Genomic DNA, 71,238 nt, shown 5'->3' with positions numbered 1-71,238 from the left:
TCTTATTTTAAAATGAGAAGACTGAGGATGTGGAAGGAGAAGGGAAGTGCCAGCGTCCCACAGTGGGTGAGCAAGAGCCCAGAGCAGGACCCAGATTTCTTGCCTTCGGGCTCCAAGTGCCTTCCAGTGAAGTGGCGCAGCTGGGGCACGCTGACCTTCTCTGGGGCTGTGGCAGGTGGGGAGGACATGAAGCATGAACAGGAGCTGATAAGGGAACCTGCACTTCTAGGTATAGCTGTCTGCACCCCCTCTGAGCATCCAGGCCGGGGGCACCCCAGGACTCATCACAAAGGGCTGCTGGCCACGGACCCGAATGCAAGGGGGGGTGGGGTGGGGCAAACAGCCCGGGGCCCCCGGAGCCCCCGGAGCCACCAGACAATCGCCCCACAGTCCCCAGCCCTCCTGTAAACAAGCTGTTGTGCCTGAAAGAACATGATAATAGCAGGCCCTGCCATCCTGCCCTCTCTCTGTGTCGGGGAAGGTCTGCAATTACCGTCTTAACCGACTCCGATATGGTTCACAAAGGGTATACATTTCCCAAAGCTGTATACAATTTCTGCAAACTCTCTCCCCCTCTCTCTCGTGTTCTAGGGCCGGGGGCTCAGGCTCACAGCCACACCCCTCGGACTTCTGTGAGGCCAATGGTGAGGCATACTCAAGAGAACAAAACAGCAGAGCCTTCCTTCCTCACCCATAATACATCGCGGCACCAGATGAGTTGCGCTGGAGGTGGGGGAGGTGCGGTGGGGAAGAGTCCCCATCGGTATCCCTGCCCGACCTTCGCTGCACCCGGACCCTCTATGCCAAAGAGCCGGGCCTTTTGGCAAAGTACGGCTCTCATAAACTACCTGCTGAACAACCTTTTATCTTGGAGAATACCGAAGGCTCTTCTACACAGAAAGCCAAGTTTAGATGCCTGCAAAGGAGCGTGTTAAAAAGTGTATCTGCCCAGGCATGAGCCAAGGGACAGGGGGTGGGGGTGAGTGGTCTGGACAGGCCTGACCCGAGTCTCTGAAAAGTAGTTCTGTGGCACTCACCACTCACCGTAAGCCCCTTCGGTCCAGAAACTGGTGTTGGGGAGGTGCCACCAAATAAGGAGAGGGCCTGGCAAGTGCAAAGAGCAGGAGCCAAGGAAACTTCTGGGCTGGAGAGAAAGCCGTCGAGAGTGCCTGAATCCGACCTCATCTTCACTTAATCTCTGCGTGCTTTCGCTCCTCACCTGTAAAACAGGAGTGATAATTCTACCAATCAGGACAAGCTAGGTTATCCTGCAATAACTAACCACCCCCAAAAGCTCAGCGGCTTCCAACAACCCAGGTTTATTTACCGCTCGGGTGCCAGGTCCGTTGCGGGTCAGTTGGGAGTTTCTGCGCATTGCAGTCGGAGCAGGGACCAACTCAAACATTGCTGGTTGATGGACTAGAGGGAGAAAGAATGACGGAGGTCTTGAGGCAGCAATCCCTATAAACAACATGTGTCTCTTTCGTTCGTGTTCATGTGCCAGAACCAGTGTCCCGATCCATCCAACCACAGGGAGCCAGAAAACGGAGTCTTACCATGTGTCCAAAATACCCAGTGAACAGCAGTAATGCCTACCACAGTAATCACAGAATGGACTTCTAAGGATATTGAGGAAAGGAAATGACCTAAATTTGCAGTAAGTCCTATATGAGTATAGGCTGTTTGTATTGTGATGAGGATGGTGGTGGTGGTGGTGGTGGTGCTTATTAGTAAGAATATTAAAATAGGACCTGAGGAGGGGCGCCTGGGTGGCTCAGTTGGTTAAGCATCTGCCTTCAGCTCAGGTCATGATTTTAGGGCCCTGGGATCCAGCCCCAAGTAAGGCTCCCTGCTCAGCGGTGGGGGTGGGGGTGGGGGGGTCTGCTTCTCCCTCGCCCTCTGCCCCCCCATTCATTCTCTCTCTCTCTCTCAAATAAATAAATAAAATGTTTAGAAAAATAGGACCCAAGTAAACTATCAATGAAGGTAATCACTGTTCTAAACTGCTATAGAAATGATATTAGAAAATTTGATGTGATGTCAAGAAGGGCTAAATCCTGGCTCTGCCACGAATTTACTCTGTGATCTTTGGAAAGATGCTGTCCACCTCGGATCTTCTGATTTCTCTTTTGTACAATAAGGATCTTGGGTTGATTACCCGGCAATGAACTTGGGGTTAGTGGAATGTAAATCAAAGGAGTCAAGGGGTTGGCTTTGGCTCACCCCACTAGCTGGGGTGGCATGCGCCCCTTGGTGCTGAGCTCAGGAAAATCCTTGACTTTGGAGCTGTCTGCGTCAGGCTTATGAATCTCAATCCCTAAATTATGGGTGACAGTGGCTTCTTAAAGAGGAAATGAATTGTTGCAACACAATCCAGCCATGTTGTATCGATATGATTAGCTAGTTATCCATGGAGTGCAGTAATTTGCTTTGATTTTTAAGTATCCGTTAGCAGCCAAGTCCTAATGAGGCGGCTCTAAATTGATTAGATACTCCAAGATACAGCACGGTTCACAGATTGTTTCAGAAAACTGTCAGGATCCCGAGACTGGCATTTCATTGGATTTAATGATTGCCGGAGAAGGTGTGCATCCCAGCCAGATACAATCACATTTGTCAGCATGATCCTTTTAAGCACAATTCAATTAAAGTGTTATTCTCTAATTTTATTAGAACCAGAGCCCAGAGCTAATGCAAGCTCCTGATATTGCGTCAGGAGGGGAGTGTGCACAATTTAATTTCCCTAATTGGAGTTTAGTGATCTAACATGCTTTTCATATCTTAATTCTTGGGATAATCTCCAGTTTTTGCACCTGCTACAATTCCTTTAATGGAAATGAAGAAGAATCAGATGCAGCGGTTATGCCTGGCATGGAATCACTGGGTCACACCTGCCTCACTGCGGGGAATTTGCACATCTGGATCTTTGGCTTTGACCTGATCCTTTCTCACTCATCTTGGTCTTGACTTTGATAAGGAGCATCTCTAGCCCGCATATGATCAGCATCTCCAGCCAGGCTGCCAGTCTCAGAATGAGGCTGTGGGAAGAGCATGGGGTGCTTGGGAATCTCAGCTTCACCAGGCAGCCATCCATCCCCTTGACTGACACTTAGTGGGTGCCTACTGCGTGCTGGCTCTGTAGTAGGGGTTGAGGATCTAATGCATGAGCAAATCAGACATGGTCTCTGACATCAGGGAATTCAGAGCCTGCTGGGGAGAGGGTCATAAAATAGCGATCCCATGAGTAACAAAACAATGGCCCTTGTGATAAAAGATGGGAAGGGACAGAACAATGTAAAAGAGACCCTGTCCTACTCTAGGTTTGGACACAGGGAGGGCCTCTGAGGATCTAACCCAAGACTCTAAGGAGTTCCCATGGTCTTGGATGAGGGCCAAGAGAAGTGCTCTGAGGGCCTCATGCAGGGCCCTCCTCCTGGCTGCAGTGCCAATTCCGTGCCCCAGAGAAGTCCATCCTCCAGGTCTTGGGCAGTACCCCAATGCAGGAAGAAGCTTGGGACATTTGTGGAGCCAAGAGTGGGCCATTTAGCTTAAATGAGGTAGAAGGTGCCAAGAAATTAGGTTAGAGAGGTAGGTAGGGGCCAGATCCCCTATAGAATCTTATAGGTCTCAGTTTATATCTTTTGTCCCCATGCCCCAGTGTGGACGGTAACTCATAAGGCCCCCCACTTACCAGTCAAGGTGGGGAGGAGTATTTTATTACTGACATTGTCTAGAAATGCTAGTGCTTGTCGATGATAACAAGAGTATAAGAAGAAGAAAAATAGCTCAAATGTATGTGTTCTGCTCTTCTTTGCATTATCATTGGTTTCTTTGGATGCCCATAGGAGGGCACTGTGATTGTGTCCTTGCTGGAGATGGGAAAACAGGCTCAGGGAGGTAAGTACCTTGTGCAAGGTCATCAGCTAGTAAATAACAGAGCAGTCTGGCTGAGCCTTAACCACCTGATCTGCCTGACGTCATAGCTTATCCCCAACGCTGAAGTGCAGGGCCTGGGGAAGGGGGGGGGGCGGTCCAGAGCTTCATCCAGGCCAAGTTGGATGTCTAGAGCCCTGTGGACCCCACCTATCCCCTCCTCAGCTCTAGACTGGACTAAGCCAGCCTGGCTCAGCATTCAGTGGCAGGATCTCCAGGACCTCCCTCATTCCTGACTCGGTCACTCCTGGGACCTGGCCTGGCCACATTGGCTGGTGCTGGTCTCAGTGAAGAAATAACACCATCACAGTGGTCACAGCTACACGACAGGCAAGGATGCTTCTTACTGGTCAGAAATGGATTCCCATTGCACTGAGAACCAAACCTCAAGTTCCTTCTATGGTCCAGAGGGCTCTGGAAAATCTGGCCCCTGCTCTATCTCCAACCCTGTCTCCTAACATTCTCCCTCTTCTGTGCTCTGACCACTCTGGGCTTCTTTTTGCTCCTCCCTTTCTTCTCAGGACCTTTGAATTTACTGAGCCCTCCATCTAGAACATTCTCCATCTAGAATATTCTCCCCACAAATCCTTTTTCAAATCTGAGCTCAGATGTCACCTCTCACACAGGCTTTTCCTGATCAGCCAAGCAAAACTATCCCTCTGTTCTTGGTCCTATCCATCTATTCAATTTTTCTTATAGCACCTATCACTCAAAATGCATCTGACATATGTACTTATTTGCTTATTTATTATCTCTCTCCCCTGACTAGAATGTAGTTCCATTAGGGCAGTCCTAGTCTGTCTTATTTTATCCAGCACCTGCTACAGTGTCTGGTGCACAGTAGATGATTAATAAATATTTGTTGAGTGGATGGATGGGTGGACAGATGGATAGGTGGATGGATGGATGGATGAATAGGCAGATAGGTGGGTGGATGGATGGATGGATGGATGATGAATGGAAAGATGAGTGAACATATTCATGGAAGTCACAGGAATAGCAACTGTAGAACCATAGACCATCAGGCCTAGAATAATTTTCAGAAAGAAAGTCTAAGCCTCTCATCTTCCAGAAAAATAAGCTGAAATCCTGAGACCAGAATAGACTCATCCAAGCCCAGACATCTGGATTATAGTGTCTTTGATTCTGGAACCGACCCCCACCCCCAGCCCTGCCAAATGCTGAGTTGCTGAGTAGCTAGAGGCTAAAGTGGAAAGAGCACTGGATTGGAACTCAAGTATTTTGCCAAATGGACTCTAATCCCCATTCACATACCTAGCCTCATGTTCCTTGCTCAACTTGGTTTTATCCCACATGACCACCCCCCAACCGTGGCTGCTTGGCTTAAAGAGATCAACAATCCAAAAGCAGCAAAGCCATTGAGGAGTAAGCAAACCCGCCTAAACACATGAGCTAACCAATCCTAGGTCCTTCCCGAGGATCTAATCCAGGAAATATCAGGAGAAGAAGAGTAGCAGAAATACCCAGTGACGCAGTCATGATAAAGAGAGAGCAGAGTTGCAGCCTAGGACCCACAAACTTGTTTTATTCAGCCTTCAGAATAACAGCTTAAAACTTAAGTTAGCTGCTAACCTGTAAAACTCAGACATCATCTAGAAATCCAGCTACCTACCTTCGCTTGAGAGATAAGATCAGGCAAGGCTAGGCCCGCCTGCAGGAATTCAACAGAGGGAATTTAATGCAGGTACTTAGCTACAAAGTTGTTAGGAGAGCTAAAAAAAAAAAAAAAAAAAAAAATCAATGAGGAAAAGGTGAGGCAATCCTGAGACTAGGAACTGGGACAATAAGGGACAGAGGGAGGATGAGATGTTACGGCAGCTCAGGCATAAACACAACTGGCGGAGTCTAGAACCATGGAGGGCCTGCCCTGCAAAAGCGAGGATTGTGGAGAGAGGGGCCAGCCAGCAGGAGGAATCACAGACCAAGAACACCTGCTGCCAGGGACACTATCCACAATAGAGAGAGGGGGAGAAATACCCCAGCTTGTCCCCTCTTCTTGTCCCCTCTTCTCGTCCCCCAGTCTCCCACCAGCAACTCCTATTGGCTGAACCTAGCTGGAAGCCGGTGGTTAAAGGATCATGGGAAATGTAGTTTACAGGGATCCACCCTGCAATGCAGCACACAGCAGGAAAGGGAAGGGGGACCCGACTGAGAGCAAACAGGTGAATGACCAACCACCCTTCAGATGTCTCAGATGGTATCCGCTTGCCACCTGGCCCGCTATACCCGTTACGTTAGCTGCCTGGATCCATGGACAAGTGCATTTGTGACCCACAACGTTGAGAGAGGACCCAGAAGCCAAGCAAGGCCATGGGCAAGCTGATGTTTTAAGACAGCAAAACGCTGAGGAAAGCAGGTGTAAGAGTAGAAGAACAACGTACTTCCCCGGAGGCTGAAGAAGCCGACTCTCAGCGAGGCTTCAAGGGTACTAGAGTCATATAGACAGGGAACCCATGCGCTGCTGACTTAGGGCTGGAGCCCCTCTTCGATTCCTACCTTTCCAGAAACTGGTAGCCCTTCTTTCTCAGGATCTTGCCCGTGTGCCCTCTAAGACATGAGGTCCCTTGAGTGAGGCTGTTTCTTGCTGCCAATCGAACCCACATGGAACAGGCAGCTTTGAGCTCTGGAGTGCTTTCCCCAATCTCAGGACATCTGCTTCCTGATTATCTTATTTGAGTTTTGTGATAATGTGGGAGGTGGGCAAACGGTCATTTCCATTCAACAGATGAGAAAACCGAGGTCGAGAAGAGGGAGTTTGTCCAAGGTGACAGAGGGTGTTGCAGGCCTAGCCAGGACCTGCTCCCCCAGGGCCCCGTTCTAGGAGTTTCAGCTCCTCATCACCGTGTCCATAATGTCCCTGACATGGGTGCCCCTCCTAACAACTCAACTCCCCTTCTGCTTCCAAAGGTAGTAGCTGCTAGCCTGAGCCTATCAGACTGATTTGGATTTTGGTTAAAAACTAAGAACTTCTGCCTCAAGCCACCTAACAAAAAGAGTGAAGAGAGGAGAAGAAAGACTTCAGAGATAGAAGGCAGGAGAGAAGCATTTTCTGGAAGTAACCAGGAATAACCAACACTTGCCCAAGTATTTCTCTGTGCCAAGCACTTTACTTAAATTAACTCATTTCATCCCCCCAATCACCCTATGAGGCTGGTGGGGTGCAGGGGCGGCAGTGTTATAAGCAGATGAAGTATCTGAGGCACAGAGAGGTTAAGTAACTTGTCCAAGGTCACACAGCTAATAAGGCATCGAGCTGCGATTTCAACTCACAAGGCCTGGCTTTAGAATCTTTGCTCTTAACATGCGTTAGCTCATGTCAGCTTCCCAACACTCCTGTACCCAGGTGCTCTCAGTACCTGCATAGCAGAGGTAGCAAAACTGAGATGCAAGGAGGAAACGTGATCTGCCCAAGGTTTAAGACTTGTTAGCGGCAAGTCAATAGGCTTGTTCTCTTTGGGTCCTGGCCAGATGGCAACTCCCGCGCCTCACATCTGTATCCCCAGGTTGAGACATGAGATGGTAGATACTGATGACAGCGAACATTGAATGTGTACTTGTAATGTGTCAGCTACCGTTCTGAGTGCTTTGCAAGTATTAACACATGTAATCCTTGTATGAGCCCTCTGAGGAAGGTAGGACTTACTGCCGTTACAGGTGAGGGAACCAAGGCCCAGAGAGGTTAGGTAATTGGCCAGGATCACACAGCTCGGAAGTGGAGCAGTCTGGTCCAGAGTCCTTCTGCTTCTCTGTCTTATCTCCTAGACAAAAGCTCCCTTTAGGCCCGCGGGGCACTAAACACTGAGGACGGGGTCTAGGGATGGGGGAAGGTATCTAGGGGAACACTGGCCTCCCCCACTCGGAACCGTGCCAGATGAATAGCACGTGGAGCCCAAACCAAAGGTCGAGGGGCACTTCCAGCTGGGACAGTGAGGGCCCCAAAATGAGATGCTCTTGTCTGAGCCTCTCCCCCACCCCTACCAGGGGCTGGGTTCACTAATGGAAACCCACAGGCTATGCCCAGTAAAAGATGTTGCTGATGGGGAAGGTGGGCACCTTGCTCTGCACAGGGGTGAGCTCACTGTCAGAAACTATTAGGGGTCAAGTTTGTCTGTGAGCCAGGCCGGGGGCCGAGGCAGGGGAGCGGGAAGATGAGAGGGGGCTATTAAAGCAGACAGAAGAGGGGGGAGGGGGCAAGAGTAAGACAGGGAGAGAGAAGGGAGGAAGAGAAGAGAGACATATTGAAGCAATTGAGGGAAACGCAAAAGGGGAGAGAAGAATTGTGAGCAAGCCCTTGTTCATGTCCCCTCCCCCACGTCTTTCACGCCATCCCTCTTTTCCTCCTCCCTCTTCCCCTGCCCCAAGTTGGTGACAGTCATCCTATAAATAACAAACAGAATGAGACTGGCCTTCTGGCAGATGATTGAGGGAAATGATTGAATAATTGTCTTCGCAAGCACTGGCCGAATAAAATGGTTCTCTCCAGCTTTTTCTTCCCAGGAGGCGGGGCTGGGGTGGTGGGGGAAGGGCAAGGGAACCGGGTCACATGTCTGCTGATGGAATTACCTTTCAGGCTCTCTCATGGGTGCTGAAGATTCATTTCATCTCATCATCATGCCTGAGTGTCCTGGCCAGGTAAGTGCTCACGACAGTGAAAAATGATCTGTGGCTCCAGAAAGGGCACCGGAGAAATAAAGGCAGGCCTCCAGCCTTCTTTCTCTCTGACTGGGAGCCAAGAAGCCAGCACCCAGGGTGACTCGGAGCCCGGGAGAGTCCCCTGAGACCCCCCCAAATTCCGCAGCCCTTTGCTCCACGGTTTTAGGGCAGGAACCTCTGTTACTCTTCAGGACCCCCGGGGAGAGAGAGGTTCACCCCTGATTATGCCCCTGCTCCCACATTACTGGGCAGGGGGAAGCAAGGCTTGCAATGCTCCCTGAGTTTCATTTGATCAGATAGAGAAGCTTGTCCCTGCAAAAGAGTAACTTTAATAACATACTTTCCTCCATGACTCTAAATTCTAAATTCAGAGCTTCTGGTTAGAGCTCCCAGCTACAGGTGACCAGCTCCCTCGAAAGTCTCTGCAGATCATAACGGGTGGGATTGCTTGTCGTTTTTGTATTTGAAAGCAACCGTGCTCACACCACGCTGCTGGCGCTTACCTGGGTTATGGCTCACTCCTTCCTTCCTTCCTCCCTCTCTCCATCCCTCCCTCCCTTATTTCAACAAGTATTTACTGTGCACCTGCTCTGGTGCTAAACACTGTTCCAAGCTCTGAGAATGTAACAGTGAAGAAGACAAAGGAGGGGCGCCTGGGTGGCTCAGTCAGTCAAGCCTCCGACTCTTGGTTTTGGCTCAGGTCATGATCTCAGGGTCATGAGATGGAGCCCCGAGCCCCCGTGTGGGACTCCGGGCTCAGTGCAGAGTCTGCTTGAGATTCTTTTCCCCTCCCTCTCCCCCTGACCCTGCCCCGATTCCTGCTCCCTCTCGTTCTTCCTCAAATAATTTTTTTTTTAAAAAAGAAGACAAACAAGGTCCCTGCCTTCATGTAATTTACATCCTATAAGAAATTACAGGCAATAAATAAACCCACAAACAATATTATAAATAGTGTTAGGTGCTATTTTTTTTAAAAAAGAGGGTCATGCCTGGGTGGGGCAGGGAAGGATGTGGGGGGGGAGGGCACTACGAGATGGGGCAGTAGGGAAGGTGTCTCTGAGGCGGTCCGTGAGCAAGCACAAGAGTGGTGGGAGGTGAGGTCTGTTGGGAGGATGTGGGGTGGGTTCCTGTGGGACCGACTGAACTCTGGGTGAGATGCGGGTTGTCTGGCTTCCACGTGGGAAGCAGCCATGGAGGCAATGGCCCAGGTGAGAGGTGCACCAGGTGGAGGCAGTGGAGATGTGAACTGGGGGGGATCCTGGCTGTGTTTGGAAGGTAGAGCTGGCCCGACTTGCTTAGACATTGGAGAAGGAGTGGGATTATCTTTGGATGATGACTGGATGAGCACCCCGGGGGTGCCCACAAGGAAGCCCTCACCCCCTAGCTAAGCGGGCGCCTCCACTGTGGGGGTGGTGCGGGGGTGGGAAGCTGAGGCAACACCTTGACCTTCCTCCCAGAAATCTCTGGTGGCCAGCGGAGAAGGCACTCCTCACAGAACATTTACGCTTGCCACCCCTGACGGGGGCCTCTCTGCAAAGTGTTATAACCCCCTTTTTGCACAGGGAAAAAAAAAATATGCCTCGATTTCCATTGATCCATCCTGAATCAATGCTTTTAAAAAATCTCACGCACATTTGGCTTAAAAGCCAAAGCATACATTTTATGTTTTGACATGGTGTCATCGATCGGAGGCACGCGTGTGTGCCCCACCTGCCGGAGCCCCCCCCCCCCGCCCACCCCGGCGGCTGGCCTGGTCACAGTGCGTCCTTAATGGCCTTGCCCCCGCCTGCACCTTCCAGGCCTCCCCTGGCCCTCAGCACGGGGCCCTTTCTCAGGTTTTTTGAAAGGATCGATAAGGTGCTGGGCCCCCCGCTGCTGCCTGTCACTCACACTCCGCCATACCATAAATTATGTATCTGCCTCTCTCTCTGGCTCTGGCTAATTTCTATTGCATTCGTCCATGGCCCTGCGATGGTGGATTCTTCTCAGCCTCAGAAGCAGGGGTGCAGTTGAACTTCAGTGAGGACGCCGGTCAGGGCAGCGGGCTTAAGAAGAGGGGCGGTAATGGGTAATGGGAGGGGAGGGAGGCAGCAGCTGGAGGTGGGAATGGAGGGGGGCAGTGGGCTGGGGCTCAGGGGGGCTGAGCTGTTTCCGCGGTGGTCCTGGGACATTATCGGGGGTCAGGGAGCTATCAGAACCCATTTTCCTCACCTAGGATGAAGGAACATATTTCTGGGGGAGTAGGAAGAGACTGAAGGTGGCATAAAATGGGTCTTCTGCCCTGGCTTTTACCCAACAGGGAATTTTGCCAAGACTGGAGCAAACAATCAGTAGTGAAGACAGTGGAGCCAGCATCAGTTTGCTGGGGAGTGGGCTTTCCAGAGCACCCACCCGGAATGCTGCACGGTGTGTCAGAAGAGCTCTAGCCGCACGGCCAGTAAGGGACAGAGACTGGACCTCGTCGGCAGGAGGTCCAGTCTCTGTCCCTTATTGGCCGTGCGGCTAGAGCAAGCCCGTTCCCTTCTCTCAAAGGCTTGGGAAGGAGATCAAAGTAGCTGATATTTGTTAACAGCTAGCGGTTATGGAGCACTGACTAGGTACTGTCTCAGTCCATCTTCACAACAGCCTGGGGACAATCCCAATCCCCATTTACAAGATGAGCAAACTGAGGTCAGTTGCCCAGATCACACAGCTGGAAGTGAGATTTAAACCCAGGCCTATCCAGCTCCAAAGACTGTGCTCTTAGTCACTCTGCCCTGCTCCTCTTGAGATTCCCAAGGCCCCTTCCTCTTCTCTTCCTCTCTGATTCCCTTAGAATCTGTTCCCATGGGCTTTGCCCTCTTGCTTCCCTTGCCCTCGGGGCCTTCCCCAGCTACATTCCCATCAGGCCTCTCTTCCCAGCACCTTTTCCCCCTATCCTCAATCTCCATAACCACCAGGCCCAATGGATTGGTATGTTTTCCCCACCTAAGCAAATTTTTGCGATGAAACATAAACAAAGATTTGAGCCAGAAATCCAGGTTATAATGTCTGCCTTGCAAGCTCCACCTCGAGCAAATCCTTTCCTCCATTTTGACCTCGTTTTTCTCATCTGTGAAATGACTATAAGGTAATGCATGTTTTATGTACCGCACAGTGGACATAAAGAAGGAGGGAGAGAAATGGGGTAATTCTCCAAGATCAAAGTAGGTAAGCAGTGAAGAAAGATTTTTGAAGCTTTAAAACATCATACACAGGAAACCGATTGCTACAAATCTTTGTGCAAACACAGAGGTGTGGTTTTTTTTTTAAGATTTATTTATTTATTTTAGAAAGAGAGCATGAGCAGGAGGGGCAAAGGGAGAGGGAGAGAGAATCTCAAACAGACTCATGCTGAGCGTAGAGCCCAAATCGAGGCTCAGTCTCGCAATCCTGAGATCAGGGCCTGAGCCAAAACCAAGAGTCAGACTCTTAACTGACTGAGCCATCCAGGTGCCCTGCAAACACAGACTGTTCTACTCTGCACTCCAGGGAATAAGACTTGTAATTGATGCTCTGGGTGACACCGAAGGGGAAACTGGGAAGATAATCTAGCTCTGCTAGGTGATAGTGACCTCTGTCTACTGGTTTTGGGGTTCCACTAAGGCCTGGGGCTGGTCTTTGGACAACGTGTTTCCAGATTGGGAGCAATCACAGTCTCCCCAATCCCCATGCCACTGATGTGAGTGTATCTCTAATGGACAGAGCCTCCAGACCTATGAAGGTCAGAGCTGAAAATATCCACCCGTGTCTCCCGGGGAGGAGGGGTCTCCAGCCCTGAGCTGAGAACCAAATAGTGAGACCCATTCATTTGATATTCATTCATATGCGCGCTCATTTTATGAATAAGTCAGGATCTGCAAAGCACTTAGCACAGTGCCTGGCCCACAGTAGGTGCTGTATAAGTGCACATCTTCATCATTCATTCATCATTTTACTCACTCACTAGTCAATCACAGCACTGGTTTGCACAACACCAGGGGGTGACACTCGGATGTATCAGGGGCCCTGCTCATTCCCTTTCTGAAGCCAGACAGTGGGCTGGGGCCTTTGGGCTTCACAGATGAACAAAAGAGAGCCCCCCCACCCAAGGATCTCAGTCTGTAGCAGAGGAGATGAAGATGTCTATAAACATCAGTAATTCCAGCATAAGGTAGAAAGCAAGAAATAGCCCTTGCAAGATAAAAATAGAAAGTAGAGGAAGAAGAACCCGGACAAGGGGCGGGTAGGGATCTCAGTTGCCTTCAGGGCTCAGACTGTTAAAGTCAATCAGGGACATATCAGAGGTAGAAAAATCTAGGAGCGCCTGCCCCACCTGCAGGGGGCAGCAGTGACCCATCTCCAGACAATGGCTTTTGTTCAGGAGTAGCGGGGCCAGGATTGCCAGGTCTTCTGACTTTTTTTAGAGAAGCTGAAAATCCAAATTTTATTGCAGTATTTTCCGATTTTTAAGGATTCAATGCAGGGGCGCCTGGGTGGCTCAGTCAGTTAAGTGTCTGCCTTCGGCTCTGGTCATGACCTCGGGGTCCTGGGGTGGAGTCCCCGCATCGGGGTCCCGGCTCAATGGGGAGTCTGCTTCTCCCTCTGCCCCCTCCCCTCGCTCGTGCTCTCTCTCTCAAATAAATAAAATCTTAAAAAAATAATAAAAATAAAAAATGTAATGCAAATCAAAGCAAAGGGCCACTGACTTACAAGTCTGGTTTGAGCTTCATAAGAAGAAATCAACTCCTTCCCAGGGAAGGCTTCCTTGTGGAGTTTGAGCCTGGCCTTGAGGACATGGTAAGACTGACATGTGAGGTGGGAAGACAGGATTAATAGGGACCTTTGAGAGGATCTAGTTCATCGATCTCATTTCTCAGATTAGAAAAGAGAGGCCCAGGGGACTGGTTCCATTTGGTTGCTAGTCAACAGGGAACGTGAAAACGGGGAAGACTTCTGAAGCGTAGGTGGGAGACAAATCGTAGAGGGCCTTGAACACCAGGCTAAGGAACCTGGACCCCAATAAGCATGTACGCCTGAGACCCCTGGCTTCGGAGCACTTATTATGTGCCGGGCCCCATGCACTGTCTCATTTAATCTCCCCGGCGTAATTACTGTCATCCCCATTTTGCAGCTGAGCAAACTGAGGCTCAGAGTGTTTAAGAAATGTGCCAAGTTCACCCAGGTGGCCAGTGGCAGAACAGCTGCTCTGACCCACGCCTTTCGGCCCCCGGCGTCTGTGTCCCTGCCCACCCTGTTACCCTTCGAGAGAGGAGGAGAGCACTGGATTTCCAAAAGATGTTCCACTACCTCCCATAGTTTTAAACCCTCTCACTCATTTACTCCCAGGGCCCTGTTTTGTTTTATTGACTTGAAGATTAGGTTTCCACATTTCTGGAGAACTCTCTCCCCGCCCCTTTTTGAACACAGCTGTCTTTGAGGGTGGGGAGGAGGAGTGTTTTCAACAGGAGTTGTTCAACTAATTGCCAATTATCTCTGAATAGGGTATGGTTTCCAACAGCTGTAAGGGATTTTGGTCCCCATCCATTGCCTACTGTTGCTGGTACTTGGAGTGTGTTGAGATATTCTTGGCCTCTTGCTTCAAAGAGATGAACCAGTGCCTCACCCCCACCCCCCTCCATTCCTGCACACTGTCTCAGCCCTGTTTTGTACTGGCTGGCTGGCTTCGGAGGCACGGACTGTTTCTGACTATACGAAGATGGGCAAAGACTCTCTCGCTTGCTCTCTCTCAGGCTTGGTACTTATGGGGGCAGAAATCCGCCCCCGTCCCCTGGATCTTCATACCCGTGCTGTCATTTCCTGGACTGTTCTAGCAACTCCCTAAAGGTGCAGAGGGTTCTTGCTTAAAGAGGACACTGGACTTCACCTCCTTCATACCCAATCCAGGAGAAAGCTCAAAAACAAAACAAAACAAACAAAAAAAAACACAACGAAAAAACCAAAACCAAAACAAAAAACCCTCTAATACAAAATGCCAGAAGACCCCAATGCAGATGGGTAATGTTAATTGTCCCTTCTGGCTCTGTCTGCTGGATTCCTGGGAACAGGCCGAGGGGCAAACCTTTGTAAATGTTAATCTCCTTATGCTTAAGATATCACACACTGTCTTTGATGTTCCCAAACATGTTGACTCCTATCTAGGTTGAGGGTGTGTGGCCCAGACAGGCCAAATGCTTGTTTTGTCTTTCGTCTTTCTCCAGGAGGGTTCAGTGATAATATGTTCACCTCCAGCTGAAATATGAACAAGTCCCTCTTCAAAGCCAGGTTGGGGTGGGGGAGGTGGGCAAGATGCAGTGACCCTTGGGGCCGCTACACCCTCACCCCGAGAACCCAAACTCCATCTGAGTCATTTTCTCACCCAGGACCCATTGGATTCAAGAGGATGACCCTGTCCATCATAAACTCCTCCCGCCAATAAAGAAAGAAGAAAAGGATAGATTTTTTTAAAAATCCATTCATTTTGGTGTAGTGAGGGTCACGCTAGTCATGGCAACTAATAAAACCAAAAGTGTATAATGGCTCAAATACAATAGAGGTTTATTGATTCCTGATGTCGAGTCCAAAATGGATGCTCCTGATTAGAGGTGGCTTTCCTCCAAAAGATGATTTAGGAATCCACAGATTCATTGTCTTGAGGTTCTTTGATTTTCAAGCATGGTTTCCAAGGTGGTGGTTGTGTTCATCTGCAACAGGCTGTGGAGGGAGTAAGGGAGGGTGGGGAAGGCCCACCCACTTCTTCAGGAAGAGTGCCCAGAGGTAGCACTTCCTATCAGATTCCATTGACAAGAACTAGTCAAGTGACTTCACCTAGAAGCCAGGCAGGGAACTGTAGTTCTGGCTTCTCACTGCCACCCACTGGCAAACCTACACTAGGGAAATGGGAGCATGAGTCTTTGGTGGACAGTTAGCCTCTCTGCCACGTACTTGCGCTGTCAGGCGACCCCTGGGATCTGGTTGAGTTGGAGTCCGGAGGTATAGGCTTGAGCTTCAGATTCTGGCTGTGTCCTTTGGGGTGAATCACTTGACCTCTCTGAGCCTCAGTTTCCTCATCTGTAAAATGGAGATCAGGCAGAATGGGAAAGGGAAGGGATGACTGTGTTATATACCATCAAACATTCTACCTGCGATTTGCCCACTGAGTTTGGATAGAATAGAATTTTAGGAAAAATGTGATGACGTTGACAATTTATGTGGATTTCAACTTTCCCGGAGGGGGGCGAGGGGGAAAAAACACTGAAAGAGCTAGCAACGCTGGACCTATATTCTTGTACGGTGACTCTCAGCTGGAGCCGAATGTGGAAGAGACATCACCACAGAGTATCCTATGGTCCCCACCATGCATTGACATTGCCCAACCGGCCCCCGTCAGCAGGTACCTCTGAGACTCCTGAGCTATCCCAGCATCATAGAGGGTAATGATGATAATCACTCTCAAGCTGCAGGAATGTTTGACTCCTACTTTTCTGCTTCCCAAAGAACTGAGGCATTTGCCAAACGTCCTCCCCAGCTGCAGAATCTCGTGCATTGGCTCAATTAACTGATCCGCTCTAGAAATTGCTTATTAACGATGAAAGCCAACGTATAGGATTTTTTTTAGTCATTGAGTTTTTAAATCTTGGCAAGAGCCTTACGTGATGAAGACCACAGCACAAACTTCAGGGTCTTGTCCGTTTTCATAATATAATGACCGGAGAAGGTTTGATTCGGAGCCTTGGGAGTCCAATAATATGATTAAGAGGTTGGCCCGCTGGGGAGGTTGGAGCGCTAGGGAGAGTGCCTAGCTGACTGCTGTAATTGATTGGCACTGGTATTGATGCCAGGAGCACGGCTTTGTTGGGGCAGGCTAGTTATCTCCTGCCAATGTCCACTTGGATATCACTGGGAAGGCAGTAGATGAACAATCATGAAAAACTTTAAAGGCTGTTGACAGAAGATAAGTTAAGAAATAGAGTTACGTAAGAGTGCTGGGCAGAGCAGGGCAGCAGAAGAGAGAGAGAGAGAAAGAGGGAGGGAGAAGGCAGGGGAAGAAGAGAGAGCAGGAGGAGGAGAATAATTCTGCGTATATTATTTGGGATGGGCTAACGGAAGTTGCTCTAACAAACGAGGCAACATCTCAATGGCTTGAATCAACAAAGGTTTATTTCTTGCTCACGGTACAGATCCATCGAGGGTCAGCAGGGCTCTCTGCTCCACATTGTCCTCAGTCTGGGACCCAGGCTGATGGAGCCTCCACCATCTGGAACATCATGATGGGAAGGAAAGAGAGAGAGAGGTAAATCATGCACTGACTTTTAAAGAATCCCACCCGGAAGTGACGCATATCACTTCTCCTCACGTTTCATTGGCAAAGGATGTCCTAGGCCGTGCCTCACTCGGAACGACTGGAGAAGTACAATCCTACCACAAGCCCAGGAGAAAAACGGGACGCTCTGTGACCAATCTTTATATCTGCCTCTCAGAGTTTCCAGGATTCAGGATCTGGAAAGGATTTATACTAGTTGGGACTCTGTGGTTGTGTTGAAGGTGAAACTACTTAGAAGGGAATTTATGAACTGACAAACCCTCAAATCCAATAGCAGATCTTTAATCTTCCTTTCAATTAAAGTAATTGTACTTTGTTTGCTGTATAGATTAGGATTCCAAGGAAAAATCTGTTTGGAACCAAAAGGGGAGGTCCTCTGCTTTAAGAAAGCAAGCAAGCAAGCAGGGGCATTAAACGTCACTGCTCTTTGATCCCACCTCCTCATTTTACAAGAAATTGAAATTCGGAAAGATTAGCTTTCTCCTCATGTCTCATTGGCCAGAATTGGTCACATGGACATCTAGCTGCAAGGGATGCTGGGAAAGTAAGCATCTGGCAAAGGGAAATGAAATTATCATGAATGGCCTAGACATAAAGGGCATATTCCCTAAGAGTGGGCACACTGCCACCCCAAACAAAGTTGAGGTTCTTTCAAGAAAAAAGGAAGGAGATGACTCTCAAGGAGCTGTCGGCTGTGGTGGTATGAGTCTGATCTCACTGAAAATTCTTTAAGGCTACAGCTGGCCCTTATGCCTCTGTTTATTCCTCCACTGGTCTATGAATTTGCCTGCAATGATCTCCCTCACTCCACCCCAGAGTCCTGTGAGACAATGAATCATACACTGACTTTTAAAGTGTCCACCCAGGGGTGGGTGGCCTGGCTGGCTCAGTCAGTAGGGCACGTGGCTCTTGATCTCGGGGTCATGAGTTCCAGCCTCACATCGTGGATGGAGTTTACTTTAAAAAAATTAAAAACAAAACAAAACACAACTAAGGTGTCCACCTGCAATGGACTCATCCATATGACTGTGTTCCTTTTACAGATGGACAGACTGAAACTCAGAAGTGAATTGCATACCCAAGATCATGCAACTAGTAAATTTTGCTTATCCTTTACTATATGCCTTCAGCACAGAGAGAGACAGAATACTGAGGGAGGAGGGAGCTTCAAGCACGGACCTTTTACCACATAGGTATTGACTGTAGAGGGTGGGGGACAGAGTGCGAATGGGGGCAGGCCAGGCAGAGGGAACAGCATGTGCAAAGGCCTAGAGGCCAAACGGGACATAGCAATGGAAAACAGTTTTATAGGTTTAGAGCACAGGATCTGAAGGAGCATCATCCTGAGGAGTTTGGGTCTTGTATGAGGCCCGTAAAGAGCCATTAAATATTTTAGGCAGGAAATTACATCGTTACATATGCAGTCTATCTTCAGTGGGGAAAATCAACTAACTGCCGGAGCAGGACTAGAGCTGGGAGGCCATCAAGGAGGCGAGAGTTGACAGTGATCAGTGGCCTGGATCACAGTGATGGTGGCCGGAATGAAGGGAAGTAGAGCCTCAAGGGAAAAATCGGAGATATGGAATACACCAAATCTGAGTCCAGATTTGGTGACTGGAGGTGACAATTGAGAGAAGCTGGGAAAAGCTTAGAAGTGACCCGTAGGTTTCTTTCTTTCTTTGTTTTTTTTTTTTTTTTTAAGATTTATTCACTTATTAGAGAGAGAGAGAGCAGGGGGAGGGACAGAGGGAGAGAATCTTTAAGCCGACTCCCCACTTAGCAGGCAGTGCACGCAGGGCTCAATCCCATGAACCATGAGATCGAGACCTAAGTTGAAATCAAGGATCGGATGCTCAAATGACTGTGCCACCCAGGCGCCCCCTGACTCGTGGTTTCTAGATGGTGTTGCCCTTTCCTGAGGTGGGCAGGAGGGAGGGAAACATGGAGGACGGGAACCCAGGCAGCCTGACTCCAAAGCCTACACGCTTTGTCACTCTGTGCTCTAGACTCAGGTCTCAAGACTGGGCCAGGGGCATTAAGGGAACCCTAATCAAAGTGATAAAACCTCCCTCCCTGGATGTGGGTACACTGGACTTCCTAAGCCCTCAGGCAGCCAGCTCCGAACTGTGCCTCAGAGCCACCATGGGCCTTTTCTCCTCCCTCCACGTAAGATAAGACACCTGAGCCCTCAGCTTTGCCCCAGGACAGACCACCGAGGAGCCTGATACAGATCCTGATAGAACTCTGGTGTGCACTTTATTACTTCCTTAACCTGTATTCCCAGAAAATCACTTGGGTGCTCTCCCCCTACAACCCTGAAGCTAAGCCTCTATGCCTGGAACAGTATTGATGACAAGGGTGCAAAGATAAGTGATTTAAACACTTGAGAAAGTCATCTTAAAACGTGCATTGAAGAACCAATGCCTTCAAAGAGCTAAGTCAAATAAATAGTTTCAAAAAAGAAAAATCAAGAGTAAGGACTGCCCTGCCAAATTTCAAGACATACCACAAAGTCACAGTAAGACAAACAGTACAGGACTGGCTTAAGACCAACAGACCAGGAGAGTTTAGAACCACGTCTCCGTGTTTATGGAAACATACGTGCAAAGACGAAAAGCCAGTTCAAAGCTCATGGAAGGGTGTGCTTTCTGGAATCATCTTGTTTCTGTCCTAACATACAGGCACTCAGTATGTGATCAATGAACACACCAGTCTTGTAGGCAGTGCTAAAACGAATGACTTCTTAAAGCACCCCACAGGCAGGCTCACACTCATCCCAACCAGACTTCCAGGACACAGATATCATTATCATGACTTGACTGTGGGGAACTCAGCCTCCGAGAGGTTAAGAAACTTGCCCAAGGTCATACAGCTAGTACGCGGCAGGGGTGGGATGCAAACCCAGCTTACTCTGACCCCAGAGCCCGTGCTCTCTGCTGCTTCTTGTTCCCCAGCTGCCCCGCAGAGAGAGAAAGCAATATGGGCTGGAGCCACTGAGAAAGCCTGGAAGCTCCCAGAAGTTCTTGAGCTCAATCTCTGAAGCAGGAGTGGATTTAGGCAGCTGCCTGGCATGGATCGTTCTGAGCCAAAGAATCCAGCCTGGGAAAGAGGGCTCGGGCAGTGAGTGTTTAGCCAGTGGGACCACGGTACAGGTTACCCATGAGGGGTCTTGGGAGACGGAGCCACATAAGAGAGAGGGGTCAGACTGATGAAGAGCCTTGAATGACAGAGAGGAATGGAGACTTTGAATATTTTTGAAGTGCAGCTTTGATTTTGTCACTCTCCTGCTCTACAACCTTCTGTAGCTCCCTTGGCTACCGTCTCCTGGTGAGTACTCTCATACGTAGATGGAAAGATGTGGGGGAAAGCCTGGAGATAGACCTATTAGGCATCACAGTCCAAGAGGGAGAGGACAAAGTGTGCCGAGGAGGCAAGAAAGGAAGAGAACACACTCTGGGGCAGGATTCTGAGGGAAGCCCCCCACTGGCACCCTACTACTCTCACCCAAGTAAGCGTCACTGCTTCCTGGCAGCATCAGATAACCTTTCCAGTTTAGCAATGAGCAGGTACCTTATTCTACTCACAGAAGGGAGCCGCAAAGAGCCAGCTTTTTTAGCTACTGCCTAAAACAGCAAAGAGCAGCCAACAACTCCTTCCTCGTTCCATCGAGTCCCAGAAAATAAAGGGTCAGACATTCCTAGGGGCTCATTTCCGGCACCGACTCGGGCAAGTAAATCCTCCAGTGCCTTGGTTTCTTCATCTGTAAAGTGGGGGATACTGAGAGTGCCCACTCCAGAGGTTCGATGAGGTTCTCCTGAGATCACATACGTAAAAACTTTCGTCTAATAACGGGCATATACTAGTCGTTCAGTAAGGTAGCCGTTACTGTTGATAACCAAATAATTGTTTAAGTAATACGTTCACCCTTGAACCATGTGACTAGCAGCTCTTAGCAGAAGAATGGGGGTTGGGCTTCTCAAATATTATGTATTTTGCAGTCCTCCCCCCTCCTCCCCGCCTGCCACGAGGTGGAGGCAGGTGGGCCGTTGGACTTAAAAAAAATGTCAGAAGATAAAACAAATTCCACTCGATTCGACTCAAGAAGTTATGAATTGTCATTCTCCCCGCTGTGGAGATTGCTAACTATAAATGGATGGAGGGATAGGTGGGCAGACAGTAAATCGTGAAAGCTAAACATGCGTTCTCTCTTTGAAGTACTGATTGCTATTAAAAAAAGGAGGGGAAGAAGAAGGAAGGAAGGAAGGAAAGAAAGAAGAAAGAAAGAAAGAAAGAAAGAAAGAAAGAAAGAAAGAAAGAAAGAAAGAAAGAAAGAAAGAAAGAAAGAAAGAAAGAAAGAAAAGAAAAAGAAAGAAAAAAGAAAGAAAGAAAGAAAGAAAAGAAAGAGAGAGAGAGAGAGGGAGGGAGGGAGGGAGGGAGGGAGGAAGGGAGGAAGAAAGAAAGAAATGGGAAGAAAAACCAGTTCCCTTTCCACAGGCCCCTGCTTGTGTGACAGAAGTCCACAGTGTCACCTCTAGGAGTTTCTCATTATTCAGCAGTTTTTGGAATGAGTGATTGATGTAATTAAAGTTATTGGTAAAGACTCAGTCACCAAGGAATAGATGAGTCAGCAGAAAGTTTAAGTAATGAAATAATGTTCCAAGGAGTGATTCTTAAAATAAGCTTTTTTTTCCCCTTAACTCTAGACATCTTAACCATTGCTGGTCAGCAAAAAGATGTGAAGTATTTAAGACATGGGAAAAACACACCACGCAATTTTAGAAATTCTCAGGTGAAGTCGGTTTCGACCAAACGAAACTGTATGGATGGAGTAATATTAGGAAAAGCGTACATTTCTGGAGCGTCAACCACGTGCTCTGGTGAGCTTTGCTCACATTATCTCATTTAATCCTCACCTCTGAGGTAAGTACCACTGTTATCCCTGTTTTATAGATGAGGACACTGAATTTCAGCAAGGTTAAGGAAATCTCCCTGGATTGCACAGCCCGCAAACCGCCCAGATGGGAACGGAAGCCAGGCAGACTGGCCCTCGGGTCCACCTGTTCAATCCCCACAGCTCCTGGGCCTCTCTGTGTAGATTTCTCAGTCACTAAATCTGGTTCACAAATATACTCCGGATAACAGAGTGCCATGCGGGTTTGAACTCACTTTGGTCTGACCCCAGAACTGTTTCAAAATTCATATTTCTGTGGGACAATAAAGACCGGTGCATTGGCTTGGGATCCATTCATTTGTTTGCATTTCCACTAACATGTATTGAATCCTCTGGCCCCGTCAGGCTTTGGACTCTGTGTTGGTATTACGAAGGTGACTGGGGCAGGGAGATGGTCAGGAGGATGTGTGATAGTCCATGTGACAGATGCCAAAGGCTCAGACCAAAGCAGCAGAGAGGAGGCCGTTGAATGGGATCCCCTGGAAGGGTCTCCGGGACCTAGGGAGTGAGGCTATGTGAGGAAAGAGAGGTGGCGGCCTGTTTTTGAAGTTCTTCCACCGAGGGGAGGGCCCACCAGGTGAGCAAGCTGGGCAGAAGGTCCTCACCCAGGGAGAAAAGAGGGGGAAGAGGCGAGATGTGGGGAGTGTTGACCTCACGTGACATTACAGCCGGGGCCCCAACGGTCTCCCACTTATTCACAGTAAACAAGGTTGCCATGCGTCACTGTGGGTGGCTTCGGGAAAGAGGGGAATGGCATGGAAACTTGGTACTTATGAGCAGCTGGAGAAAGAGGACATGGGGGGCAGGGGCCACCCCCTCAAGCCCACCACCCTCCCCACAACTTTGTTCAGAGCTGGAGGCCCCAGCCCCCTCTCCTTTCCCTAAAGAAGGAAAGAAGGACCAGAGTCTTTTGTGGTGTGAAAAGGCACATTGGGTAGTTGGTCTTGGCCATTTACCCCCAAAGAGTGACCAACAGACAAGAAAAAAGGGGCTCCGGCCTTGCAGATCTAGGGGGACCGAAGGACCAACAGCCCAGCAGCTTTGCAGAGATCCCCCCCAACTTTGGTCCTGCCTTCTCCAAAGCGGACGTGGAGACGAGGATTACTGTGCAAGGGATTTATTAAGAAAGGAGCACGGGGGAAGCAGGCTGGGGATGGGGAGGCAGCCATCCCTGGCTCTGTCACCAAACAGCTTTGTAATCTTGAGCACATTGAACAAGTCAGGGCCTCTGTTCCCATATCTAGAAAATGAACAGTTACCATTTTCCAAAGTGTGGTAAGCCCATCTCCAGGGCCACATGAGGTGGTATTAGGTTGGGCGAAAGGAAGCTCATGTGGCCCATGTAACTTTGAAGGCAGCCTGCAAAGCAGAGGAATGGGGTGGGGGTGGGGGGCTCTGGGACCAACCAGAGACTCTGAGAGATGCTGCTCGCCCAGGGCACCAAGAACCTCGTTTCACGAATTTGCTTTCTATCATTGTTTTGTGTCAATGGCAGGTGGTACTTGTTTTTCACTTACGGCAGCAGTATAAATATTCCTTTCAAAATAAGTAGGTGGTGACAAAACTCCAAAACTCGAAGGAAGTTATTATGGAAATAATAGTTGCAATCGTTGGAGGCTGGGACAGGGCTGTGGAGGGTGGGAGCCCTGAGGGTTTTGAGGAGCGCTGCGCAAAGTAAGGGCTCATTCCTTACAGACTCAAGTCCTATGGAACCTTCTCAGACATTCCTCCTGCATGGTATAGGACCTGGCAGGTGTTTGCCAGAACAAAAGGGAAAATTAAAAAGGAAAAAGAAAGTGAGAAAAAAAAAAGTCTGGAGAGGAAAAACAACCCCACCAACCAAAATAAACCAGGCTAGTGATTTTTCTACCACACTCTTCAAGAGAGCAAAGAGGTGGTGTTTATTCTAAATGAGCCCTTTTCTCCAAGTTGCCACTAATCCACGCTTTTATGTGATCCAGGAAAATCGGTCCTCAACGGCCAATGAACATCTTTGCGCGTTAGAGCCACCTATTACCACAGGGTTTGGATTTAGATGCTTGATACAAATAGAGGGCAAACAAAACTAACAAACAAAAAGAAAGAAAAAAAAGAAGAAAAAAACCAAAACCCTGTGGTTTGGATCTAAAAAAAAAAAAAAAAAAAGAAGTCTCAGAAATGACAACTGTGTGGTAAGTCTGATGTCAAACCAAGTTAGCTGGGAAGGTGTCTGGGATGCTCTGGAACTGTGAGGGTATTTGGAATCTAGGGCTAACAGATGTCTCACTCTGCTTGAAAGATGTCAAGACGCTGTTCCTAAGGGCCTGTGGGTTCCCTTGGGGACAAAGCCACTGATAGTTTTACAGAAAAAATGCCCAAGCTGACGACCATATATCCAACACAAGAAGTCAAGAAAAGACTTGAGAAAAAAAAAACAAAACAGTCAAGCTGAGACATAAGGAAGAGAAGGAAGGGGGGGGAGGAAGGGGCGGAGGGAGGGAGGGAGGGAGGAAGGGGCGGAGGGAGGGAAAGAAAGGAAGGAAGGAAGGAAGGAAGGAAGGAAGGAAGGAATGGGGTGGGATGGAGGGAGGGAGGGGCGAGGGAAGGGGGAAGGAAGGAATTCAAAAATAAATACATGAAAGATCCATGATTCAGGACCTTGCCCCCTACTCAAATCTTTGTTTGATAGGAGTTGCTCTGTGAACCTCGGGGTAAAGGAACATTGATTTTTGTTTGCATTATGTCGGATAATGGCAAGCAGGTGGACCGTCACTTCCAACAGGAGAAATGAGCAAATCTTTTCAGATAGCAATGATTTACGGAAGAAAGCCCTCCTTGGCAGGGGCAGCAGGCTCAGTCCCTCCTTGCTGTTGAGTGTCTGGGAGAGACAGCACATTCCTAGCTCTCCCCTCATCTGTACTTCACACACGGAGTCGTGAAGAGGCAGCCGTTCTCCAGCAGCGTTGGAAGAGGGCTAAGATATTTCCCGGCCGAGCCTAAAAATATCTCCCTTGACAGCCTGTCACCGTGTCTGAGATTCCACCATTATAAATTCATTCCTCTCCGTTAAGGCATTTTGTTTCCAGTTCTCTGTTAAAATACAGATATCCCAGAGAATGTAGCTTGGGTGAGGCCCAGGCAGACCACAGCGGAGGAGTTAGCTGACCTGGATTTCCGGCTCGGTTCTGCACTGGGTGAGCTTGGGCGAGTCATTTTCACTTTCTGGACTCAGTGGCTCCACTGATTAAAAAAAAAGAAAAAGAAAAAAAAAAGAAATAAAAGGGCAGATGTGGTGGTCAGGGAGCTCTGAGATGTCTGGTTTCAGGAGGGAACACAGTGTGTTCATTTTAGGGTTTGTCACTGGAGGCCCGGCATGTCCATGGGAGCAGCTCTTTTGGGCCAAAGAGCATGGAGGTCAGGTCAAATAGTGTCTTACTTTCTCCCTCTAAAAAAATAAAATAAAATAAATAATAAAACAAAATCCCCGTTCCTCTCTTATATTTGACATCTCAACAAATGGCATCTCTCAAGCCCCTAGTGCCCAAATCCTTGGAGGCATCCAGAACTCCCTTCCGCACACGCCCGTACATTCACTCTATCAGCAAAGCTTGTTGACTCTACTTTCAAAATATAGCCTAAACCTGATCACTAGGAGCAACCACCACTTCTCTGGTGACCACCACGGTCCAAGGTCCAGCATTACCTCCCCCTGGATTCTCCCATCAGCCTCCTAACTGGGCCCTGCTTCTGTCTTGCCCACCCAGAGCCTCAACTCCTCACACCTGGGGATGCCTTGAAGACATAAATTAAATCCTGTCACTCAACCCCCCCCCCCCCCCCCCGCCCAGACCATCCCTCTCTTCTTTTCTCTCTCTCATCATTAAACCCAAAGATCTCACCAGGACCAATAAAGGCCCCATAACCTGAACCTGGCTTTGCCTTGGCCTCATCACCTCCCGCAAAGGTCCCTTTGCTGTTGCTCAAATCTGTTCCTACCTCAGGATCTTTGCACTTGCTGTTCCTTCTGCCCAGAAATTGCTCCCTCCAATATCTTCATGGCCTACTCTCCAACTTCTTTCAGGTATCTGCTCAAGTGCCCCCTCCTAAGGGTTGCTTCCCAGACTGCCCTGGCTAAAAGAGCACACTTCCTTCCACGTCCTCACCCTACTTAATTTTTCTGCCAATACTCATCACCCGGACATTGTGAGATGCCATCATCACACTCATCTGTTCACTTTCTGTCTCCCCCTCCACAGTAGAAGGTCTACAAGGGCAAGCTTTGTTTTGTTCACCGCTGCAAAATCACACCTGGAATGGCTCATCCGGGATATTTTAGGTGCTCAATTAGTATATATTGGAGGAAGGGAACAGAACAGGTTAAGCAGAACTGCACTAATCCAGAGGCTTATCTAAGCATTCCACTGGCGGGGGGGGGGGGGGTCAATGCCAAGGTCTTTCTGGCACTATTTCAGCAGGACAGGATGTCCTGGGGAGTCAAAGGTAGAGCAGGCTCTTGGGAGATCAAGGTGGGGCAACGTGGGGGAAACAAGGTAGGCAGTGGAGATAAAGAATCTCAGCCGAATTTACAAGTTCATGGGCTGCAACTTCTTGATGGAGACCAGAGGAAGCTAAAAGGCCCTTGTGGACAGATTCCAAAAGACAGGACCCTGCAGACAAAGGATAGGTTGTGAGTGGGAGGAGCTCAGAACCACCCAGAGGACTGATCTGAAACCGAGTGTACCCCAGAGCAGGTCCAGCCAGCTTCCCGAAGCTCAGCTCTGATCATCAGGTCACTCCTCTGTCTAACTGCCTTCCTAGGCACCCAGTGTCCTCCCGCCCCCGCCTTTCAAGCCCCAGGGAGTACAGTGTGGTGGAAGAAGGTGGGAGGAGGGGGGACTGCTAAGGAACATCAGCCATTCTCGAAAGGATCCTCCCCAAGACAGAACTCAAAGTCTCAGTCTCCTACACTCCCCTTATTCCCAGGCCTTGGCTACTGTCTCTCATGAAGTAGTCTTAAAAGAGCGTGGCCCCAGTAACTATACTGAAGGACAACTGTGTGCCACTCACTAGAATTCTGGCAAAACCAGGGGTGGTACAAACCTCATTTTACAGATGATAGGACTTAGCCACCAAGGCCCAAGCACCCAAGCAGGAAGCCATAACGTCTCTGGACAAGAGCCCTCGTCTCCATCCTCGGGCTGCCTGGGGTTCCCTGGTCACACTCGTCCCACCTATTACAGGGCTGAGGCTGGAGAGGCTGCTGCCCGCTCTGGGCCTGCAGCCACGGGAGTCCAGTCTCTCCACCGCCCCCACCCCCCCACCCCTGCCCCAGGCCTGAGCAGCCCGCCCGCAGGGGGGCGATGGTAGCACGTCTGGAGTCGCCCTGAATGCAGGGTTGGCCAGCAGAAAGCAGCTAAAGTCAAGGAAAGCGCCCAGGGCCAGGCGCTAGGGGAAACCCTTGCAGCGTTGAGCACCCCCCGCCCCCTAGGCCGTACCCCAGCTGTGCTGAGCGCCGCCGTCAGGCCGCCAGTGAGGACGGGAGCTCTCCAGCCCTTGTTTGATGAGCAGCGGCCAATAAATTCATTAATCATCATTTTATGCCTCATCAAACCCCCTCCAAGCCCCTCCATGGGAGTTACACAAATTAGCCCCTGAAAAGACAGTAATTTCAGTATAGCGAGGTAAGTGCTTTCTGATGGGCTCCGCGCACAGAGCTCTCCTGACAAGCCAATCCATCAGCGCGTTGGGGATGGGGCGCGGCCAGGCCGCCCAGCCTAGCCCGGACCTCACCCGGCCCAGCCCTGGCCAGCCTCCCCCGCTCCAGCCCTCTCGGTCCCTCCCGGTCCCGCCCAGCCTAGCCTCCGGGGGGCTCCCTGGAGAGGATCTCCGACTAGGGCGCCCCTTTCCCCAGCTCCTTTACCACCATGCACCGCAGGCTGTTGTGTCCGGCCTCCTGTCCTCCCCCACCCCGACCTCCTCCCCAGCCCTTCTGAACAGAAGAAAAATTGGGCGGCACGGGGTGGGAGTCGGGGTGGATGAGTCCCAGGCCCAACTTGGGGAACTAACTGAGGATGTGGAGGAGGACGCGCTAGTGCTGAAGTTCTGAACTCCAGCCCCGGGGAAGGAAGAGCCAAGCGGACCTTTCTCCTCCTAACGCCTAGATGTCGTGGTTCCGTGACCCCTTGAAATTACTAAAGGGCTGCGTATATTGCAGGCGCACGTTGTGGCGGGGGGGGGGGGTAAGCCACGGCGTCCTGACGATTCTGAAAGAAATCCCAGGCTCCAAAAGAGAGCCATCTGGGAACAGAGAAGGGGGTCCTTATGTCTAAAGGGCGGCTCCACGGGACCCTGATGGCGGGGGTGGGGGTGGAGCGCGCCTAGCCTTCTCCGTGGCCCTGGAGTCTTTCTCTCTGAGACCGCCACCTGGGGTGAAAGATGACGCCTGGGGAGGAGAGCAAGAAAGGATTTTCTCTGCAATGGGCCAGGCCGGTTGGACTCCAGCATGGGGAGCTGGGTAAGAGAAGAGAGGGGAAAGAGCCGGAGAAAATTGTGGCGAGGAGTGGGATATTTGCAAACGCGAAGCCCGCGCCATGCCTTCTCAGTTTCTGGTCCTGGAGCACAGAAGGTCCCACGGGCACTGTACCCGGCGGGCAGGGGCCATGCCAAGGAGGTCGGCGAGGAGCCGCAGGCCGAGCCGAACCTACCGGCCAGAGCACTATGACCGTGGAGAACTGGAGCGCCGAGCGACGCACAGCTCCTTCATTAGCTTCCCCTCCGCGGCGCTGCATGCCTCGGAAAATAAGTTAGCAAACGGGGAGCCGTTTATCTCTTTTATCTTGGGGCCTGATCCAATTAAATAAGTGCACATTTACATTTGCATCCATCAGGCGGGAGCGCTGAGAGCCCGGGGTTTGCTCGGAGCAAATAAAAGCAGATTTCATTGGGAAAAAGTGGCGTCTGAGCGCGCGGGGCTCGTCCGGGCGCCGGAAACGAGCGCAGCCAGGAGGGTCGCCTTGGGGACTCAGAGCTGGGGCCTATGGCCGACAGGAGGCCAGAGATCCCGCAAGGCCCCGGAAGGGCCGGCCTGGGCAGGGTGTGCAGCCAGAGCTGCATCCCCGCCCCAAAGGCGATCCTCCGTTAGGCCACAACCTGGGCCCCGTCTTGTGCCCTGGACCCAAGTCGCATTTAAACGAAAACGAAAAGGAGACCAACTCTGGCCAGGTCACCGAGGCAGACCCGTGGGGTGGGTCTAGGGACAGTCCTGCAGTTGGGGCCAGTTTGGAAGGAGGGCAGGTGGCAAGGTCTCAGGCAGGTCCGATTTTCCTATTCGGTGGCCGAGTGGAAAGAGCTTCCAAGAGCCAGGCCGAGGATGCGCCTCCGCTTTCCCCCAAGATCTCTGCACCGGGGGGAGACCAGTTGATGCTACCGGTTAGCACTTCTGGAAGGGTGAAGGGGACTCCCATGTGTGCACCTCTTGCTTTGCTGCGCCGACCTCATTAAGATGCTTTCGAAATAGGAGGGTTTTAAGAATGCGAAGGTAGTTTTGTTTTTCCTTTTTCTATGGAGGTCCAACGCATAGGCCAAAAGACAGAAACGGTTTTGGGGGGTGCGGCTGCGTGGTAGACCCCGGATAGGCCCACCCGCCGATGAAACAAAACTCTGCCGGTTCCAGAACCCTGGCCCGGAAAGGCCAGCAGAAGCGGAAGCGCGCACCTGAAGCGCAGCGGGAGCCTCGGCGCGCTGCCTGGGCTACGCACGGCTGCGGCCCCCCACCCGCACACTGCTTCAACCGTGGGCATATTTCTCAATTGCCTGCAGCCTGGTTTCTGAGACTGTGCCCAGACCGTGGCGGGAATCGGTAGGGTTAAAACTGTTCTAGTAGCGAGCCCTGCTCTCCAAATCTCCAATGCTGAGTCGTGGGACCCGAGCCGCAGCGAGTGCGGTAGCTGGGCAGTTTCAGTGACCCGCTTGGGGTTCAGAGCTAAGACCCCGCTGGGGGTGGGGGACAGAGCCAGGTCTTGCCTAAACTCCTCCTCTCTGCGAACCGCGTGGCGCCCGGGGACCAGTAGGCGGCGCCCCTCCTAAACTGCATCCGCGTTTCGCTCTCTCTTGGGAGCGCAATCACATTCCTTTCACTTTGGGCGCTTTGCAAAGCGCTATTCCTTGCCTCTGCCCGAGTTGTCAGGTAGTCGTGGGGGACAGGTGGGCTGGGAGGCACGGCCAGTTCTGAAACTGCACGTACGACCCTCCCCGCAACCTTCCAGGCTCCAAGAGCAGCGCACCTCTAGCAAAATGAGAGGCCCGGAAGGGTTTGCAAACCAGAAGGCCTCGATGCAGGCCCCGCACCCAGGCCAGGGAGCATTTCGGGCCCTAGCACCCTGAGCCGAGGAGCGGGGAGGGAAGCAGCAATGTCCCCTTTCTGTAGCTCCTCCTCAGTGCCCGCTTGTGCGCCCTCGGGGATTGACTGGGCTGTTGGCTCTTCACCCCCAAGTCCCATGAACTGATTCGGACCCGCACAGAGAGGTAAGGGAAGGGACCCAGTCCGTCCCGATTTGGCGCTGCCTCAGGGGGGTGACTGCATGGACCCCACGCAGTGATCCCGCTGCCCCTGCTGTCTGGGATTCGGCCCTCCTGGTCCCTAAGTGCCAAGCTAAACGCTCCTCGAGGGGGCCGGAACCATCGCAGTCAAGCACAGGTGGCAAACGCCCGCGCAGCCCCAGCACCCAGGTGTCAGGCACTGCCTCGCGCAACTTCCGCGCCCCAGTCCAAGCCTGCGAACAAACCACGACCCCACTGCACGCCGGAAGTTTGCCCCCAGCGCCTCCAAGACACTGTGCCTTCGGGATGGCCCAAGACGCGGCCAAGCGGGGGCTCGAGGAGGCACTTGGGACCGTTAAGACACGAAACTACTTCGAGGATTAAACGCGGGAGACATCTCCTAAATATCCGAACCCCGAACTGCCCGGCAGGCTTCCCTCAAACTGGAAAGTCTCTAGACACCAGAAAAACCACTGGCCACGAAACCCAGCTCTGCAAGGAGCAAACCTCAAACTTAATTGGAGGCTTGTATTCAAGATGAAGTACGCAAAGAAACCCGTAGACCCTGCGGAGGCCAAGGGCAGGAGGGATGCGGACAGGGGGGCAGCGACTCGGGCTCCAGCTTTCCGGCCCCTGGTGGTTTGGCTCCCTAGCGCGGAGGCTCCCCGAGCAGCCCCTCGTTGGGGAGAAACGCCGCGGACTCCCGGGTGCGCGGTTCCCGTTCCCAGGGAGCCCCGCGGGCATTCGGCTCTCAGCCCCGAGCCTCTGCGCTCAGACTTGGGAGGCCCGCTCCGCGTCATTTGCATATTCCCGGGAACACAAGGAGGCCTGTAATTTTCTTTTTAAAATCGTTGGGCAGGGTTTAGGGCCAGCGCTTCCAAAACCCCGCAGAGTTGATGTCGTCCTTAAACTCTCTCTTAAGAGAAGGGGACTGGCCTATTCTTCTGACTTTTTTAGAAGAGAAGGTGACTCCTGGGGCTGCATATTCAACAGGGGGGAAAAGCTGATTGTGAACCAGGCTGTCGGCGGGGTGGGTGGAGGGGGCCGGGGCGCGGGGGTGGGGGGTTGTGGTAGGGCAAGTCATCTCTGGAATTCAATTGTTTAAAAAAATCATTTATAATTAAAGGGACAAAATAAAATACGATCATCTCATGCATATTTAATCATTCACACTTCCAGCTTTGAAACCATTTTCCCTGCATGAATTTTCTCACTAATTGAAACTCTTAAGTCGACTGCTGTTCGCGAAAACATCTGGACAATGCAGTTTGCAAACTTGTTTATAAATTCGAATAAGCGAATGGAGCCCCTTCGCAGGTTTTTTTTTTTTTTTTTTAAATAGCAAAAGTTAAAACTCCGGTGAAAGTTTGGGGTGTGTTTAAAAAAACAAGTAGGGTTAAAGTAATCTTGAATAGAAATGCAAATATGTGCATTCTGATTTAGCCTAATTAAACCGTTGTTATGTGCAAACACATTCTCTCTACACTCAAGCTTGGGTTTAATAGAGCAAATTAATTCCCCTCGCTGGAGTATGTTTTTGCTGTAAACCCTCCCCTCCCCCCGACCACCGAAAATTTCCCACGAAGTAAAACACATCCACGGTTCCACCTCTCCGGCGCAAAATGGAGACGCGAACACCGACAGTGTTGGCGGACCTCGGGCACAGGGCGGTGTCTCTTCCTCATTTGGAATTGAGACTCATCCTGATGTTTCATTTTGAGATGAAACATGCGGGGTTAAAACGAGAAAAATAAAGCCTCAAACATACTTTTGTAGCTACTTGGGCTCTCAAACGAGACAGGAAAAGTGCTAACGCGACGACAAGCCTGATCGAGTCCACAACAGCCTCATTATCTAGGCAAATGTCCTCGAACTTCTGAAGGCCACTTGTCCAAAAAGGGGCCCGTGAGGGAGCGGGGGCTGGGGGCGCCCTCCGGTCGGTTCGGGGCTCCCCCTCACTGCCCCCAAGCGACTGTGGCGCTCCCTCCCCCACTTCCGCCCACTCTCTCCAATCTCCGACTCTGCGAAGTGCAGGCTTGTAATTCAGGACAAGTGTGACACCTACCTGTGAAAGGGGGGAACCGTCCCCTAGCCGGTCCCGCGGCCCCAGCCTCGCTGCTGCGCGGGGATCTGATCTACAGGGCCGCCTACCACCCGCACTGTCGCGGCTGGAACATTTATTAATTTAATCAAATCCAACGAAGAAATCAATGCCCAATTTTGAAGGGGGAGGGAAAACAGTGACTTGGGAAAGCCCTCTCCTTGGCATCCCCTAACGCTCCCCGCCCGCATTAGCCCACAGCACCTTTGAAATAGTAATAACGGCTAAATCCGGCATAAAATCGAACTCATTAGCAAAGTTCACCAGCTGATTGCTTTGCATAAAACACGACACTGATTGGAAGTAATTAGGTTAAGCGATGGAGCTCGGGCGGTGCGTGTCTCTAGCAGGCTTTGCCATCTCTTCTCCCTTCTGGGCACACACTTGGGTCTCTCTCCTCCTTCCTCCAGGGTCCAATCTCCCCCAAGCAGCCCGCATCAGTGATCCAAATCTGCGTTCCCGGCTAGGCCAGGGTCCCCGGGGCTTGCCGCCTAATTATGGTTTCCCCCTGACACACTGAGGTTCTGTGGAACCTTTCATTCCCCACTTCGGAAAAAAAAAAAAAAAAAAAAAAGTTGCAGTTTCCACCTTTTGTCCAAGGCGATGGACAGTTTATTGAGGCTTCTAAAAAGTAATGAGTGGCTCTGATTATGTTAAAATCTCTTTTAATTAAATATTTTGCATTTTACAAAGGCGGCTGCCGTTTCTTTTACTTTTTAAATCTAAGAGTATAACCTGTTTCCTTTCTGCAATAATACTTTAGCTCATACCCAGAAAAATCAATAGGTGTAAAAAATTAAATTAAACTTGTATTTTTAAACTATGAAACAGTTTCGGGGGAAACACAAATGTATATATTTATATTACAAAAAAACATTAAATGCCTGTACAGGTGTCTTAATTTCATAATTTACTTCAAAGATATTGAATTATCAATTTAAATACAAAAATGCTACATTAAATATACAGAATAAGATTTAATACAAATCCTTTTTTAATTTTTCTTTTCGGTTGGTTAAGACATTTTTGTGTGGGGAGATGTTTACATGTGTATGTCATCCATCTCCATGAACTATAAACTTTTTAATAGGAGGGGTAGTTTTGTTTCTCTCTCTTGTTGATGGAAAAATAACTGCCAAGGCCATGTTTTTTAATAAATTAGGAAAGTCCGGGACCGACGCAGCCCGCGTTAAATGTCGGACATACCTTTCTTCAATTCATAGGGAGAGTCTTTGCACAGGTCTAGCTGAGACTGGCTCCGCAACATTTTCGGGTCTTTAGCCAAAGCGTCCGCTCGGTTCAACACGGTCTGGTTTAATCCATTGAAATGCGAGCCCGGACCGGTTGTGGGGCCTGGCCCTGGCCCTGGGTGGCCGTGAAGGTGTCCGAAGGAGCCATAGTTCGTGTAGCCGGGATAGAACGGCGCCGTGTAGTAGAGAGGCCGGGAAAGCACCGTCCCGCCTGGAAAGGGACACTGCGCCGAGGGCGAGCGCGATGGCGCCGGGGCCGGCGACGCGCGGCTGCCTCCTAGGGCTTGCCCCGCTACCGGCCCGGGGCATGGTGGGCATGGAGAGCCTTCGCTCCCGCCGCCCCCGTCCTTGACCTTGTCCGAGGAGGTGGCGATCTCTGCCAGAGACCACAGTTTGGGCTTGGCGAGCACCGCCTGCGGCGGCGGCGGTGGCGGAGAGTGTATGACCGAGGGCCCGCCGGGACCGGGGGGCAGCTCTCCCGCGGTTGGGTGAGGGCCCGGAGCCGGCGCGCCCGAGGGATAGTGAGGGGCCGGGTCCTCAGCCAGACGCGCTGCCGCTGGCCCAGCCGGGGAGGGCCCGCCGGCGCGGGGGGGCCCGGGCAGCGCGTCCAGACGGCCCTCGGATGGCTGCTCCTTAAAATCCGAGTCGCTGAGGGTGCCCTCTGTCTCCTTGCCGGCGGGGGTGGGCGGCCCCTGCAGCCGTTCGCAGCCCAAAGCCGCCTTCTGCTCCGCTCCTCCTGCGGGCGAAACCCCAGGCCGTCAGGGGCGCGGAGGCCGCGCGGCGGGGCCCAGGTCCCCGCCCGCAAAGGCAGAGACTCTAGCCCCCAACCTCCAGGCCCCCCTTTTCCTTCTTACTCCCGCTCCAACACACCCTTTACCGCGTCCACCAACCTGCTTCGGGGCCCTCGGAGTCGCCCTTGTCCTCCGGCTTCTGGGGCTCATCCTCGTCGTTCTTCTCCAGATCAATGTTCTCCTCCTCCTCCTCGTCCTCGCTGCGGTTCCGCGGCGTCCACGTCATCTTGTTCTCCTTCTTGAGGCGCCGGCGCGCGTTGGCGAACCAGGTGGACACCTGGGTGAGGGTCATCTTGGTGATGATGGCCAGCATGATCTTCTCGCCCTTGGTGGGGTAGGGGTTCTTGCGGTGCTCGTTGAGCCAGGCCTTGAGCGTGGCGGTGGCGTCTCGAGTGGCGTTCTTCCGGTACGCCGGGTCCCCGTAGGGGTACGAGCCCAGGGGCGCCGCGTATGGGTGATACCCCAGGGAGCCTGCCATGCCCGGTGTATGATCGTAGGGAGAGCCCTGCAAGGAACAGGCGGAGAGAAGGTGAGAGTGGTCCCCAGTACCACCTAGACGACCGAAGCACACTTTCCCTGCGCCCAGGGGTCCGCGAGCTGCGAGGCCCAAACTCTGACTTCCCCTGGGGTAGGGCTGGCGGGCTCAGACCCAGGGGCAACTCCTCCTCCTCCACCTCCTCCTCGGCAGGCAGCGGGGGCTCCAACTCCTGCCTCCCGTCCTTTCGGGGCGCTTGAAGCCGTCCTGGCCTCAGCGGCACCCTGTGGGCCCCCGTCTGCGGGGGCAAGTCCGCCCCCCATGCGCACATCCGGCCACCTCCGCCAGGCCCTCCACCTAGACAGAGGCCTGGGCAGCGGCGGCGACTCGGCACTTCGTGCCCGGGTGGCCGCACGTTAGGCGCAAGGGGAGAGAGCAAGGGAAGTCAAGGCATTTTTTCCCCCCACAGAGAAAGGCAAAGGAAAAGCTAAGCCTTGTCCGGGCACTCCCACCCCTCCAAAAATGTTACCCCAAACCGAAGCCACGGCGCTTTTCCAGAAAGTGCACCCGGCCGAAAAATCCCGGATGCACCGCAGCTCGGCCGACTTTTCAGAAATTTAATACCTCCAAATCGGATTGCGAAGATAGGATTACGGATTTGCAACATTTTGGAGGACTAATTAAAGGCGAGGCCAAACACATTTACATAGACTTAGCACGCTTCTGCTCAGATTTCTGGTCCATTTCTTTTGAACTACTTTTCCAGAATGGCAAAACCAATAAAATAAAATAAAGTAAAATTTGCAGGGCGGCCTGGAGCTCACATTTGAACCAAATGCTGCTCTTTAATTGCCGCGACCTCTCCCCAAAAAACCCTCTCCGCCAGCTCAGCGACCCAAGCAGGACGCGGCTCTGCTCTCCGAGCAACTCCGGAGCCCGAGGCCCGGGCGAAGCCGAGCGAGACAGTCGCCCAAGTTTGCAGGGGCCGCGAAGCTTGGCGGGGGCGGTCCGCGGTGGCGCCAAGGCCCGTGTCCTCCGCAGCCCCCGCCCGTCCCGCGCGGCCCCAGCTGCCCTTGCCCGCCGCGGCTCCCGCTCACTCACCACGTACGAAGAGAAGGCGGCGGCGGCGGCTGCCGCGGGGTCGGCACCGTACTGGAGGTGCGAGTTGTAGCCCGGCGAGGGCGCCGTGAAGGCGGTGGAGCCGGCGTAGGGCGAGAATGCGGAGCCCGACGACGAGCGGCCGAGCTCATCCGTGCGGGGCCCCGAGATGACGCTGGTGCTGTACGCCGGGCACGAGTAGAGCGCCAGCGAGGCGGACGGCTGGTACAAGTAGCCCTGCGGGTAGGACATGGCCACACACGGGCATGGGGCGCGCCGCGCCGCGGCCGCCAACGAGCCGGGCGGCGCCCTGCGAGGGCGAGCGGGCGGGCACCTGGCCTCCGGCTGCCCCCGGCTGCCGCTTCTCGGGCCCCGGCTCCCGGGCTCCGGCCCGCGGCGCCTCCTCGCTGGCTTCCCGCGCGCCTCCGGCTGCGACTGCCGAGCCCTCTCCTCTGCGCGCCTTGCTTGCCCCGGCTGGGTTCCCCCCCCTCCCTTGCTGCTTTCTCTTTTTCGCCCCTCGCTCTTTGCACTGGGGGGTTCTGCTTTTGGCTTCGCAAAGGTCCTGCCAAGATGCTAAGTTGGAAATTGAGGATTCTGACGCCTTGTGCGCGCCTGAAGCTCCTCCTTCCCGGGGTGTAGTCGGTGGGAGGACTGGCAGGAACCTCTGGGCGGCCGCAGCCAACCCGGCCGCCAGGCGCGCCTCGCCCTCTCCCTCTTCCTCCGCGGCTCCCTCTCCCGCTCGCTGGCGCTCCCCTCGCCCCTCCCTCGCGCCCGCCTCTCCTCCGCGGCCCTCCTCTCCACCCTCCTCTTTTTCTCCCCGCTACCCACCCCCTCTCCCGGGTCTCTCTGCCTCTCTCTCTCTTTCTCAGACTCTCGAGCGCCGGCCCCAGGATGACAATCACATCCCAGGCGCGCCGATCTCTTCCAACTTTCCTTCCCTGCTAAGTCGGGGTGGAGTGGCGGTTCCGACACAAGGCGGGCCCTGGTGGCGGGTCCGGTCGCCCCGAAGCACAAAGGCAGCAAGGCGGGGGACTGGGCGCCGGCGAACGCTCTGCTCTGTGCTTGCCGCAGTAAACCGCGGAGTTAGCGGATTTCTTGTTCCGCAAGAGGCTGGGGTCCCAAGCGGACCGTCGCCGACCCGCCCCTGGCTTCTCTCCCAAGCCAGGGAGCCGGAGAGCGAGTTGGGAGACCTGGAATGAAGGTCCCTGGGAGAGACGGAGAGATGCCCTCGTCCGGGGCGCGGGGAGGCCGAGATGACTGTCCCTCTCCGCCAGCAGCAGCAGGTGGGCGAGAGACAGGCCTTGGACGTCTGCACGTCTCCGGCCTCCCTTCCACCAACTCCCCGCCAAACGGCGAGGGAGGGGCGGGGCCCGGGACTACGTCTAGAGGAGAGGTAATGGGCAAGAGCTGCCATACGAAGAAGCAGCTGTACCGGAGTAGGTCTCCGGACCCCACTACAACCCCTCCCGCCCCCGCCGTGCCTCGCCGCCTCTTCCTCGGGGCTCTCCATCCGCAGCTCCTCCTGCCATGCGGGTGGCGGTGGTGGAAGGTGCGGGTCCCCTTCCCCTTCGCACTTTAGCACCCGCCCACGCTCCCTTGCAAACACTCGGCATTGCCCAACCCAACCACTGTTTGTTCAGCGAGGCGCTGGCAAGGCAAACACACACAACTGAGTCACAGGCAGAGCCCTTGCCCACGACGGCCACACAGTTAGAATACAAAACAGACCCCCTGCCTGTCTCTCCACCGCGCGCCGCCACAAGGCAGACGCACTCGAACTCTGGGACAGACAGGGGCGCTGGTGAACCAAAACAGGGGCTGGCACAGTGTTGGGCACTCCACTGGAGCTCAGTCTATCAGGGACTGCGTGATCTTTTATAAAATTGGGTCACACGCAAGCCGAAGGACAACTACACAGTTCCCCGCGACGACTTTGACAAGCAAGATACACTTCATTTCCGGAGCTCCAGTCCCCGCACACTAACCCACTCAGTAAACTCGGACGCGCTCGGCGGCGGGACTTCACGCACGCGCGCTAGCTCCTCCCCCTCCGTCAGCTTCCCCCCGGCTCCGCCCCCCAAGCAGACATTCGACAATCTCTCGGTCAGCCCCGCCCCGTCCCTCCCTGCCTCCATCTCTAGTTGGACGCTGGCCTCCATTGGCCCCGCCCCTCGGCGACGTGGGCCCGCGTCCCTCCGAGTCACGGCGCCGAGGGGGTGGGGCTGGGAGGGGCGTTGGCGCGCTATTGTCATGGAGACGAGAAGCCGGCGCCCGCGGACGCGGGCACAGCCCGGCCCAGGTGGCTGGCTGCCAGCCTGCCGAGATTGAGGCGAGGCCGAGCGGCCGGTACGGCCGGAGCGGGAGGGAGCGCCGGGCTGGCCAGTGGTGGTTTCTCGGGCAGCCAAGGGGAGGTGTCCTCCCGGGCTCGGTGTAGGCCGGGTGGTCGCGGGGAGCTACCCCGCCCCGTTCCCTTCGCTCCCGCCTCTCGCGGCCCTTGTGCTCCTCAGCGCCCGCCCCCGGCTCCGCCCGCCGCCGCCGCCGCCGCCGCCGCCGCCGCCGCGGCAGCCCCTCGCGCTAACGGTCGGTAGCGGCCCGCGCGCGCCGCCCGCCGGGGGCTTGCGCCAGCCACGAGGCAGTGTCCGCCGTCCGCGCGCTCGCGCGGCGGAGGAGAGGTGAGTCCCGGGTCCCCAGTCCCGCCGCGTTCCCGCCCGGTCGCGATCGGGCTCACTGCCCCTCGCGCCGCGTCCGAGTCCCTTCGTGGACCGGATGGACGCGGCAATGCCCCGCGCGCCGCTGGGCGCCGGGTGGGCGTGGGCCGCGTGAGTGTTGGGCGAGCCTCTCCAGATGTCACGGTCCCCGGGCGGGCGCGCGTGGGCGTGTCCCCTCCATCCACGCGCGGCCGCAGCACCCTCTCGGGTCTCGTCCAGGATGCTGTTTTCTGACATGGAGCCATGGAGGTTTGTGCCACCGAGAATCTGAGTCTGTCACACAGACATCCTCATTACATCATCCTGCCACTCTGGGCCGCTAGGCTATCCACCCCCCCCACCCCACCCCCCCGCCCTCTCCTTTCCTTTTACTGTCTTCTTTTTGGTGTCAAGGTCTGGAGAGAATCCTGAAAGATATTGAAGCATTTCGAAGTTATGGTTCTGTTGCTGTGGTTGTCAGCTCCGCTCTACGTCAAATTTAAGACTCATTTCTTAAGGATGTCTCTATTTTCTGCTTTATTTGCACATTGATGGCTCCGCTGCTCGGCGGGCCACGGCTGCCCGGCGTCTCAGACTTGTGTTAATATGTGAAATGGAAGAAATGATCATTAGCAGGCAGATGGGATTCAGATAGCATCTGGCGGGGTGTCTCAGTGTTCCTGTGAAAGTTTTTACGTTTTTGCCGGTAAACACGAGGTTTTTACCTTTTGATCTTGGTAGTGGTGACGGTTAAGGTCCTCTTTCCCCTGTCTTTCGTCTCCTTTATTCATCAGCTTTCCCGTTTGGGAACTTGCTTTACTTGTTAAGCTGTAGTTTCACTGGTCTGTGGTCACTGAAGCTTTCTCCCCCAGCAGAGGTGGGAGCTCTCTCCCTCTCCTTCCACTTTACCAAGATGATTCCATTTTTGGCGGGGGGCCGGGGGTTAGGCTTGCATTTGTATCTTTCTTAACATTTTAACTTACACTGGGGATAGGCATGCCCTGATTGCTTTTAACGTAGGACTTTAACAGATTGTAATTTTAAGACTTCCTAAAGGTTTATTGGTTCGTCATGTCTGCACGGATCCAGTTATGCATAACTCTTAAAATTTCAAGCTTTAACATAAGATCCACAATTGTATTACTAAGACATGGCTGCAGAGCTTGCTGTTCGAGTTTTGGCTGTACAGTTGTCATTGTTTAAATCAAGTGCAAAAGAGGTTATTCCTGTTTATTTAGTGTAATAACTGTTTACAGTTAAAACTTTAAAAGACTCATAAAAGTAGGTCTGCTGTATTTTAAGGATCTCATCATTCTTGTGGGAGAGACACAACACCGGCGCTAGGAAAGGCAACAGATTGCTTCTGTCATATCGCTTTGCTGTTTTGGAGTGTACTTAAAGGATTATGATTGATAAGGCTGTCTTGCCAGAGAATGTTGACACAGGTGTGCATCGTTATCTTAATTAAGATCCTGAGAAAATGTTGTCTATAAAATGGTGACATAAGAAGGGCGGCATATTTTTGTACAGTTTTGCTTTTGGAGAATTTAATTGCACTTGAAACCTGTCTTCGAGCTTCCAGATTTTGTGAGCACTCTGGCAACAGAAGTTTTAGAGAGAAATGGTAGTTTAATGTTAAATGCTCTGGCATGTAGTCATACTACTTGAGGCTTTTTGGCCATGCCTTTGTCAGCTTTCTTTGTGCTCTATCTTGGTGGAGTCGTGGTTGCGAATTTAGAAAGAAAAGCACAAATGGGACAGTCTGTTATTAAGCAAACATTTACTAGTGTTGAGAATAAGTCTGTAGAGGAAAGCTCGCTTAATGTGCAGAAACAGGAATATAATAAAAAGGTAAATATATGAGAAATTTATGTCACTTTATATTTTGGAAAACCGTCTCCTAGAATGTTTTAATGATCTAAAGTAGTTTCTCTTTTCACATCATCAGGTACTTAGCTTGTTTATGGAATGCCTTGTTTTTATTTCCAGAAATAGAAGAAAACTGTTTTATTTCTTCCCAAATATTGTCTATAAATTCGAATTATGAGCAAGTGGAGGTAGTGCATTTAGCCTCTTATTAGTTTAAGGATCTGAATCATAACCTGGGCGACCACTAAAATAATATTACTGTCCTTTACGTCAAATTTCTGAATGCAAAAACAATAGCAAGCGGGCTGCTGCTGATTACATTACCCTTGGCTCACCCAGCACCTAATACCCTTTAACATAAGTATTGCATTAAGATTTCCCCCCTCTCTTTGTAGCTCATGATTTCCTGGAAGCTGGCTGTCCATCAGTGGTGTATATAAGATGTGTGAGTGTTTTCCTTTAATATTAAAACTCATTGTAGAAAGAGGAAATGAAAGTGGAGGAGGCCATAGGCATATGATCGGAGAAGCCAGGTGTAGAGTCACAGCTCATTCGTGACTCCAAGGGTAATTAGCTGGCTAGAATTACATGGTAAACTAAAATCAAAGAAAGACTTATTTAGATTTGTTTGCTGAAACTAAAACAAGAGCATTAATTTTGAGATAATTGCTTTACTTAGCCCCCAACGTCCCCCATCAAAATTTTTGTTCTAGCAGCTCAGATCAGCATCCCTATGCTATTATCCATGTGTTATTTTCAAATTTTATATGCTGCCTTAAAAGAAATGAAATAAGCATGGGAACTAATTACCTATTGTCTGTCTGAATGAGTAACACCACATAATTGTTAATATATTTTTACATTATAGAAATCTTAGGAAAAATTTAAATGTTCTTCCGTTGATAACGTGCAAGTAAGTGAAATCATGTAATCCTAAGTGAATTAAACGTGTTCTTTATAATAGAATGTGAAAACAGTATCATATTTTGGTATGTTTTAACTCTGAGGTCGGACAGCCTTTTCTGTGTGGTAATAGCTCAACATCTGTGTGTTTTTCTCTTCAATTTCTACGTTTTATTGGCTCCTTTAATTTTAACATCTTTTTGGTATATTGTTAGCTGTTCTATAGAGAATAATTGTTCTTAAAAAGATGCAGATGATGCAACTCTAAGAAGATGTAAAATCTTGGAATTTTTTTTTTTCCTGTGCAGTAATGACTGGGGTTTGCTGTCACAGCACTACTCCGAAGTGTGGTACTTATAACTTATTTCTGCATAAATTTGCAGTAGTTTTATAGCTAGAATATACCTAAGCACCAATTTAGCTTGGCAAATTAACTTAGATGGTTGAAAATTGAAACCCAGTATATTCTAATGTAGTTCCGGTTTAAATCTTTTATTAGTAAAGATGCACTTAACATTTGTTCAGGAGAAGGAAATATAATTTTCTCCTGCAGTTGTCATTTATGTAATCCATTTTTCTAGCCTTTTCTCAGGCTAATGATATTCCACACCTCGATACAGCCTTTATTTGTTTATTTGGCATAATATGGAGTGATACCTTGGAGGAAATCAGATTAGGTATTCATATCTAACATCCCAAAGTATTTAACTAGTCTTCTGTGTTTCTTTAAACAGAATCATTTTTATTTTTTTATGTGTGTGCAGGTTATAAGTATGATGCTTCCATAATACATTTGGATGTTTTCAGCTAAGTTCACTTCTGAACGATGGGGTTCCGCCAAACGTTGGCTGAAATTTGTCCTTGCATATCCCCAAGCTCATCTGCAAGTGAGCGTCTGTCTGCAACACAGTGTGTTTGTGTGTGGGGTAAACCCAAAATAGCGTCAGTGTTGGTTTTACCAAAGTATTTATATTAGTAATAGGAACTAAGTACAGAATGTAAAGAATGTCACTTGAGGCCTTTGCTTATTAAAATTTTACCAAATGCATTAAGCAAAGTTCAGTAAACAGAAAAATTTCTGATTCATGGAAATACATTGAACAATTAATTTTTAATGATATCATTGGATGGTGAAACTTATAAACTCAGTGCTTTCCACAGAAGTCAAGACTGAGGTTATATTTTATAGAAATGGGATCATTATTTAAAGGAAATAATCTGTTTATACCAAATTACAGTTTTTGATTATTTTCATTACCCAGTTCTTTTAAGAGTAAATTTAATGGGAGGATCAGCTCCAGGCATGGGTTCTAAACTCTTTTAATTCAGAGGGTGTACAGGTGTATGTAAAGCTTGTCATTTCTCATGAGAATAGGGGCTGCTGAATATAAGCAGATGAGAAAAAATTATTTTGCAGAATATTCGTGTTGTCTATTGGGGAGAGCAAGGAACTGGGTTTAGTAACAGAGAATATTTTGTTAAGTAAAAAAGGTGGCCATAGGACCAAAGGAGAAAAGGCTTAATTGAAACAGAAGGCAACTCTAGTTAGTACAGCGGGCAGCAGAGCAACTGCTGCTCTGTAAACTTGCAAAGGGCAGAGAGCGATTTTTTAACATAAAGGTGAGTGAGATATAATTGTTTTTAAATAACACACTTGAGTTCCCCTGTCAGTGATCGGGTCTTACGGAGACGGGGTTTCATGTGTGACCAGGGGCTGATGCCTTACAGCCAGTTCAAAAATACACAACAGGAATCTAAGGAAAATGTGAAGCAGTGAGCAGTCTGATTCCTCCCCGTTTGCCTTTAAGCTTCATCTTTGTTGTTGTTGTTGTTGTTTTTAACCACATGTAAAGTTGCTGAATATAAAAGACAGAGGGCTGGGTGGGGCTCTTTTTCCCCCTCTAAGGAAAAATACAGGAAAAATCTAAACATATATGCAAGTTGGTTTTGTCTTATATCTGTTGTCAGCCAAAATTTATTACTAAGATTCATATTTCATGTATATTAATGATACTCAAATGTATTAAAACTAGTACTCCTTTTATCTGAAACAGGTGGGAGGGTCCCCTGGTTTTTAAAAAAATATGAAGGAAACATGTCCTTTCAACGGTAATGGGTTATGGTTGATTAATTGAGAAGGTTGTACTAAATGTTCTCTAGTGGAAATAGCTAGAGTATGCCTTTTGAGAAATGTGTCATTCAGGAATAAAATCAATCGAAGTATTGGCAATTAAATTGTAATCCCATGAAGGAAGGAAGTGGAAGGAAGGATGAGGCTAACTATTGCTGTTTTTCTTTTTAAGAATCTACAGTTCATAATGGAGCTACTGTACTGGCTATCGGAAGGAGGAGATTCGGAAGATAGGGAGGTAACATTATCTCTTTTAAAAAGAATACTTGCCTCTGTAATCCTGAGCCTTTATTACATATAAGAACTTTATCTACCAGGCAGCAGTTTCTTTAAATGTGGGGTATGAAACGATCTGACTTCCCCATGCTGAGTTTTGAGCTGTTTCTCCAAGGGCTGTGGGCTGTGCTGGGAGAGCTGAGAAATCTCATCTAGGCGTACTCAGCACCCTTAAAATAGCTTCTTTCTGAGAGTTAGGTCTGTGATGGTGGCCTCCCCAGTTCTAGTAGACGCCATCTCAGTTTGTGGCTGATGTGCGTGCGTTCGGCGTGTTGCTTGGCTGTCCTCACTTACCTCCTAGTCTTTGTTGACTTCTCTGGGAATGCACTCTCTGCGGGGCCGTCCACAGTGCCAGTCTCGGGCCCACTCTGAGTGGGAGACGTGGTGTTTGACAGCTGGCTCCAGAGCTCTGCCAGGGAGGGAGCTGGGCCCAGGCTGGGCTGCTCTGGTGCGCGCACACACACACACACACACACACACACACACACACACACACACGGATCCCTTTCCTTGTTCACCCCTTGAGGTCCCTTTCCATTTTCCTTGCAGTCCTAGGCTACGGGTAATACTTCGCTTTTCCTCTCACTAGCTTGGCTTGCTGCTTCCTCTGCAGCTGTTGCAGCGTTTCACATGGACTGGAGGACTCTGTTTTCCTCTGGATGATATCTTTGATCATTTACCCGGGTGTTTTTTCGTTTTCAAAAATCTAATGGTGGTGTTAAAGAATGACTCAAAGATTCTTGAAAGACACAGTTCATGCTCAGTTGGTATCCACAAGAAAAGCTTCTGTCTCCTCATGCTGTGTGTTGCCACATTGAATATGCAGGTGAAATTAAAAACAGACTAAAACCCTTTTATGCCTGGGTCTAAGAATGTTTATAGAGGCTTAAGTCGTGGAATGGTATTTATATCTATTCTTTTTTCCTTTTTAAGAAAAATGATACACTTTTCTAGTCACCAAAACCATCTACTTCTTGAACTATACCTATAGAGGGCTATTAGTAGGATAATAAAGGGTTTCATGGTGCCCAGTGATATAATTCGGAGATTGGTAAGCAATGTGGTAGCTAAAAGCAGGTTCTTTCATTAAAAGGGCTAGTGTACATTTAAAAACAAAAACCTGCAGAAAAAAGACTCTTTGATCTTTAAATCAAATGATGTTTTTGGTTAACAGAACAAGAGGTACCAATCTCAGATTCTTGTATTGATGCTGAGGTAGAGGTTGGAAGCAGAGGAAGCCATTAAAATGTAGCCTAGAAAAAATGGTGGTATCAAAGTGATTACTTGGAAAGCAGTTTACATTCACAAAACAATTCAATATTAGGACCTTGACCAACTTTTACACTTCAGGTACTTGGGTTATTACTTCAGTTTTTAAAATATCAGTCTATAGCTTGGGTGTAGAATGCGACGGTATTTTTGAATTGACTGGGTCTTGCTGGTCATCTTAAAATAGGCTACAATATTACAAAGTTGAAATGTAATATGTATTAATAGAAGGAAAATATAAAATTTAATATCTGGGCAACTGAGACCTTTAAACCTACTTTAAAATTATAATCTTGACATCTATGACACTATTTTTTGTCTTTGTTATGTGGGCAGAATTATGGATATTCTACAATCCAGATGTCTTATTTATTAATTCCAAATTTCATTCTCTGTAACAGACCTTGAAAATAAAAGGTGTATGTGGGAGAGTCAAATTTTGAGTCAGAGGCTAATTTATTAAGCATTCGTACCTAGAAGGGCAGCCGGCAGCCTTGATTAATGTAGGACTGTGAGAGGGGACAGGTGAACCTGTTTTCAGCTGAAATTTACTAATGCTGCAGCCATTAAAATTAAATGTTTGTTAACATAATGGCGATGGCGTTTTCTCCTCCTCCTCCTTGTGGTTTTGTCCAACTAGATGTTACAGTGGCAGTCGTACTGACTGTTGAGTGTTTAAATGATGACACCATTATGTGAAGTGATTTTGAAATGAGAGATTTCAGCCAAGAATTACATCTGCTCCCATCTCCTTCAAATCATACTCTCTGGCAGTACAGATTATGATTGATTTGTTTGTGACAGATTGCAGGAAACAGTCATTGATTTTTCAATATTTTACCTTAAAATTATTTACAGTTGTAACCATGGGGAGGTATTTCCATGGGCTGTCAGTCCCTGAAAGACTAGGATAATATTCCCTGCTCTCTGACAAGACAAATTACCTGTAATGAGTGCAGTAGCTGAAGGGTATACTTTTATTTTAAAATATGTCAATAACCCCAGTGACTAAACGAATATTGATTTAGCATAATGAAGCCTGAGTAATGTGAAAATGAGCTTTTTCGAGGAGGCTGGTAAAGACTTTCTTTTTAGCTGGTTGTAAGAAGCTTTTCATCCTTTTCAACTAGCTAGTGGAGATAAGGAGTTTTATATGCAAACCATCAGGAACGATAGTGTTTGTTTGTGATTACAACCAGGGTCCAAATATTTTGCCTTTACTTTTATCCATTCTTTTTTTCAGATCTTATTTTGAGTCTTACTTTCAGTTTACAGAATTTGATTTGCTTGATCTTATCTTTAACCAACTGTTTTCACCATTTCAACATATTTTGCATTAGAACCTCCAGTAATGAATATTGAAATATAACTATATGTACGATCATTTGTAGATGACATAATCATTATCTTAGGACATCTCAAATGGGTTATTGTAGTATTTAATGTGCCGTATTTTATGGTAGAATAATTCCCAGTCCCTGGACATCAGATTGCTTTCAGTGGGAATGAAGATTAATTTACTTAGGCATCAGTGCATGTTTTCATTTTTGTCCAACTTCCCTTCCCTTTTTTGAATGTAATTCTCAACTTTTTATAGATTAAGATCCCGACACGTAAGGTCCTTCAAACAAGAATAGTAGTGGAGAAGTATATAGCTGTATTTTATAATCCATCAAGGAGCCTGAAGACTTTGTGCCTGAAGAAGTATCTTCTTATCTAACTTGGTTAGGAGAAAATAGGGTAAACATTGCTGGTAATAAATAGCAGAAAAGTAAGTATTTGAGCAAGATGTCAAACTGATACTTCGTGGGAATCCAGCATATCTTATGATAACTAATAGTAATGGCATCTTATTAAAAAAGTAGTAGGTAAAGTTCCTCTAAAAATTAAAAATGAGTTCCGAGTGAAAGAAAATTCAGATGGCTTTTTGTGAGCACTCGTTCTCTTATAGGATGGCATTGGAAATGTTGCAATAAAATGAAAAATATAAACCTGTCTTTTAGCGGAAAAAAGGGTAGACTCTAGCACAAAAAATTACCGTTTTTTTCTTCCCCAGGATTTTGCCTAAGGGTGTGACACAGATGATCTCTGTCACTCATCTTAGTTGTGTTCTGCAGTAGATTGGATGCTTTATAAAATACTGGTCCCATGGTTTCAAATGCTGTAAGATTTCATTTCTCCTTCACCCCTTCACCCAGATTCTTTCCCTTTTCCTATAAGTGGACCTTTGAAAACAGAACTGTGAGGATAACACCATCATCATATACAAAACTGGTAGCCCACAAATTCTTCAATCAGTTTGCTTTATAGTTGTTTTTTTTTAAGTTGATGTAGCATCTGTACAGCTTATCCATGGATAAGGCGATATCTATAGATATAACTTCCAGAAAAAGAAATGAATGTAGGGTTTTTTTCACAATAGTTTTTTTAAAAATAAAACATTTTTTTTTCAGACAAATCTAGGCTAATGAAAGCATCTATATTGTTGTTTAGTTTATTTTGGAGCTAAATAATACATGTATTATAGTCAGCACCTCTCCACCCCATCATGTAGTTTAAACCTGTGTGTTCATTTTACAGTGCTTATGTACAACTACTTATGTGAGGTAAGTTTTAATAAATATGTCAATAAAGGAAAGCTTCTTCTGGGGAAATTACTCTCTTTTGGATACGATGCCCTTCTCCATTTTCTCCCCCTTGAAAAAAAATACTCTGCCCTTGTTCTTCTTTAGGGAAAAATTATTTATATAGAGTGTTTTCAAATCACGCAAGTCATTGCCAGGGGTTAGTTAAGACATTTATTTTTTGAAAAGGAGAAAATGCCCTCATTTAAAAAAATCTTTCTTGTATTCGTATCTATTAAGATAAACAGTTTACTTTGATATGGTACATACCAGTCTACTTAGTTAATTTTTTTTCCAGAATTCATTTTGCTGTGTTTGGTCTGACCTTCTATGATAACTTAATATAGGAACAAATTAGCATATAATTCTATTTTCCATGTGACCTCAACCAGTTGCAGAATCGTACCACCACTTTTGGAGGGCAATTCGATAGTGTATGTAGACTGTAGCATTAAGTGTTTGCAAATGTTCAGTGCATCCTGCCTAATGTGATAGCGAAAAGGTTTCAAAGTCAGCAGTGAGAGGAAATACTCACCCCTATTACTAAGGTATGAAAACACCTCCTAAAGGTAGCGTTTTTAATTAGTGTACCTAATTGATTAGTGATTTGTCTTCTCCCAAGCAGAAAGCAGCATGGTGAAGTTGAGTGCGGTCCGGTAAGTCTGAGATATTAGGGATTGATGGTGACAGTGATCATGACAACTAAATGAATCTCTTTTTTTTTTTCCTTTTAGATTCAGCTGTCGGGCTTTGAAACTTCCTGTGGTCTGTTCAATCTAGATGCAGAGGACCTGGAACAGTCAAGTGCTCAAGGGGTTTAAATTGTTTTGGATATTCCTATTTATAGACAAAAATATTTTTCCAATTCAGATCCTCAGTTGTTATGCGGAAGAAAGTCATACTCTTCTTCACCATCCATTTTATTTGAAATGATTAGTATTGTAGAGTATCACCAAACATTTTCTGTTTGAATCAAAGTATAGAAAAAAATAAAATCAATTCTATATGTTGACTTTTCTTCTAAAATGTCTTTATTGGATTGAATGAATGTTTGTACTTGAAAAAGAGGGCTCCAAAAAAAAAAAAAAAATCCCTGTCTCCATCATAGCGATTCTTCTAATGGTCCAACGTCGCCGGTACAACTATTACATTTACAGGAGAAGAAAAAGACTTGAAAGGAATCCATACATATATTTTATTTCTCTATATTAGTCCCCCTGGAATAGAACAGTTCTCCTCACAAAATCTCTTCTCTCAACTCAGATACAAGAAAATGTTGCCTTAACAGGCAGATCATTTGTTACATGTTTGAATATTTGATTTATGTAAATAAGGTGACATCCAGTTCTCTCACAGCATTCTTACATTTGTGTAGACTAATCATGGGTTGCCTTGCCATTGGGAAATGCCTTGCTGTGGCCTGTGGCAGCTGTAGGACAACAGAATGATTCAATCCTCTGGCCTCTGCCGTGTGAACACCGCGACGGCGTCTGTCTGATCAGAGACAGTCCTTGGTGAGGAAATGGGAGATGCACAGATGCTGGTGACACCTGTAGAAGTGGCTGTGGGTCACTATTTTGCGCTTGACCCCATTTGTACTCTATCCACTTCTGTAGTTTTTAGAAAGCATCAAAGATGCTGTGATGTATTCTTCAGCTCGGGTTTCAATATGGTCAAGTAAATTTATTAGGCTAGAATATTTCTTTTTAAATTTTTAACTAAACTTTATATTTCAAGATAAGTACAGATTTCACAGGCAGTTGTGCTAACTAATGGAGGGATCCGTTGTACTTTTTACCCAGTTTTGCCCAATAGTGATACTTGTAATATGTAGTATAATAGTATTGCGGCCTGGGCGTTTACGTTGACACAGTCACGGTACAGAATGTTCCCGTTCCCGCAGGGATTCCTCCTGTTACTCTTTCGTACCCATACGCCCTTCTCCCCTGCCCCTCTCCTTAACCCTGGCAACCACTCGCCTGTTCCCCATCTCTATCGTTTGGTCTTTGCCAGAGTGTGCTGTAAGTGGGACTCTAGTGTGTGCTACCGTGGGGGACTGGCCTTTCTCACTCAGCATATTTTTTCTGGAGATTCAAGTTGCACTTCTCAGGACTTTGTTCTTTTTTATCGTCGGGTAGTATTCCAGGGTCTGGTGGTCCCGCAGATTGTTTAACCATTCACCGGTCAGGACTTCAGGCTTGGTTCCAGTTCCTGACTGTTACGAATAAAACTGCTATAAACATTCGTGTACAGGTTTTTGTGTGAACATAAGTTTTCATTTTTCCTGGGAAAAATGCCCAGGAGTGCAATTGTGGGTCATATGATAATTACATAGAGTCTTTCTTTTTTATGACTGGACTTGATTTTGTACGTGTGGAAGAGGGGAGACAAGGCGGACATCGACATTTTTGCGGTGGCTTTGCTATAACTGGATTTGTTTCTGATTTTAAAATATGCAGACTATCTCGAATAACTTGTAGCCAGATATCAAAAACAGTTCTCCACAACCTAGATTTTGTTCTTCTTTTTAGAGAAGTACTTTTGAAAAAAAATTGCTGCTTTTTTTTTTTTGGTGGGGGGGAGGTAAACAATTTTTACATAAAGGTAGAGATATACTGTAGAGAAGATGCTGCAGAGCTGACGGGTTACTTGGAGAAATGTAGGGGGGAGTTTTCTAAGTGTTAGTAGAGACTTGGCATTCAAGGATATATTGTAATAGCTTCCGAACTGATAGACTCATGCTTTTGTCACTGTCCCCTTGCCTGGAGTTTTTATTTGTAGAATTAATCCATTATCTTAACATCTTAACAGTTGGTTTTCAGTAGTGTTGCATTTCATGCTCATTTAATTCGACCATAAGACTTGTGTTTGTAAGAAAAAGAAAGGAATAAAAACCAAAAAGTGTCTTTTCCTACTACACGACCCCTAAGAATGCAGCTACTTTATACGATGCTTACTGGAAGAAACAGCTCTGTTCCCAACCCTAGTGGAAATTATACTGTTTTATTATATTTACCTCGACATAAGGAGACATGTACAAAACCATGCATGCTATATTTGGGGGGAGACCCACGGAAAAGATTTTTCGAGGACCATTTTTACTCTGATTTTTCACCATTATATATATTGACTTTAGAATTCTCATCAAAGACTGAGCTCCATTTCGTTTTTAGAAGCATTGGATATCATTTACTGGTTTACAGTGATCCTGCTAACAAAAGTCAATATTATAAATCTTTAACTTTTTCAAGTGAGGCACTAGGCTCAGAGGACCCCAATCTTTCAGTGCTTCTAAATATAGTTTCTATCTTTAGCCCGTTATGTTTATGACCACAGTGATAAAAATGACCTAAGACAATAAAATAGGCCTTGCCCTTAAAAAGGACCTGGATAAAAGATAGCATGTGCACGTGCAAGCTTTAAATACCAGGAGGTCACTCATCATTACGCAGCTATAGAAGCATAGATAGATGTTCTGGCACCTCTAGGTGCTGGGAACTGAAGAGCAAAGAAAGCAATAGGCAATACAGTCCCCCTCTTCTCTTAGCCTGGTCCTCATAGGGCATAGATTAGGGGGTGGGGACAGGGGAGAAAGTAAAAAGAAACTGAGAGACCAACATGACTGTGCATTACTAGAAATCCAGAACCTTCAGAACTCAGGAGAAAGCCTAGGCCAGCTGGAACTGCCGAGCAGGCCTCACAGGGGAAATGACAGATGAATTTTGAAGGAGCATACACGTGATACGGAGGAGGATATCAGCAAAGAGATGGAAATGAGCTCGTGTGTGGTTTGTTGAAAGTGGAGTGGAATCTGGTCCGGCTAGAATTTCTGGGGCACCGAAGGGGTACGTCACTGGCCAAAAGTCTATTTAAGAGCTTCCCATGTTTTAGGAACTCACCAGAAATGAGGCATGCTGTTTAAAAGAGTCATACTTGCATTTAAATACATGGGTTTGAGGGAAAAAAACAAATGGATACTCTTCCTCCTAAAACTAGGGCTTGGAAGTATGTTTCAGCTTTTAAGCCTCCATCTGTTTGCGTGTGTGTGTGTGTGTGTGTGTGTGTGTGTGTGTGTGTGTGTGTAAAACAAAATATTTTATTTCCCTCCCTTCATGTTTGATAAGGAATAAGAGGTTTTATACTTTTCTGGTGTCTTAAATGCATAATCTATAAGACTATCATACTTCTTACGATTTTTGTTTATTTTGGGCTTTAAATAACAAAAGAACTTAAAGTTCTTAAAGCTCCAAAATGAAAACTGCAAGAGCACATATAGATAAACCTTTACATCAAGAAAAGATTTGTAACGTAGAGAGAGAGCTGATGGCTTTACTAAGGAACAATTTTGAGTAAGCTAAGAAAATACAAGTATTTCTGCTCTCTTTTTTTTTTAAGTGCTTAAGGTGGTAAGATTGTTAAGGGCCTTTTCTAAATAGGCGTCTAATTTTAGGAAACTAAAATAGGAAGTTCTAATATCACCAAGGCCCCTTGAACTTGGGAACTTGGAAAAGGAAGAGACCTAAGGGCTATTAGTTTCTTTACATTTGTATAAATCGTAGATTTGATCAAAGTGATTATAAAAGACATTAAATTAAGGTACTCAGTGCTAAGTAAATTAAGGTAAATTAAATTAAGACAAAAATTAAGGTACTCAGGGTTTATATGTAATAATATTGATCCCAGTATACCCGACTCTATGACATCGCCAACACGAATCGTATTTTGTGGAAGAGCTACACTAGGTCAGCGACTTAAAAGTTATGAGTATATATGAAGAGGAAGCATTGTGGAATCATCTTGTAATATTGTTCAGCAGTTTAAAAAATAAAACAGTGCAGTTTTAGTCAGTTTTTTAAGATTTTTTTTTACAAATACTGCAAATCATAGGTTGGTTACCACTAGACTTCCTGACTCCGCCATGATTGCTGTATTCTCTGTATAGTGTTTTAAAATACCAGGCACTTTATAATTTTGTCTATAATTGTTTATATATATATATATTCTCCACAAAATGTTTTTAGAACAACTTATTGCTAAATTACCTTAACCCACTCGCCATCTTTAAACTTTTATGTATGAACACACTGCAGTGAGAGTTGCAAGACGCCTTGGTAGAGTATTTTATTTTTTTCCAGGAGCCTTCTTATTCAAAATACCTTTCGAACTCAATGCATAAGAATAGCAGGCCACTTCCTCTTGCAGGCTTTTGAAGCTGGGAAAGACTCATTTTACATATGAAGAAACTGAGTCCCAGCAGGATGAAATGACTAGCTAGAAGTAATGAGGATCTTTGGAATCTAAAGCAAAGGGTAAATGCAGCCAACTTGAAGACGCCTGTCCCTGGTTCTGTATCACAATCCGATTCTTGGTCTATCTTATTCTATGTATGTCAGAAATAAATGTCTATTTGCCATCTGCGCAGGGCATACCGACATTCGGGCACCAAACATGGGTATAAGTAGCAAGTTCAAGCGTGTTAATCTCAGAACTGAATTTCAGCCAGTAGAAAATCGTATTTGTTCACTACTATGTACGCCTACCTGCTGATCCTAAGCGTTGTGATAAATCCAGGGAGCCAGATATGAATCCGACCTGTTCCCTGAATTCAGTAAAGTGAGCGTGGGGCTCAGGCCTGGAGACGAAATGGTGGACATCAGGCAGTGTTTGCTCATGGACCGCAGGGCTTGGCCTCTACTATGGAGATGGGGCTTAAACAGATCATTTCACCATTTCAGCCCAGCACAGTAAGAGGGAAAGCCAGATGCTGTGGGACCACAGGGGCACAGTTCCTAACCAAGCCTGATAGACGATGGACAAGGTCAAGGAAGGCTTCCCAGAGCAGAGGGACATTACGGTTGAGCCCTGAAGGAAGAGGGCTCTAGGCAAGGGGAGCAAAGACCGAAGAGCAGGAGAGCCTGATGCATTTGTGAGTCTGAGAAGTTGGAGCCAAGCAGGAAGGGTGTGGGGGATGATGGGAAAGAGAGATGAGAGGCAGCAGGGCCGGGCTGCAGAGGGGTTTAATCTGCCTGGCGAGGGGAGCTTCGATTTCATCTTAGGTCCACCTGATCAGGTGGGCATTCTACAGATACCTCTTTGGTGGTGGCTGGCGGGGGAGTGCCCTGGAGGCCAGCAAGATGGGGTGGTGAGAGACTAGTTGGCTGATGGTTGCCGGTAAGTGTTCAAGAGGGAGGGAACAGTTGTCTAAGTTAGGAGAGGGACAAGGGAAGGAGAGGTGTTGAAGGATTGATGGGAAACACTGAGATGCTAGAAATAAAAGGGCTTGGTGACTGGTTTCACATGAGGGTGAAGGAAAAGTATGACAACGAGGGTGTCCACAGGACTTAAGCGATCAGGTCGTGGTGTCGGTGTTCTGGGACTGAGATCCCAAGAGAGTGGGTCTGATGGGAACAAAAGACACCATGTGGTCCAAACAGTTGGTTTTGAGGGGCTAGTAAATGTAGGCTCATCAATCCTAACAAATGTCCCACCGTGGTGGGGAATGTTGGTAGTGGGGGAGGCTGTGCGTGATAGTAGGAACAGACTGAGGTGTGGGATTTAAGAGGTTTTAGAAGGTAAAACTGACCCAACCTGATAGAAGCTATGAGAGTAACACTTGACCTGATCTCGTAACTAGGGCAAGAGTGATGTTATGAACCAGTACATGTTCAGGAGGGCATGGGAAGAAGTAGACTCAGGGCAGAGAGGACAGAGGGGTGATGGGGAGCTGTCCCAGTAGACAGCTGAAAATCTGAGACCAAGGTTCGAGTAAGGGAACTGTCCTGAAGGGAAGGCTGTGCCCCAGAGAGCAGTCACCTTTGAGAGGTACATCAAGGGAGGTGGTCTACAAAAGCAACAGGGTCAGAGGCCAAAGAACCCAGGGACAGCAGCATCTCAGAAGCTGAAGACACTGCAACATACACAGTGTGGTTAAGTCCAGTGAGATTGAAAACCATCAAATCTAGCCCTTTGGGTAACTAGAAAGCCAGATTACGTGTGATAAATGGAAAGCGAGGGCAGAGAAAGCTAACATAAAGCCACATTTCTACAGACACATCTTTCTACAAGCTTGGCAGAGGAGGGAATATTCTGAGCAGAGCTTAGTGGGAGAGACTGAGTCTACAGGGAACATTTTAGAATGGGAGCAATTGAAGAAAAGAAATTAAGCAAAGAGGGAGATTTTTAAGATGCAGAAGATAGCTAAGAAATTGGGAGAAAATGGAAAAGAGAAAAGAAGTGGTTAGCTAGATAGGAGACAAGCTACCCATTCTGAAAAATGATGGACAGTAGTGAGGTTGGGCATGGAAAAGGTATAGAAATAACATATCGTGGTTTGCTCAAAAAACGATCTAATTTGGTGTTACAATCAAAATGTGCACTAATTCAGCTTCTCAGTGGATGTCAAGGTTTTCAAAGTCAAAAATTCAAGTCAGTACATTTACACATCATAATCAGCCAAAGTCCATCGTTGACATTAGGGTTCCTTCTTGGTGTTGGACATTCTGTGGGCTTGGACAAATGTATAATGATATGTATCCACCATTATAGCGTCATACAGAATAGTTTCACTGCCCTAAAATCCTGTGCTCCACCTATTCATCCCTCCTTCCTCCTCCCTACAAACTCTTGTCAACCACTGACCTTTTCCTGTCTCTGTAGTTTTGTCTTTTCCAGATGTCATATAGTTGGAATCACACAGTATGTAGCCTTTCCAAATTGACTTCTCTCTCTTAGTAATCTGCACTTAAGGTTCCTCTATGTGTTTTCATAGTTTGATAGCTCATTTCTTTTTTAGGGCTGAATAATACTCCATTGTGTGGATGTACCACAGGTTATGCACTCACCTAATGAAGGACATCTTGGTTGTTTCCAAGTTTTGGCAATTATGAATTAAGCTGCTATAAATATCTGTGTGCAGGTTTTTGTGTGGACATAAATTTTCAACTCCTTTGGGTAAATACCAAGGAGGGCCATTGCTGGAATGTATGGTAAGAGTATTTAGTTTTATATTTAGTTGCCAAACTGGCTTGCAAAAGTGGTTATACCATTGTCCATTCCCATCAACAATGAATGAGAGTTCTTGTTGCTCCATATCATCACCAGAACTTGGTGGTGTCAATGCTTTGGATTTTGGCCATCCTAATAGGTGTGTAGTGGTATCCCATAATTCTTTTAATTTGCAGTTCACGGATGACCTATAGTATCTTTTCATATGCTTATTTGCCAGCTGTATATCTTCTTTGTGGAGGTACCTGATAAGGTCTTTGGCCCATTTTTAAATTGGGTTGCTCATTTTCTTCTTGCTGAGTTTTAAGGATTCTTTGTCTATTTTGGATAACTGCCCTTTATCAGATATGCCTTTTGCAAATGTTTTCTCCAAGTCTGTGGCTTGTCTTTTCACTCTCTGGATGGTGTCTTTCACAGAGCAAAAAATTTTGATTTTAATGAAATCCAACTTACCAGTTCTTTCTCTCATGCTTTTAGCAGTATGTAAAAAGTTATTATCAAATCTGATGTCATCCAGACTTTCTCCTATATTATCTACTAGGAGTTTTATAATTTTATGTTTTACATTTAGGTCTGTGACCCACTGTGAATAAATTTCTGTGAGGGGCTAAATGTCTGTGTCTAGGTTCACTTTTTTGCATCTGGATGTCCACTTGTTCCAGCATCATTTGTTGAAAAGACTCTCTTTGCTCCGTGTATTTCATCAAAGATCTGTTGATTAGATTTACATGGATCTGTTTCTAGGCTTTCTATTCTATTCCATTGATCTATTCATCCGTTCTTTCACCAGTGCTACACTGTCTTGATTAGTATCTTCTTAGTAAGTCTTCCAGTGAGTAGTGTCAGCCCTCCAGCTTTGTTCTTCTCTTTCAATCTTGTGTTAGCTATGCTGGATCTTTGCCTCTCCATATAAATTTTAGAATCAGTTTGTCTATAGCCACAAATAACTTGCTGGAATTTTGGTTGGGATTGCATGGAGTCTATAGATCAGGTTGAGAAAAACTGACATCTTGATAATATTGAGTCTTCCTATCCATGAACATGAGCTATCTCTTCATTTATTTAGTTTTTCTTTTATTTCTCTCATCAGAGATTTGTAGTTTTCCTCATATAGAACTTGTACACATTTTGTTAGATTTATACCTAAGTATTTCATTATAATTATAATTTCAAATTCCACTTATTCATTGCTGGCATAGAAGAAAGCAATTGACTTTTCTATATTGAACTTGTATCCTCCTATCTTGCTGTAATTGTTTATTAATCACAGGGTTTTGGGGGGCTATTGATTCTTTTCAATTTTCTACATAGATAATCTTGCCATCTGCATACACAGTTTTATTTCTTCCTTCCCAATCTGTATACCTTTTATTTCTTTTTCCTGTCTTACTACATTAGTTAGGACTTCTAGTACAACACTGAGAAGGAGTGGTGAGTTGGGACATCCTTGTCTTCTCCTAATCTCAGTGGTAAAGCTTCTGTTTTTTCACCACAAAGTATGATGTTAGCTGCAGTGGTTTTTGCTGACATGCTTTATCAAACTGAGGAAATTCTACTCTATTAATTTACTGAGAGTTTTTTATCATGAATGAGTGTAGGATTTCATTAGATATGCTTTTTCTGGATATATCAATAAGATCATGTGACATTTTTTCTTTTTTAGCCTGTTGTTGTGATGGATTACATTAATTGATTTTCTGATGTTGAACCAGCCTTGCTCACCTGGCATAAATCCCATTTATACAGCCATGGTGTATAATTCTGCACCTGTGTTATATAATTCTTTTTATACATTGTTAGATTCAATTTGTCAGTATTTTGTTGAGGATTTTTGCATCTATGTTCATGAGAGATATTGGTTTATAGTTTTCTTTTTTATAATGTCTAAACGTCTTTTCTGGTTTGTTTTTTTTTTTTGTACTATGGTAATGTTGACCTCATAGAATGAGTTAGGAAGTTTTCCCTCTGCTTCTGTCTTCCAAAAGAGACTGAAGAGAATTGGTATAATTTCTTTCTTAAATGTTTGGTAAAATTCGCCAGTGAACCCATCTGGGCCTAGTGTTTTCTGTTTTGGAAGATTATTAATTATTGATTCAATTTCTTGAATAGATAGAGGCCTATTCAGATTGTTTGTTTATTCTTGGGTAAGTTTTGGCAGATTGTGTCTTTTAAGGGATTGGTCTGCTTCATCTAGATTGTTAAATTTGTGAGCATGATATTCATAATATTCCTTTATTATCCTTTTAGTGTCCATTGGATCTGTATTGATGTCTCCCTTTTCACTTATGATATTAGTAATTTGTATTCCCTCTCCTTTTTTCTTAATTAGCTTGGCTAGAGGATTACTACTTTCATTTATCTTTTTCAAAGAACTAGCTTTTGGTTTCATTGATTTTCTCTATTGATTTCTTGGTTTTAATTTAATTGATTTCTGCTCTAATTTTTATTATTTCTTTTCTTCTGCTTGGATTTAACTTGCTCTTCTCTCTCTAATTTCCTAAGGTGGAAACTTAGATTATTGTTTTTAGAACTTTCTTTTTTTCTAATATATGCATTCAAAAGCTATGAATTTTCCTCTAAGCTCTGCTTTCCTTCCATCCCACAAATTTTGCCAAGTTGTGTTTTCATTTTCATTTAGTTCAAAATGTTTTGAAATTTCTCTTGAGATTTCTTCTTTGACCCATGTGTTATTTAATTTTCAAGTACTTTGAGTCTTTCAGCTATCTTATTGGTTTCACTAAGTTTAATTCCAGTGTAGTTTGGGAGCATATATTGTATGAGTCCTATTCTTTTGAATTTGTTAAGGTGTGTTTTATGGCCCAGAATGTGGCGTACCTTAGGTGAATGTTCCATGTGAGCTTGAGAAGAATGTGTATTCTGGTGTTGTTGGATGAAATAATCAATAGATGTCCCTTATATCTAGTTTATTGATGGTGGTGTTGAATTCAACTATGTCCTTTCTGATTTTCTAACTGCTGGGTCTGTTCATTATGATAGAAGTGTTAAAGTCTTCAATGCTACTAGTGGATTCATTTATTTCTCCTTGTAGTTCTATCTATGAATATCCATTCATCCATCAGTGGATTCTTAGTTCTCTCCATGTCTTGGCTTTTATAAATAATGTTCCTATGAACATGAGGGTGCAGGTGTCTTTTTAAGTTAGTGTCTTGGTTTCCTTTGGATATATTCCCAGCAAGTGAATTGATGGATTATTAGTAGTTTTATTTTTAATTTTTTGAGGAAACTCCATACTATTTTCCATAGTGGCTGTACTACTTTGTAATCCCACCAACAGTGCACAAGGGTTCCTTTTTCTTCACATCCATGCCAGCATTTGTTATCTGTTGTCTTTTTGGTGATAGTCATTCTAACAGGTGTGACATGATATCTCATTGTGGTTTTCATTTGCTTCCCCTAATGACTAGTGATGGTGAGCATCTTTTCATGTATGTGTTGGGCATTCCTATATCTTCTTTGGAAAAAAGTCTATTCAAGTTTTTGCCCATGTTATAATTGGATTATTTGTTTATTTTGGGTTTTATTTGTCTATTTTGTTTTGCTATTGAGTTGTATGAAATCTTTATATATTATATATATATATATATAGGATATTAACTTCTTGTCAGTTATATAGAAACTTCAGATATATGCAAATACTTTTCCCCCTTCCATAGGTCATCTTTTCATTTTGTTAATGGTTTCTTTTGCTGTGTAAAAGCTTTTTAGTTTGATATAGTCCACTTGTTTGCTTTTTATTTTGTTGCTTGTGCTTAGGTGTGATTTTAAAAAATTCATTACCAAGACCCAAGCCAAGGAGCTTTTATCCCGTGTTTTCCTCTAGGAATTTCATGGTTTATATTTAAGTCTTTAATCCATTTTGAGGTAATTTTTGTGAATGGTGAAAGATAGGGGTCAAGTTTCATTCTTTTACATTTGAATTTCCAATCTTCCTACCACCATTTAATGATTCCCCAGTAATTATTCCTGCCTCCCTTATTAAATATTAATTGACCATATATGTTTGGGTTTATTTCTGGGCTCTCAAATCTGTTCCACTGGTCTTTTTGTTTTTTAATGCAAGTACCATACTGTTTAATTATTACGCCTTTATAATATAGCTTGAAATCAGGAAATCAGAAATGTGAAGCCTCCTGCTTTGTTCTTTCTCAGGATTACTTTTGCTATTCAGGAGATCTTTTGTGGTTTCATATAAATTTTAGGAATGTTTTTCGTATTTCTGCAAAAAAATGCCATTGGAGTCTTGGTAGAGATTACATTTAATCTTTTGATAATATTGACATTTTAACAATTTTTCCAATCCATGAACACAGGATACCTTTCCATTTATTTGTGTCTTTTTTAATTTCTTTCATCAATGTCTTATATTTTCATCAATGTCCTTGGCTAAATTTTTTCATCAGTATTTTATTGTATTTAGTGCTGTTAAAAATGGGACTGATTTTTTTAATTTCTTTTTCAGAAAATCTGTTGTTAGCGTATAAAAATGCTACTGACTGGGCGCCTGGGTGGCTCAGTTGGTTAAGCGACTGCCTCCAGCTCGGGTCATGATCCTGGAGTCCCGGGATTGAGTCCCACATCGGGCTCCCTGCTCGGCGGGGCGTCTGCTTCTGCCTCTGACCCTCCCCCCTCTCATGTGCTCTCTCTCATTCTCTCTCTCTTTCAAATAAATAAATGAAATCTTTAAAAAAACAAAAAATAAAATAAATGGGTGTTTCCTTTAAAAAAATGCTACTGATTTTTGTGTATTAATTTTATATCCTGCAACTTTAGTGAATTCGTTGACACAGATGTTTATTATCAGCCTGTGACAAGACAAATACCAAAGAAAAGAAAAAGATTGGAGATATTTGTATAGCAATTTGACATTGCCCTGATATCCAAGGGCACAATTTTGTATTTTACAAAAATACCGATTTGCAGAAGATTGGAATTAGAAACAAAATCGAACAACAGCAAAGCATTGGTCCATCACTACAGATAGATGGAAAAGCATGGGACAAAGAGGCAGTTGAGAAAAATGATGATTTGGGGTGGAAACGATAGATTTTTGTAGTTGTCCAAGAAGATGCCCCGAGTGCCCAGGGAAGAAGGTCGAAGTGCCTGGAGTACCTAGAGACGGACGATTAGGGAATTTCAGAGTGGACATGGTGGGGAGGGTACAGCAGCATATGGGAGAGCAGACACCCCCCACCTCCCTCTACCTCACCCCTGCTGTCAGAGTGATCTGCCTACAATGGAGACACCTTCCCGCCTACCACTCCTCTGCCCCTCAGTGCCATTTGCAAGGCTGCTCACCACCGGACCAGGGGACTCCGTTAGCAGTTAGCGTCTTTGTCTACCGTCCCAGCCATGCATCCTCCTCCCACAGCGGTTGCTTTCCTGGAGTAGACCCCAACGGGCCCTGCCACCTCCTCACTAAATAACTCTGGAACCGGCATTGGCTACCTCGGGGGCTGGGGAGAGCAGGGTAGAGGATGACCGAGGTTGGGGGTAGGAGCAGTAGCCTTCCAGGATGGAGGAGCTTTCCTGGGATTCCCAGCCTTCTCAGAGTCAGCCCCCAAGGAAGCAGGGCTTACTTAGCAAGCTTTTTCTCTAACGAGCCACAGAGTGACTATTTTAGGCTTTGCGGGCCAGACAGCGTCCATTGCAACTGTTTGGTCACTGGGCTGCCAAAGCAGCCTCGGGCAAGTGGGTATGGCTGCGTTCCAATGACACTTTCCCTAAAGTCTTCCAGTAACATTTACAAGGACTGGCCGCAGGCTGCGTTTTAGCCCACGGGCTGTAGCTCGTCAACCCCCGCTCAAAGGACAGAGAATATCCCCCTGCTCCAGCGCTGTCTCTGAACGACCCTTCAGAGGCCTCGCTAGCTTTACCTTCACAGTTTCTAAATCCCTGGATCTTTCTTTTCTTTTCTTTTTCCTTTCCAAAGGGCACAAACAATGCGTCATCGGCTTCTACTTGCCTATCAGTAGCAGAGGCTTGAAATGTCCTTTACCAGTAAAGTGAGAGATGCATGACACGCACTGAACACCGTGGGAGTGTTTGTAAAATGAATCCTTAACCCAGGTCTTCACGAGACAGACACGGTGAGATTCCTGCTGCGGAGCTGTTTGGGAATGAAACGTTGCGGTGAAGCGATTCTGGAATGGCAGCCTCGCCCTGCCCTGGTTTGGGTAGGCTGTGTGAATGTTGCAGCTGGAGAGGCGAGTTAAACTTTTCCCAAACTGGGGTCCTGCTAGGACTTCAAAGGACACGCATGTCCACGGTCTAGGTAGACTGTCTAGACTTTGCAGCCTGTGTGGAAAACTGCACAGGTTACTAATGTCTTTGAGTTAATAGAGCTGTAGACGGTAGAGGAATGCATGCATTAAGCCAGTAGACATTAAAGGCAAGCATGCTCGTTTCCACGGTTATATACTCTAGAAAATGCCTAAACTAAATAGGCACGTCAATTAAAATCTAAAATAATGGGGTCACTAAAAGCCTGGCATAACCAGCATCAGGCAAGGGGGTGAAGGAAGATACAGCCTTTGTCACCTCCCTCGGCCCCCAAGGGGCTCCTTGGAGGTCACCCTGCCGCCCTCTCTCCTCGAAGTCACAAAGCAGAACATCTTCTGTCCTCGTGACTGAACAGGACCACCTAGTAACAACGCTGAGGCCAGGGGAGAGGGGAGGCTGGGACCCTGACTTTGTCCTTGTCATCTCCTGATGCTATTTGGAGAGTCTTCAGATTGGCCACAGTCCCCTACTCGGAAAGCTAACCAGAACAGGACATTGTTCACCCAGCATCTCCTGCTCTTAGATGCGGTCCTAGTCAACGTGTCATTTGTAGCTGGCAGTGGATTCCGACTCTTTCTCTTTCCTTGTGTGTTAGATGTCTAAATGCTCCCAGGAAGCGTTGATGATATTCCTGTTATTTCCTACCTTTTATTTATAGGACATTCAAACCACTTATAAATTATATTTCCAGGCAATATCAATTTAGTGAGCACCTAGTACGTCTCTATCATGTAAAATCAAATCAAAATGGTATAGAATATTACTTTGTTGTAATATTCTACAACACAGAAGCATAGGCTAGCTCTGTTTTCCTATAGACTCTTCTCATGAGTGTGGCATATAACTGTTTAGATTTTACCAAGTTAGCGATTTTAATACCTCCTTTCTCACCATTTATCTTTGGACATTTCTTCTTACCGCTAAAGTCCGTTTTGAATAAATGTATCAAGTCTGAAGAGGATCGGTTCTAGTTTATTCTGATGTTATGTGCTTTTATGCTTGAATTATTTACTGTGGGTTTGGTTACTGACTTATTTTTATTTGTCATTTTATGACATGCATATTTTCAGTGGAGACGCTTAGGCTAAGCTATATTTATTTATACCACAGTACATTAACCATAAAACTATCTAACTACAGTAAAACCACGGTAATCTGGAACCCTCGGGGAGTGGGTTGAACAAGATAGCCAAATTTTAAGAATTAACGTTAACTATTTACGATGGAAACCTTTTAAAAATGGATCATGCCTTTCCCTCTTATCCTGGAAGCCGAGTCTCATTGAACTTTGATAGTAACTCAGGGTCATCAGTAAGAATTGTCCTGGATAACTCAGCTGTTGTTAAAGGACATGGGAGTTCTGTTTTATTTATTTATTTGTTTGTTTGTTTGTTTGTTTTCGGGTCTCCTTGCCATTTGTTAAAATGGTCCTGTTTTCTTCCATTGCTGCCAGCTGTTTCTCACCGTCCCTGCCTGTAGTCCTCCCTCTGCCCTTCGGATTGCTGTTTTTATGCTTCTGTGCCCTTGGGGACCAGCAATGGCACTCGTTAGAGTACAGGCAGCCCCGAGAAAGGGCTTCTGGGGGCCCACTAGCGGCTCACATACTGCAGTGGTGTGTTAATTTGCAAGCTGCTCTTGTCCCCTCCGAAAACCCTTGTTCCCTAACATGTCCATGCTCCGTGCGTTTTAGCCAACTGGGTATTTAATTGGGGGACAGCTGCTCTAACTTCTTCCCTCAACATGCTTCTCTGCTTGGCAGGACTCTGCAGAAATTGATGGTCCCCTGCAGGACAGGGGAGCTCTGGGCCTCCCGTCTGCGACCAAACGCGGCTAGTTGGACACTCCTCAGAAGAGGAAATCAGGTTTAAAACAGACCTCATTTTCATTCAGAGTTTATTAAGTGATGACTATATTGTGATAATATCCTGCTAGTTCTCCTTTCCTCCTTTATCCTATTGCTTCTTTTTCCTTTTTTTATAAAATGCTCAACATATGTTCTTTAGGCTTGTAATTTATTGGGACTAAAGCTAAAGCCTTAATTCTAATAGAATCTCTAGTTAAAACTGTGGAGTCCTTCATTATTCTAATTTATTTATTTATTTATTTATTTATTTATTTAATTTTTAAAAAAGATTTTATTTATTTATTTGCGAGAGAGAGAAGGAGAGATAGAGAGCACGAGAGGGAAGAGGGTCAGAGGGAGAAGCAGACTCCCCACCGAGCAGGGAGCCCGATGCGGGACTCGATCCCAGGACTCCAGGATCATGACCTGAGCTGAAGGCAGTCGCTTAACCAACTGAGCCACCCAGGTGCCCTATTGTTGTTTTATTTTTTTAAAGATTTTATTTATTTATTTGAGAGAGAAAGAGAGAGCATGAGTTGGTGGGGGGAGAAGCAGAGGGAGAAACAGACTGCCCCGCCGAGCAGGGACCCTGACACAGGGCTCAATCCCAGGACCCCAGGGATCATGACCCGAACTGAAGGCAGGTGCTTAACAGACTGAGCCACCCAGGTGCCCCAATTATTCAAAATTTTTTGAGTGCCCATGATTATGGATGCATTACATACATTTTTAGGTTCTTCGCACAGTAACAGAGTGAAAAATGCGTTGTTAAAGTTCCCAGTAGGTGAATGTTAGACCAGAAGTCTTGGTTATCTTAATATTTCCGCGGCACTTGGAAGCTTCTCCAGTGTTTTCATCGTGTTTTCTTATTGAGTCTTCAGAACAACGCAGGGATTATATTGTCCTGCATGTCAGAACCAGGGGATCAGAGGTGCAGGGGCATCTAGTGACCTGCCCAAGGTCATACCACAGTGGGTGCCTTCAGGACTGAGCCCAGATCCCTGCTTCCCAGACGAGTGATTTCCCCTCCCCCACCTCCAGCTCCTACGTAATTATACTGGTGAGTAATAGGTGCGACTTCTTTCTCCATGTGCAGATTGGAGCTGCCAACCACTCTGAGTAGATGAAGCATCAGATCATCCAAAGCAAGAGGAGGGGAAATTGATGGGCATGTGATCCTGAGGGGAAAAGGTCTGTTGTCTTCAACTAGCCCTGATCTACTCCTGCCTTTTCGGGATCTGATGGCCAGCTGGTCAATAATTTAAGGGCCCTGAGACGAAATACAGTGGCTTTGGTTATCACGTGGATAATTGTCCAATGTTTTAGGAAGCCTCGTATTGTTTTACTTAGTTGTGTTTCAGCCATAGATTAGTACTGTTAATGAAATCCTTATTTTTCAGAAGTATTAAATTATTTTGGAATCATTACCTACCCATTCCTTAATACAAACAATATCTTTACCACTTGTGTCTTTATTTTAGATTTTAAAATTTAAGCTGTTCTTTGGGCTGGAAATAAGATAATTGACAATACTGGATTTAATATGTCATTTACAAATTCTGTGGCTTTCTGTTTTAAGAATTGTTAATGATAAAAAAAAAAGAATTGTTAACGATAGGCCGTATTAAGCCGATGGCCAGTGGTTTTGAACCATCGAAGGTCTGATAAGATGCTACCTTCCATATAGAATAATACTGAAATAAACCTTAAGCAGATGTATATTTTTCTCTTCATTTTTATGTGTGGGCATGTATTTGCTGACAGACTCGAAATGCTTCCTGAGGCTACCCCAACCCCTCCAAATTCTAAAATACTCTCATTATCTACTTTAGTTCTTAAAAAATCAGAAATATAGGCTGACCTATTTATATTAACAGACGGGTACTATCAAATTAGTCTTGTAATTAAAGTTCATTTCTCAAAGATGTTACTAAAATCTTCAAAATATTAAAGACTTAAGCCCTAAAAATTGGTATGGAAATGATTACATGTTCCCTATTATTTTTCTCCTCTCTCCCAGAGTGATTAATTTCACTTTCCAAGTCTTATTCCATGAGCCACAATGCTTTTGCTGAGATTCTTAATTCAGTGAAACCTGTTTAGGGGATCATCTCTGTTAGAAAGACAGCTGCCGAAAAGGCATTCGTTTTCCGAGCATGGATTTTAGATTATGGCCAATCAAGACTCGGAGTTGGAAGAACACCTGTCAGAGACGTTTTTCTACAAGGAGATGGTCTCTTTAATCAGATTTCATTGCACTTCAGAAAAAGGTTCATTTAAAAATGTGGGTAAAACAGCATCTGCTTTTGTGATTCATCCTCACCATACTTTTAAAGCTGAGAGACCAATTTAGAACTTATTTATAACATTGTTCCGTGGAAGAAGGAGAAAGCGCAACAGCGTGTTGAAAAGGAAGAACTTTCCCCAGACGTTTGGTTTGGAACTTTCTCTTGTGCCAGAAATGTCAGAATTTATTTGGGGGGCTTTTTGTGTGTGTGACTATAATTAACGATAGGAATTCTTATGGGCAAACTTTTTAAATGGCTAAGCTAAATTGTGACTACCTGGAAGGAAATCTGGGGAGCCTTCCTCTGTTGAAATTTGTTGCACTTAACCTGTGAACAATGCAAAGCCTTACTGATACTGACTGATGTTTAGAGAAGCTACGCTCGACTTTCGACTCTGCTCTAATTAGAGGCACTGTTAAGTACATAAAATGTAGGTACTTCCTCACATCTGCAGACTCTGCTGAGTGTAACTATTAGAAGACAAACTTCATTCTGCAAACCGGAGTTTAATGGTATAACTGTGCAGACCGGAATATCAGTTAATTTTCAAAACATTTTATTCTACACCAATTAGCTCAGGTCCTGGAGGGCAAAATGACAAGAGGTTACTCGTTCGCTATGTATTTAATTAATTGAAAAATGCTCAAATTGCTTTTACAGTTGTTATTAAAAAGTAGAATCAGTGTTGCCAGTGCTCAACCATAATTGGAACCCCAGGGAATTAAATATTTAGCATTAGTAATGTAACAGCACTTAGGACACAAATTTCTATTTTCGTAATGAAAGCTATACGCTGTGAGTACAAGCGGCTAGGACGACAGCCATGACAAGTGAACCGGCCTGGGATATTTCAATAAGACACCTCATTGGACAGCAAGTCTTACCACATTACTCGTTTGTAAGAGATCTGCAAGTTTAATTCCCAGTAGAAGCCCGTTACCCAAGTATTTAGATTTCTAATTGCACGCAGGATGAACAGTTGGGCAAATGTCTTGCCATAAGTGGCTGAAATGTATAGTGCTTTCTAAATAATCCTATATAAGTTCATGCCTTTGTCAATTTAAAAATAGCGGGACTGTCAGGGAATAAAGATCTTGTTTGTTTTAAGTTTAATTACATTTTAAGCATAAATGCTTTCAGCGTTACAATGAGAAAAGTTGGATACTGGGCTCTAATGAGCTGCGCTGGTAGACGGCTTGAGACCCTAAGGGATTCCTTCCGTAAATTAACTGGATAAAAGTACTTGGTTAGGATATAGTTGATGGCTGAGCTGTTCTTAAAACCCAGTTACAGAGCTGTCTCTCCCTCCTGTTTTCATTCTAAACAGGCCCTGTAGAGACTTTAACAGCTGCCTGTTACAACTGTTCAACTTGTCAAAATGTATTATATGACTCCACTAATAAATAGCATTAAAGGGTATTTGACTTCATTTCTCATTTTCAGAGGGGATCAGGTTGATAAACACAACTGGCTTAGGCTGGCCTTATTTTAATTTGTTTATGTCATCTAAGTAATATTGAAGGCCCATGGTTTGAATTTTGTAAACATTTTCCGGGGGACGTGAAACTCAGAAAATAGTACAGACATTGGAAACAATTAATGGAGGCTATTTGTTGTAGAGTCTTTGTCCTTGAAAGACATAGGACTTTGACATTTTTAGCCCACATTCAAAGTATCTGCAAAACCATAACTAAACTGACACCCTTTGAAGCACAACTGGACTAATTCTTTTGCCACTCATTCCATCTTTTCTTGGAAAAAAAAAGTTGCAGGATGACTTGATTTCCTAATTTTCTTCGCTTGCCATTGTGTCTCTTCAGTGTTTTGAGAGTGTATCCAAACTGATCATGATTTTCTTCTATTTTATTTTTTGTAATTTTTAGAAAAGCACAGGCTTGCTTTAAAACAAAAGGTTGGGGACACCTGGGTGGCTCAGGCGGTTAAGTGTTCGACTCTTGATTTCAGCTCACGGTCTCAGGGTTGTGGGATTGAGCCCCGAGGTCGGGCTCCATGCTTGGCAGGGAGTCTGCTTCTCTCTCCCTCTCCCTCTCCCTTTGCCCTCCCCCTGCTTGTGCCCTCTTCTCCCTCTCTAAAATTAATAAATCTTTAAAAAAAATAAATAAAACAAAAAGGAGAAACGAAAAATGTAGGAATTTCTTTGATAAGTTCTCACTTTCACCTTCACCCCTGATCCTATTTACCTCCTTGGTGGTCACCTTCGTGAAAGGTGTGATAACATGTCAAACGTTCATGACACTCTCTGTGCATGTTATACATGCGCACATACAGGTATCTATTCGTGTGTGTATAATACATATGATATATTTCAAGAACAGAATTTGGATCATTTTGTAGATGTCTGTGACTTGTTCTTTTTCCTACCTAATTTGTCATCGACATCTTCCTATACCGATTCCTAGATCTTCCTCCTTCCTTTTAATAGCTAAATGCATTTCCAAATTTTGGAGATATAAAATTTACTTGTCTACTGCCTATGGACGTCATTTAAAGTCATCTCCAGTTTTTTGTTAGGGCAAATAATGTTGCAAACTTCTGAGTGTGCCTAGGTGTGTGCGTTTGCACTACGTATGTATGTATATTTGTGCATGTTTCATAATAAAATATTGAACTAATAATTTAGTGATTGCTCTGTGCCGGGCATTATTCGAAGCACTTTCCATATCTTACCTCATTTCATCTTTACAATAAAGCGGTAAGATATATTATTCTCCCCATCCCTATTTTACACAGAGGGAAGCTGAGGCACAGAGAAGTTAAGGAACTTGCCCAAGGCCATCAGTGAGAAATCAGCAGAGCCAGGCTTCAAACCCTGGAGGTTTGGCACACCAGAGTCTGAGTTCTTACCCAATACAATGTGCCTGCAGAAACACATTGTGTTTTTTCCTTGTAATATGACTTTCTTCGTTAGTGAGTTTGAATGTAGTTTCATGTATTTATTGCCTTTATGTTTCTTCTTCGGAGACGTAACCTGTTCATGTCCTTTGTTCATTTTCCTGTAGCATTATCTTCCTATCAAATTGCAGAAGACCTCTATTGAGAATGGCTATTGATTCCTTGTTACACTTTTTAAAAAAGATTTATTTCTTTCTTTTAGAAAGAGAGTGAGAGAGCAAGTGGGGGGAGGGGCAGAAGGAGAGGGAGAGAATCTCAAGCAGACTCCCTGCAGAGCATGGAGCCTGACATGGGGCTCGATCTCATGACCCTGAGATTATGTATGACCTCAGCTGAAATCAAGAGTCAGATGCTTAACCAACCGAGCCACCCAGGTGCCCCTACTCCTTGTTATACTTTATTAAATTTTTTTCTAAGCCCATTGCTTGTATTTTTTGTTTTATTTCAATATTACCAAGTTTTGCTTCATAGATTGAGGTGTGAGAAAGCCTTTCACTATCTCAAGATTACAAGTAATGGTTTCCTACATTTTCTCCTACTACTTTTAATTTTTTTGAAGTTTTGATCTTTAATCCATGTGGGATTTACTTGGGTGTGTGGTGCGAGAGAAAGATCAAAACTTTTATTTCTGGTAACAACCACAGGTTCCTTCTGTACACCATCCGTTCTTTCTTTCCCCTGGTTTGTTATATGTTGTTTGTCTAATGCTATATTCCACCTACACATGTCTCTGGATTGCCGGTTCTTTGGAATATTCCATTTGTCTAATCCTGCAACATCACACTTTTTATCATTAGAATGTAAAAGGAAGCTTAAATCTTTTAAATTAAAAAAAATTCTCTAGCAAACGCTCTTAATCTCAAATTTTAAAAGCAATATGGACTTATATTAACAAATGTAAATAGTTTAGAAAGGTATAAAGTCATGGTGAAGAGAGATGTCTATGTCCTAATTTTCAGAACCTGTGAATATGTTCCATTACATGACAAGGGGGAATTAAGGCTGCAGATGAAATTAAAGGAACTCATCAACTGACCTTAAATAGGGAGATTATCCTGCATTATCCAGGTGGGCCAGTGTAATTACAAGGGGCTTTAAAAGTGCAAGAGGGAGGCTGCAAGGTCAGTGTCAGAGTGATGCACCATGAGACAGATCAACTGAGCATTGCCGATTGCTGGCTTTGCAGTTGAAGGAAGGGGACCATGAGCCAAGAATGATGATCCTTGTGCTTTTCTGGGTTGCACTCTGTTTTCTCAGTTCTATGTCCTCCTCTTTCTTGCTTCTCATTTTCATGGAACACATCCTCCCACCACTTTCTAAAGAAGTATACATGGAAATAAAATATTTTCATCTGAAAATGTTTTTACTGTAGGCATCACGCTTTTCCAAAAGCTCTATTTTATACTGTGATGGTTCCTATTTGGTAACAGCCTCTTCTTGTTTCATAGATATAGCATCTTCTCTTATTTCTCTGAGGTTATTAATAATCTGATGGATCTTATTTTATTGCTTTGTTTTTGGTAGCATCTGCAATAAATTCTGACAACAAATGGATATGAGTATTATTATCACGACTTGAAATTTGACAAATTCTAGGAAAGCCCAAATTTGAACATAGGCCTGTCACCAGAGCGCCATCTCCTTTTATCGGCCTTCCAATAGATTTGGGGAGCCTTTAGGAAGGATTTTCTCTTTTTCTAGCCAGTGGGAGAAGTTTGCAAAATTAACTCGTGAATGACATTAGGTTTTTTGGGTTTTTTTTTTTAGAGATTTCCTACACTTCACTTTTATAAGTTACAATTAAATTCAAAACCTAGGCCTGTAGTTGGTTTCCTATCAGCGGTATAACAAATTACCACAAACTGAATGGCTTAAAACAGCAGCTATTTATTCATTTAGAGTTGTGGAGGCCAGAAGTTCAAAACAAGTCCTACAGGGCTAAAAATCTAGGCGTTGACAGAGCTGGTTTCTTTTGGAGGCTCCCGAGGAGAATCTGTCCCTTGCTCCTCCAGCTGGTGGCT

General features: G+C 46.4%; 1 protein-coding gene across 2 annotated transcripts; it reads right to left on the bottom strand.

The window, feature by feature from the left end:
- Positions 1-16,796: 16,796 nt before the first annotated feature.
- Positions 16,797-36,362, bottom strand: IRX5 (iroquois homeobox 5). Of its 2 annotated transcripts, XM_028097352.2 has the most exons (4): positions 36,114-36,362; positions 34,637-35,042; positions 33,703-34,482; positions 16,797-16,861 (listed from the first exon to the last, which is right to left on the bottom strand). In XM_028097352.2, the coding sequence occupies exons 1-4, from the start codon at positions 36,360-36,362 to the stop codon at positions 16,797-16,799; spliced, it is 1,500 nt and encodes a 499-aa protein (XP_027953153.2). The 2 variants fall into 2 exon arrangements, with proteins under 2 accessions (XP_027953153.2, XP_027953157.1); XM_028097356.2 differs by lacking the exon at positions 16,797-16,861 and having other exon boundaries at positions 33,686-34,479.
- Positions 36,363-71,238: the final 34,876 nt, after the last annotated feature.

The sequence above is a fragment of the Eumetopias jubatus genome, unplaced genomic scaffold (assembly GCF_037043125.1).
Source record: "Eumetopias jubatus isolate StellerSeaLion01/CBP00866 unplaced genomic scaffold, mEumJub1_p1.0 scaffold_10, whole genome shotgun sequence".
In the NCBI taxonomy this organism is placed as follows: Eukaryota; Metazoa; Chordata; class Mammalia; order Carnivora; family Otariidae; genus Eumetopias; species Eumetopias jubatus.
The sequence above is the reverse complement of the archived record's forward strand: the minus strand, read 5'-3'. Positions and strand labels throughout refer to the sequence as shown.

What these genes read in the sequence shown, in the direction of transcription:
- IRX5 (XM_028097352.2), bottom strand. Translation starts at nt 36,362, where the DNA reads ATGTCCTACCCGCAGGGCTACTTGTACCAGCCGTCCGCCTCGCTGGCG. An exon ending in CCGCCTTCTCTTCGTACGTG is followed by an intron (nt 35,043 to 36,113) that starts GTGAGTGAGCGG and finishes TGTTCCTTGCAG; the next exon opens with GGCTCTCCCTACGATCATAC. An exon ending in CTCCGAGGGCCCCGAAGCAG is followed by an intron (nt 34,483 to 34,636) that starts GTTGGTGGACGC and finishes TTTCGCCCGCAG; the next exon opens with GAGGAGCGGAGCAGAAGGCG.